The sequence below is a fragment of the Hypanus sabinus genome, unplaced genomic scaffold (assembly GCF_030144855.1).
Source record: "Hypanus sabinus isolate sHypSab1 unplaced genomic scaffold, sHypSab1.hap1 scaffold_100, whole genome shotgun sequence".
NCBI lineage: Eukaryota > Metazoa > Chordata > Chondrichthyes > Myliobatiformes > Dasyatidae > Hypanus > Hypanus sabinus.
In genome coordinates this window covers 886,186-958,274 of record NW_026779051.1, presented here as the reverse complement: position 1 = coordinate 958,274, position 72,089 = coordinate 886,186, and the positions used below count along the sequence as shown (strand labels likewise).

Here is a 72,089-nt window from a genome sequence, read left to right as displayed (position 1 = left end):
AAAGCCATAGACCAGTGGTCTCTCCCGTTTCCACAGACGTTGGCTGACCTGTACTCACATCTACATTAGCGTCCTTCGACAGCTGTGATGCAGAGGGCAGGCCAACATGCTGCATAACTGTGGCTAACAGGACAACGGGTAGTCAAAACTGTCCAAACGTATCACCGGCACCCCCATCCCACCTCTCATCAGGGACGTATATACAGAACGGCTCTGGAAAAGGGCCAGCAGCGTTAGGAAGGATCCCACCTATCCTGCCTATGGGCTGTTTGCCCCGCCCCATGAGGGAGGAAGCTACATAGCATCCACAGCAGGACCACCAGACTCAAAATCAGTTACTTTCCTCAAGCAGTAAGACAGATCAACACATCCACAACTAACAACCGCACCCCACCACCAGAACGATTGAAAAAAAAATACTGAGTTTTCCATTGCATACACTATCTGAGTTTGAGCTTCATCAGAGCCAGAATAACAATTATTTCCTTCTCCTTTACACTCGTGTATATTCAATCTTGGATCTGTTGAGCATTTACAACACAGACTCTTTAAGAGACCCGGTAATGCAGATCTGCCGTCTCGAACCATTTTCTGGACGAACCCAGTGAGCTGAGCATCATCTGTGATGATGGAAGTGGGGGGTGGGTGGATTGTCTGTGGTTTGTGTCAAAATGCTGACTGTCTTAATCTCCTGAACAAGACATTGACATTTTCTCCCCCAGCCACCCAGCCACAGAGCAGATGCTGATCAGCGAATATACTTCTTTGCATTTTGAATCAGTGATGTTGAGAGGGGAGGGGGGAGCTGTGATTCCCCGACCTGTTCCTTTGACAGAATGCCAACGTCCCTTTTCTCTATCTCCACACACACCTCTTCAACAATGGGGATTAAAAGTTTCTTCCACATGAACAGTGATATCTGTGGCTGTAGTGAGAGGGTGTCCAGTACGGGACAGTCGGGGGTCAGTAAACTACCAGGGAAATTCTCATCTTCACAGCACAGTTAATATGGAAATATGATGACCATGTGTTTATCCAGACCAGGCCTCTCTGTTCAGTCAGGGGACTGTTATGCAAATTTACTTTACTGTACGGACATTCATTGATTAATTCAACTAATGCAATAGCTTTGGGCTCACTCTTGTGTGCTTAAATAATGAGTTCTGAGTTGAGACATCTAACAGTTTGAACACTGTCTGTTCCCATTGAAGATGTTCAACAGAAACACATGGAGACTCTGCGGGCACAAACTGAAACACTGAGAGTGAACACGATCCTGGTGAGGGAGAAGGTGAAGGTTTTCCACCTGGTTGATCGATACGCTGAGCTCATCGTCATTTCTGCTGTTCGAGATCGGAGACTGGTTGAACATGAGCTGCTGGCAAGACGCAGAGACCACGAGCGTTGGAGAGAGAAACATCTCCACGGAGAGATGGAAAAAATCCAGACTGATCAGTTATTCCAGAGCAGCTTTTCCCGAAGTAAATCCGAATCTGGGAGATCAGCAGCAGTGGCCGGAGTCGCGGGGATTGGGAAAACAACAATGGTACAAAAGATTGTTTATGACTGGGCCATGGGGAAGATATTCCAACAATTCCAGTTTGTCTTTAGTTTCAAATTCCGGGAGTTAAACTCCATTAACTGCAGAACAAACCTGAGGGAACTGATTCTGGATCAGTATCCTTACTTTGGGAATTTCCTGAGAGATGTCTGGAAGAACCCACAGGGATTGTTGTTCATATTCGATGGTTTGGATGAATTCAAACACAGAATCTATTTTGCAGACAAATGGAGAGATACAGAACCTAAGCACCAGTGTCCAGATCCCGAGTGCTGGTGTGAAGTGTCTGACATTGTGTACAGTTTAATCCAGGGCAAGCTGCTCCCAGGGTGTTCGGTGCTGGTGACCACACGCCCCACTGCGTTACATTTATTGGAAAAGGCAGATATCAGGGTCTGGGCAGAAATCCTGGGATTTGCTGGTGAGCAATGGAAGGAATATTTCATGAAGCATTTTGATGATCAGACGGTGGCGGCAGCTGTTTTCAAACACGTGAAGGAGAACGAGATCCTGTATACCATGAGCTACAACCCCTCCTACTGCTGGATCCTCGCACTTGCACTCGGCCCTTTCTTCACACAAAGAGGCAGGGACCCACAGCAAATTCCCAAGACCATCACCCAACTGTATTCCTACTATATTTACAGCATCCTGAAAAACCACAGCCGTGAGATGGAGAAACCCCGTGATGTGTTACTCAGGGTTGGTCAGATGGCCTTCAGAGGAGTGTCCGATAAGAGAACTGTGTTTACAGATGGAGATTTGAACAACTACAATCTGCAGCCATTCCAGTTTCTGTCTGGGTTCCTGATGGAGCTTTTGGGGAGAGAGGATTCTGCCCAGTGTGTGGTGTACACATTCCCACACCTCACCATCCAAGAGTTTGCAGCTGCAGTCGCACAATTCCTGACTATACATCCCGAGGATATCCTGAAATTCCTCACTGAAGCCCACAATACGACAGATGGGCGATTTGAGGTATTTCTCCGTTTTGTTGCTGGTCTCTCCTCCCCAATGACAGCTCGAGGTCTGGAGGAGTTTCTGGGTCCATTTCCTCATGAAACAACCTGCCGGGTGATGGACTGGGTGAAGGAGGAGGTTAAACGCCAGAGTGAAAACACATCGAGTGAAGCTGGTAAAAGGAGGCTCCTGAACACATTTCACTACCTGTTTGAGTCTCAGAATCGTGAACTGACTCAGACCGCACTGGGATCTGTGGAAGAACTTTCATTCAGTGGAATGACACTGATCCCAGTTGACTGCGCGGTCCTGTCTCATGTTGTCAAACTCTGTGATACAATAAAACGTCTCGACCTGTCGTACTGCCACATTTTGTGTGAAGGAATCCAGCAGCTGGGACCCTGGCTGCACAAGTTCCAGGTATTGAGGTAACTTAATTTTTCTCTCACTCTGAACTGTGAAATTGTTCCTTTGTGTTGTTTCAATGTAAAGGGATTTGGGTAAAACTATAGTGAATATGATTGTGAAGAATTGTGACAAATGCGATCCCCCTTCCTCCTGTGAGATGTCTCTTCCCCAACTCCGTTCCTGCTGTGGAATCTCTCTTCTCCATCCCGCTTCGTCCTGTGGGATCTCTCTTTCACATCCCCCTTCCTCCTTCATGTCCCGTCTTTCCATCCTTTTCCTCAGATGGTGTCATTTCCCACCGACATTTCTCTATTCACAAATCTTCCTCACTTTGGGACTTTACCCCTTCAACCCTGTCCCTTCCGATCCACTCACAGGTCAGGAACACTTTCCTAACCATCGCGCAATGAGACAGAATATGAGGAGTTTACAAGGTCACACCGACAGACTAAATTACTGACATCAGTGAATCCCCTGTAACTGGTCAGTGAGGGACATTGACAGTGATGGGAACACTGATCAGTGATTTACTGAAGGGTTTAATGTTTCCTGAAATAACCGAGTGAGAGAAATTCCTTCTGACCCATTCATTAATTTGTCTGTTTCTGTTTAGTCTTGGACGGAATGACCTGGGAGATTCAGGAGTGAAACTGGTGTCTGCGGCTCTTGGGAACTCGGAGTGTAAAATACAGACACTGAAGTGAGTACCAGACTGTGGGAGATTGTGTTTACAGACACTGGGTGTCTGACACTGAACATTAATGTGATCAGTAATTGTGTTACTGATAAATTCTGGAAATTTGTACTGCCCCTGTCTCTCTGTGTCCTTCACCCTCAATCTATCTCTCATTTCCAGTCTGAACCATGTCGAACTTACAGATTCTGGTGCTGAGGATCTCGCCTCCGCTCTCAGTACAAACCGATCACTGATAGAGCTGGACCTGGGATGGAACCCGCTCACAGACCAGTCTGTCCCCGCTTTCCGCCGGCTCATACTGACCCACCCGAGTCTGGAGCAGATCATGTGAGTGTCTGTGTTAATGTTCAATGTGATAAAAATTTCATCAGATCCGCGGGTTTTCTGGTACCCCAGTACCCTGTTACTGACACGGTTATATAATCTGGTTTCTTTTTCATCTTTATTTTTCCATCCGTTTCAGGCTGGCGGTGAATAATTTCAGTGGGACTGGGGAGAATGAACTGGAGTCTCTACAGGAGTCTAGACCCGGACTGAGACTGTACCTGTAAACGTCTGAATGTGTGAATATACCCGTCCACAAGATGGAGACAATTTGGCCGATAACCCCCCACCCCCCTTTAACTCCCGCCCTTATCTTTCCGCACTCCAGAAGCAATTCGCAAGGGTTCAGAAATGTCCCTGGATCTGCGGTGATCTGGGACACGGCCCTGAAGTGTGATTTGATAATCATCAGTTCCGTGATGCAGAGTGACAGTGAGAAACGGGACTGATTATTCAAACTGCCCCTGGTTGTCGCCGGTCAGCTAATTGTGTGTGACTGTGAGTGAGTCGGGAGCAACTCATTTATTCCCGCACGTCAGCAGCTCACAAATCGTTTAATTTACATTTGTCGATGAAATCAATAAACCACTGTAACATCCTGTCTTCGTTTCGGACGAGTTTGATTTGAGGTTTCTGCTGTCCCCCTCACCCTGGGTGCCCAGGATCTCATCTCCACCCAGCCCCCTTGCTGGGAAACTCAACCCCTCCTTACACTCCACAAAGAAAGGGAGGGGGGACAGAGAGAGAGCTGGCCTTATTTGGCGGTCCTGCATTTCTTTCTACCATGACACTGCGAGGGGAATGCTAACTACACGGATACCTTAAGGACAAAGCAGGAGTTGAAAACGTCGGTATACGGAGCGGATTCTGTACATGGGAGAATATATTCTGTTAAATCATGCCAGTATTTCTCAGAGACAAACGTGTTGGTGGTTGCGCTCATAACTCACAGAACAGCGAGTGGCAGCCTTAACAGCCAATTGTATTCCTACAGCTAATTGAACTCCACAATATTTCAAAATCCAACTGTTCCTCAGGTGGATTCAACAGCGGCTTTGTCCGTCACTATGGTTTAAAAGTCCACAGCACGGGCAGGAAATTCGCGCGCACACACACACACACACACACACACACACACACACACACACACACACACACACACACACACACACACACACACAATGTGGGAAGATGGTTTAAGAGATGGAGGGAACCGTGCACAGCTCTGAGCTTCATGTTATTGGAAATAAACATTATACTGGGAATCTGATCAAAATGAGGTAAACACTGATGTGGTCCAGTGCTGATGAAGAACTACACAGCTTGTCGGTACAGCGAGTACATTTCATATCTGGTGGCACATAGTGGGACGTGTTGGGGTGGTTTTGGTGTCTGACCGACCAAAGTGGATCTGCTGAATATATATTAAAAAATCAATGACGTTAATTGAAAGTCTGCAGAAGGAAACTGGGAAGGTTCTCATGTGTCCCTAGATCACGTCCACACTGAGGGGAAACCGGTTCTACTTGCAGAGGAAACAGCAGGCGTGACTGTGAAAAGTGCCGAAAATGCTGGAAACATCGATTCCGGAATGCTTGTGGGAAGAGAGCCACAGTGAAAGTTTCAGGTTGGAAAATGGGAACAGTCGTGACCGCTGACAATACAGCTGTGGAAAAGTTGTAAACAGAGCCGCTGACTGCTCACTTATTGGTCTCGTTGCACATTTTGGTAAAATTACGCAGAAGGATCTAAGTGAGCTAATGCCAATAGTATTAAAGTGTTTGTGTTACATGCCGACAGCTTTTGGACCCGAGACACCGGTGATGTAATTTGTTGGTTCAATAGCAGAATCAAAGGTGGGACTCCGTTACTGCAGATTGATCCCCTGTATAAATCATAGCTTGTTGCTGTATTCAGCCCAGAGTGTCTTGCCGAGCTGTGGAATTCAGGACAATAGCGTTCACTGCGTCACTCAAGTGGGATATACAGTAATGTGGCGGATAGAAGACATTTACTACCCTGTTATTTCAGCCGTTGGAATTCCCGGTAAGTCGCTATCACATCTGCAAACGGCAGAAACTGAGAGTTAATTCTGATATTCGGAAGTGTTTCTCTAGCTACGTGCTTCCACAGTTACCTGCCGTGTCCCCGTATTTCTGCCGTGGGCGGAACGCGCTGACAATATTACTCCCATTGCTTTGGAAGCGGGTCTAATGGAGCCGAGATGCTGCCTTTGACTGAATTCCTCTCTCCTGATTGGATATCATGGAATAATTGTGAATCGAATTGTCTGCACAGTAGGACACGGGCTATACTACATCTGTGAGAACCAGCCGTCCTTCTGTTACGTCCGTATAAATCGTCTGTGAATTGCGCGGCTTGGTTATGGAACAGAGAGAATAGCTCATTGATTTCCGACATGTGAGTAGAGGGAACTGCAGGTGTGGATTTAATTTCATTCCTGTGCTGTTCAGAGCCAGTGATGCTGTATTGAATGTCCATCCTTTACTGCGCCCGAGGAAGAATTTAAGCAGCTCTCCTCTCGTCGGCTTACGAATTCATTTTGATTTAACACTATTACAAAATTCGCGCAAGTTCTCTTCCACGCCGATAATACATGGCTTCTTATGTACTGGGGATTCTACGCTGTGAGCCAGAAAAAAAACCCCACAAAATCTAATCTAATTCTATCACACGGCTGCTCCGTTACCCTGACTAGTCAGTAATTTCTCTGTTTCTTTTCTTCTATTTTGCAGTTAACCAGTTGGCGATTGCTATCTTCTCCCGAGGTAAGCGCGGTCTCTCCAAATGTCTCAGACGGAACCTGCTGGGAATGGCAGCGGCCGATCTCCTGGTCGTTATCTCTGACCCTCTGCTGAAGTGGAAGGTTATGAAATACTTCTGGTCTTCCTTCCTCCATTGAACTCCCGTTTACAAGTTCGTCCCTTGCTTCCTTTGAGCAAGCACCTGAATCTCTGTCTGGCTGACAGTCGACTTTACCAATGACAGTTTTGTGGTCATTTGTTGTGAAAAGTTGAAAAGAAAATATTGCATCGAATGAACGGTTGTTATAGTCATAGGCACGGTGAGTGTTCTGGGCTATTTAGAATGTATCCCTTTCTACTTTACATTAGATCCGTTGGTGCTAGTTAACGGAGTTTCCTATGGCTGTTTGACCAGAGCGAGATTCGTGGGTCGCCCTCGTGGGTCGCACTCAGATGATTCACCGTATTTTCATTCCTTGTCTCCCGTTTATTCTGATTTTATTGTTCAATGCTCTGACAGTTAGACGGATTTTTTCCGCCAATAAAGTCCGGATGGTGCTCCCCGGCAGCGACGGAAAGGATGACAGGACCCGGAAATGGAGAACCGAATGAAATCCGTCGTTTTACTATTCAGTATAACCGGTAGTTTTATATTTCTGTGGTTAACACTGGTGGTTTTTTGATATCTACGTACTGATTGCAAATATCCCTCGTTACAGGGACGCGGATCCGACTTATATCGCAGTATCCACGGCGACGATGCTGCAGATCCTCAGCTCCTGCACCAACACATGTATTTACTCAGAGCAATTTCAGAGAGGAGCTGCAGAACGCGGTGAAACACCCACTGAAACTGTTAACCAAATTCCTTAAATCGTAGATCGGCTTGCTGATTTCTGCAGGTGTTTTGTCAAACACCATGTTTCCTTCATAATTTATCCACTTGCCGATACGGTATGCAGAACCACGGGTAACAACTGAGCGCTCGGAAATACGCATGCATTTTGTGATGATATATTTCACTCGCTGCTTACCCAGTACAGGTGAAATGTGTCGTTCATCGAACGTGTAATATGTAATGGTCACCTCAGCAGTAATTCACCCCGATGAAGGGTCTATAGTCGGGTCACGCCCGTTTTATTGTAATAATGTCCATTACCTCTGACAGTGATTTAATCCGGGTTGGTCCAGTTAGGAAAAATCCTCTCCATTTCTACATTCTCTCCGTTGTTTCTGATTCATTCTTTTTAGTGATGCTCACGGTGTTTTACTCTCAATATCTTTCACGTTGTCCTCGTTTACTCCTTCCCCCACGTCCACTTCTCATCAAAATTTTATCTCATTGCAGACTAGTGAGTTTCATCGTGAGGGAAGATGAACGGGCTGAAACAGAGCGTGTATATTTTTCTTTTTTTTTACTCTATCTCCATCTCCGACCTGCTCCCTCGTTGTCCCTGCATATCTCCCACGCCTTTATCTCTGTTCATATCCCAAGGCCTCGTGACAATCTGTTTCTTTCCTTCGCCATCTATACTCTGTTTCACTCTTACCACACGTCCGGTTCCCTACAGAAAAAAATAAGTCTCATTCGGGAATATATATTTCTATTGATGATAAGTGCACGCTGAAATTTAATGAACTTCCAGAGCAACTGCAAAAAGTTATTTGTTTTGTTTCTCTCCCGAACGAACTGAGTTCTATCTGGAAGGTTTGCCGATGTTTGAAAAATAAAAGAATGATACTGGAAATCCGAATTAAAATTGTTTTTAATGATGTTGCACTACTTTCTTACGGAACATTACTCACTCTGTTGCATTTCCAGTTCCGTCTCACTGCTGTCTGTCCTGCAACCGATTAGCGGTACACAACACTGGTGATTCTCCTCGCCCGGGGCTGACAGAAGTAAGAGTTGACACGACCGATATCTTTTCGAACGCACAATAGATTTATGCACCTCGCGCCAGTTACTACTAACTCGACGCTTTGTTATAAATAATGTTTCTAGTGAAACTTAAGGATTATACTTAAGGTGCAATGTAAATACATCAGATGTTTGCATGTCAGGATAAGCTGTCGTTGGTTAACATCTTAGTCCAGGTGTATTTTCAATTCCGTGTATGGCAGCGCAGAGTTGCTCTGTAAGTCTATTCCATCATACGTCAGGGAAACGGGAAATAACGTCAGTTATGTTGTCTCCTGTTGTTTGACTGCACCTGGATCCCTCTACAAAATCAATATGCTGACAGACTAGCCCACGACGGCAGCCGAGCTTGTCCCTTTAACCACGTGCCCATGGTAGCGTTACATCCATTATTATCGTTTTCACCTCTATTCCTCTGCAAAATTGAACCGCGCTTTGTCCTGCAGGCGAAGTGGGTTCCACGGACGGCATTTCAGAACATCCGGACATTTCCAGTCAAGGGCTTACAAATTTCAAAAATTTGTCCAATAGCCCGAACTTCACACGGGGTCTATAGCCCAATTACCGTGGTGATGCCAATATATATATATATATATATATATATATATATATATTTGGATATGATGCAACAGAATCGACTTCTGAATTCGCTTCTCTTTATTTCTCCCCGTTTCCTGTTCGAATACGCAAATTAAAGTCATGTACTGTTTTGAGACCCCTCGATGTTTCGGAATCGACCCTAGAAATGGCCTCATTTTTCCTTCGATAGTTATTTGACTTGCCATTTGTCACCCTCCTGCCCCTCTGCTTCGTTTGCCTAAGCGTTATCAGGCGGGTTTGGGATGTTTGATTTTGTTGTATGGCTTCTGCTAACATTAAAACTTTGTCCAGACCTGATTCGGGCCTGAGCTCAGGCTCTCTAGGTGAGGATATAGACATTGAGACGCATCCCCTTTCTTTTGTTTGGACATCGTTTGGTCAGTCTGTCTATTTTTGTTGTTGTTGTTGTTCTGGAGGTTGATATCACTTATACCTCCAGAATTTATTGAACTCAAGTCAAGTTTACTCTCGTTTAACTACACACATGCTCACCGACAAACGAGACAACGATTCGTCGACCCAGAGTGTAGGGTACAGCAGCACACGCAACAGACAAACACTTATGAAAGCAAGAACATCCTCTGGTGAACTACGCACAAACAAACAAAGTGCATAAATCAAAACACATTACTGCATTATAAAATCATAATCCTACGTAGGATCTCCGTCTCCACTACCAGTTTCTTGTTTAAACTATTTGACTTTCTTTAACTAAAAAGACTCCAATAGGACCACCGTCCTTGTGTCCAACCACACAAACCACTAGAAAAAGGAATCACATATCTAGTGCAGCATATCCACCTTTCAACCAGACCCTATCAGGAGGGAGATTAGCGGCACCAATGGAACTTCCAGGGATTTTGTTACTCGTTCAACTTTCGGGTTCTTCTTTCTCGTTTTCTTCTTTACCTTCACAGCGAAGACTCTCCCCGCATTCCTGATCAACGTCACTGTTGCTACTTCCCATCCTTCTTCAATCTACTGACCTGGTCCTGCAAAGGAAAGACCGTCAGTCGCAAGCAGAAGCACGAACGAAATTTCGTTCTGTTCACTTCTTGCAGTCTGATTTCTATCTATTGGTTTTGTTTACCTACCGGATAACATCTTGGGTGCGACTAGGATCCTTATTTCACACAATACTTCACGCAATACTGCTGTCTCTCCTACTTGGTTCCGCCGATCCCATCCTTGCTGCCCGGTGATGGGCCAGGTTCTCTAGGCACAAAACGGAACACCCAACGGGTGGCGAACTCGAATGTGCCTCTGAGACATAGTTACTCCATCGTTTCAATCCCGTTTTGTCGGGATCCTGCTGGACTACAGCAATTTGGCAGAGATATCTCAAAGTGAAGTGCGGTACCAGACTTTAATTGGCGAATCTTTTATATCATGCAGTGTGGAACTCTGTACAAGTAAAAGGCTTGCCTGTAGATACATTAGCAGGGAAGCGTGCGAAACTGTAGAATAATAGAATTAGGTCATAATGTTGTTTTCTTGATTTGTGGGTCATTCGTTTATACCCATCTGACCTGTGCAGCCGGGTTATCGTTCCAAGGAGCATTGGTGAGAAGATGCTATTCTCAAGTGGAAAACGCAGAGGTCTGCAATTTCACAAAACTGAGGCAACATACAGCATTGGAAACGTTATATTCGGAAATGTCATCCACAAGGAGCGAGGTTGGAGATTAGAGAGAGACAGGGAGGTGGCGAAGATGGTTATGAGGGAGGGAGAACGCCGATGCGGTTTGGCAGGAGTCGGGTCAGGGGAAGGAGTCACCGAGGCATGTTGGATGATTCGGCAGCACTTTCCAATGGTGCCACTGCAGTCCCGGAATGCTGTGCGTGACGGAAAGCCCTCCAGACCCTCACGGTACATTTTTCACGGTTTTGGCTCTCTCTTCCCTACACATCCTCATCAAAGATTTACCACGTCCGCGCAGTCTTTCTGTCCCACGTCTCTCTGCCCAAGCCCGGTCTCTTTCCCTACCCCATCCGTCTCGGTCTCCCCCAGCTTCCGATCTTTTCAGTCATTCGAAATCTCTCTCAACAGCCTGCCTCTATCTCTATACTGTCCCTCTCCTGCCATTATTATCTACTGTCCCTCCAGTCAATCTCTCTCCACATTGCTCTCTTGTACCTCACTCCATGGTTCTTTCTATCTCCAATCTTTCTAACCCCAAATCTCCCTCTCCCCACACTCGCTTTCTACCGTTTCCTTCTCTCCGTCTCCCTCTTCCCCTCTATCACTCTCTCTACCTATCTCTATCTCTCCCCCTTTCATCTTTCACCCCAATCTCGCCTTCCCACACATACTTTCTTCTACCCCAGTCACGCTCAGGTTCTATATCTGTAATTAATTTAGATCACGTTTTAGAGATTTGTTGTCACTTTGACATTTTTCGGTTTATCATGTTAAGAATAAAATCCAAATTAAATCCACTGTGATACAAAGCTGCACAACAAAACGAAAACATTCAAGGAGGCGAATACTTTTCATGGGCACTGCATGGGTAATTGAAAGGAAGGTTTAATTCTTAAAATTGTTTATTCGTTGACACGGTGGCGGAAAAAAAGAGATGTGGATCTGGTTAGATAAGTATGCTGCTGCGAACCAGAAATGGATTAGTTCTGGATCGGAAAGCTCTGGAGCGAGCCTGGGCTCAGCTCTTTGGAGGATGAGCGGTGAGTTGATCGACTTATGCGCGATCGTAAAAGGCATAGACAGACTCAACCGCCTGTGTCTTTTTCCCAGTATGGAAAGAACAAAAAGGAGTGGGAAAATACGGCGGGAGGTTGGTTATAGGTTTTCTATACAAGGAAAAGGAGGTGCAAAGAAAGCGCTGCCAAACATCATGATAGAGGCTGATATATTGTGGCGATAAAACAGACATTGGCACATACAGGCTCTCAGTTTGATATATAATTTCCGTACTTCTGCTTTTCACAGTGAACGCGCCGACGATTGTCATACTATCACGGGGAAAGTGCGGACTCTCTAAAACAGTCATCCGCTATCTGCTGGCCATGTCAGCGGCTGACATAGCGGTCGTTTTCCTGGACGTTATATTGATGAAAATTCCGAAGGCTTTTCCGGCTTCCCCTTCCTGTTTTACGTCCGCGTGTGTAGAACCCACGTCTTCTTAATGCAGGCCGCCACAAATTGCTCTGTTTGGTTCACCGTCGCCTTCACCTTTGATCGATTTGAGGCCTTTTGCTTCCAGGATCTACTCCCTAAGTATTGTACCGGGAGAACGGCGGATGTGATTCTGACCTTTGCGCCTTCACTGAGTTGCTTAAAGTTCTTCATGGTCCAATATATATATGTATATCTTCCCTTTAACATGCCTTTGCATGCAGAGTTGAGAATTACTTCTGTCACTATTTTGGACATTAAAGTGTGTTCTTCGTTCTGTCTTTTCAACTGTGACCACATTACTTGTTGTTGTCCTGCTCAATGCTTTCACCATCACGAACCATTTAGTGGTCAGCAGAGCCCACAGCAGACTCCGGGCTCCAAGTAGTAGTCAAAATTACAGCGACCCCGAAAACCTCAGGAAATCCTTGGTTTTACTGCTGGGCGTCTCGGCAGATTTCATCCTGTATGGGAATGGTATGGGGTGATGGCTGTCTGGAACAGGATGGTTCCTGCAGTGGACGTCCCACGTTGTTTGCATATACCTTCATTTTTCAAGGAACTGTGCTGCATGCTGCAACATCTGAGCTCTTCACCTCGTCAGTCAGACAGAGCTCAGTGAACAGCTGAAGGAGATGCTACATTCTCTATACTTTGAAAAGGATTCTCCACTGATGGTCTATGAAACCAGCGTCCTTCACTTCTGTTTTCAGGAAGGCAGTCGAAATGTTGCCCATTGATCATCGGTGTTGCTCGAAGTTCGCCCTGGATGGACGGACACAACTGTAGTTACAACCCTTCATGTCCCTCACCCTTCCCTGAGGATCCTGACCAACCTCATCCATTGCCTCTCCAGCTTTGTTCAGTTCGTTAAGGAGGATTAAACACTCGGTAACCTCTCGGATACACCACATAGAGTAGACTACAACCACAAACATAATACCAAATGTTAGCCCCAGAAACGTACCAAACAACAAAGTATAGAAGACACTGAATAACAAACAATGCTGCTGTTCAAACACATTGAAAGTTTCAATGTTATAACGCACCACAACCTAATAAACATACTAATAACATGCAACCCGTCAATGGGATAGTCACAAATCGGAGCAATGAAACTGACAAATAAATTTGTAGACTAAAAAATCTTGAGTTTTTAACTCAACTTCATTATTGAAAGGCAGTGAGGCATCAATGGCTCAAAAACATGGAAATATCACATTTGACTCGCACTCACAACAGAAGTACTAAAAGCGACACAAACCAACTGCCAGAGGAACTCCACAGGTCGGGCGGCATCCATGGAAGTGAATAAACAGCCAAAGTGCCGGGCCGAGACCTTTCTCCAGGACCGGAAACGAAGTGGTGAGACGCCAGAATAAAAAGGTAACGGAGGAGGAGAAGGGAAGCTGGACGGTGATAGGTCAAGCCTGGTGGACGGGAAAACTAAAGGGATGTAGAGGAAGGAACCTGACTGGACTGGGGAATGGACCATAGGAGAAAGGGAAGCTGGAGAGAACCGATGCGGAAGAGATAGGCAGGTGAGAAGAGGTAAAAGGCCAGATTGAGGAATAGAATAAAAAGGGGAAGGGTGATCATTCTTTCCACGGGAAGGAGAATCGATATTCATGCCATCAGGATTGAGGCTACCCAGACAAAATAGACTGGAAGTCGTTGCTGCTCCATCCTGGGGATTGTCTCATCGTGGAAGAAGAGAAAGCTGCGGAACAGGAATAGGAATCGGAATCGGAGGTTTTGCCTGGGGGAAGATCTGTTTTTGGTCGCTGGAGCTGAGCTGCTCGACGAAAAGGTCCCCGATGAATGATGGGTCTCGCCAATGTAGAGAAGGCTGCCTCGGGAACACTGGACACACAGACTACCCCAGTGGATTCATAGGTAGATTGTTGTCTCACCTGGAAGGGCTGTTTGGAGACAAAGACTGGTGCTGAGGTAGGACGTGGATGGGCAGCTGTAGCGCTATGGCCTCTTGCTGGGATAAACACCGGGAGGGAGATGAATAGTGAGGTTCGGAATGAAAACGGAATAATGGAGGAAGTGATCCCTGTGGGAAGTGGAGAGCGGTTGTGTGGCGGTGATGGGGAGGTAAAGATAATTTTTTTTCTGCGATCTCTTTGGAAATGGCTGAATTTACAAATTATTATTTTTGGGTGCGGAACGTCATGGCGTGGTAGATAAGAGCAACTCCATCACTGTTAAGGTGGTGGAAGAACTGGTGAACGCCTACAGGCTGATCCCACTTTTAAAGCGATGCTACCAACAAAGATATCACTACCTCCCAACTCATTTCGCCGCTTCCCGCAGGGATCACTCCCTCCATAATCTCGTTTCTTTCAGCCCTCCACCCCTAACTCCCTCACGGCGCTTATCCCTGCAAGCCCCCCAAGTGCTACACCCACACATTCATCTCCTCTCCAACCATTAGTCCAGGCCCAAACGCGTTCCCTCCAGGTAAGCAACATTTCACCTGTGGATCTGCTGTGGTCATCTGTTGTGTCTGGTGCCCTTGGTGCGGCCTTCTCTACATTGGTGAGACCAGTGATAAACGGAACCTCATTTCCTCGAGCACCATCGCGGCAGCGTGAAAAGCGGTGCTTCCCAGCGTCCCAACATTTTAATTCTGAGTCCCATTTCCAATCCGACATTTTCAGTCCATTGCTTCCTCTTGTGCCGTGCTGAGGCTTGCCTCAAGACGGGGCAGCGACAACATATTTTCCGTCTAGGTAGTCTCCAACCTGATGTTATGAATGACGATCAAAAATATCCCTCCCTCTCCCATCTTCTTCTGTTCACCTCGCTGGGTTCATGCCTATTTTCACCTGCCTATCACTTCCTAACTGCTTCTGTTTTTCCTGTACTCCACTGTCCGCTCTGAACAGATTCCTTCCGCTCCAGCCCTTCACCTTTCACCTGGTTTCCTCTATTACCTTTCCACTCCTTACGCCATTTTTTTCTGGCGTCTCCCTCGTTAATCTCCAGACCTGAAAAAGGTCTCAACGGATACGTCAACCGTTTATCCATTTCCATAAATGCTGCCCGCCCTGCTGACTTCCTCCAGCGTGTTCTCTCTCTCTCTCTCTCTCCCCCTCTCTCTCCCCCTCCCTCTCCCTCACCCTCACTCATATTTGGTTTCCAGCATCTGCTGAATTAGTTGTTTCAAATATCTGTTTCAAAATTTGAAATGGATGGAGACGCACGAATAAATTAATCATTCAGAAATATTTCTCACCCTTCGTGTTTTCAGAGATTCCCTTGTCAGACAAAATGTGAAAGGAAGCAAATCAACTCTAATCAGAATTTCTAATTCACCCCAAAAATAAACACAAACAAGTTTCACGTCTGATTTTCTGCTCCTAATAGGGGTGGATTTTATACGAACGAGAAACACACTGTAATAACACATCACTTCACAACGGTGATGCACCTCAAAATAACGCAGAAGCTGTGACACTTTACCAATTCAGACCATTTCAGCTTCAGGAATGTTAATAAAATATCAGCAAATGTATAGAAAGTTATAATCACTGTCTCAAAGAGCAGGAGCAACAGCTCCGAATGCAAACAGATGGAGACAAGATCAAAGGCCTACAGCACCACAGGCTGATAAAATGTCTGCGATTATAAAATATTTTAGTCGGGCTTTGACCAGGACAGTAATAAAACCTCCCCGAACCAGTGTTATGTGTTTGTGTTGTTTGTGTTATGTTGAATTGCCAACACATTTGAATCTTTCTCATTCATTCCCGTGCTGAGAACTTGGATCAGATTCCCACATGATGGATGGTTCTCTTCCTGCCACTGTCGAGAGTAGCGCTGCACTCAATGTGGATAGCCCATTTAGAAAGCAAATCATTTCTGGAGTGATATCTGGAATACGAGGGAGAGTTTTCCACAATTAGAAATTGCAGCCAATTTTCCAGATGGAGTGTAGGGAAATATTTTGCAACAATAACAGTGAATGATGAGCAAATCAGCATGAGTTTCGCGTGTAGAGGTTATCATTCGAGGGAAAAATTAATACTATCTCTCTCCACTTCTGATCTCTCTGTGAGGATTGGCATGTGTTTCTTCGTCTTACCCTTCCTCAAGTTCACAATCAGCTCTTGCGTCTTACTGATGTTGAGTGCTAGGTTTTGACTGTGACACCACTCCACCAGTTGGCATATCTCACTCCTGTACGCCCTTGCATCACCACCTGAGATTCTACCAACAATGCTTGTATCGTCAGAAAATTTGTAGATGTTGTTTGAGCTGTGCCTAGCCACACAGTCATGTGCATACGGAGAATAGTGCAGTGGGCTAAATGCACACCCCTGAGGAGTGCCAGTGTTGATCGTCAGCGAGGAGATATTCTCACCAATCCACAGATTATGGTCTTCCAGTTAGGAAGAGGGCACAGCATCAGGATAGGGGGAAGTCCATTCAAAACAGTGATGCAGAGAAATTTCTTTAGCCAGAGGGTGGTAATTCGGTGGAATTTGTTGCCTCATGCAGCTGCAGAAGCCGCGTTATTGGTTATATTTAAGGCAGAGATTGTTAGATCCTTGACTTGACATGGCATCAATGATTACGGGGAGATGGCTGGGAACTGGGGTTGAGGAGAAGACAAAAAAAAGATCAGACATATTTGAATGGCCGAGCAGACTCGATCAGACAGAGGACCTAATTCTGCTGTTATTCTTTTTGGCCATTATGATATGAGATGTAATTATGATATGAAGTACAGAGCAGCAAAAATAAATGAGAGGGCATCTCAGAAAAATGAATTATCACTCTGGGGAAAAACGCTAACCAGTGTAATCAATATGTCCCTCCTGGAAGCCATCCCAGTGATCTGAGCAGACAAGGTGTTGACAAAGAAACATCGAGTGCCCGACTCAGAGTTAGGGACAACTACCCAGAATCAGAGGGAATTACAGGAAAAACTGGTTGACATTAAAAAAAAAATCAACAATACATAAAATACAACCAGGGTAGTAAGTGCAGAAAATGCCAAGAGAAACCAGACACAATCCAAGACATTCCAGGATCCTGCAGCAGTTTAACTCAATCTTAGCAAATAACATTCAACAAAATCTTGCTTTTAAAGAGTCTCCATCACTTTATAAAGACACCATACATTCAAGCCTGATCCAGTTAGAGTCAAAATTTTACAAATCATACGATAATGAAAACATTATTTCAGATAGGGCAATCCATAATAACCACCTGGATAAAATATTACAGGATAAACAAGCAGGAACAGCTCCTTCAGTCGATAAAACTATTCCCAACATACACGTTCCTGAACCAGTGGAGCACCTCACCACAGGTATTGCTTGTGTCATCAGTCAGACAAATAAAAGATTTTCTCTGTCAATTAGCTTCCAAATGTTTCCACTCTGTTGCAGCCACGTCCCACTGCTGATTCCCTTCTCCTCGTCATATGTTCTTACCCCGACCATTGTCCAGAGCCCAAAACTCTGCCCTGTGCAGACCTGCCTCTGGTTTCTAACTCTGCTACGTTGCACATCCAACTGATGGTTTCCCATTCTGCTTTCAGTCTTTAGAGGACACTGGTGTTTTCTAAGAACCTTTTAGGAGCAGGAAAATGACCCATAATGTGAAAATCAGCCATGAATAAGGAAATTAACTACCAATGCCATTCTCCATCAGCCCAGAGATTTGAAGGGTGAAGAAGATCTCAGACAGAACTGCAGTCAGCTCGACTTCTTCCGTCTGCAGGAAATTCAAGGGAAACGTCTTCACCTACAGAGAGGTGACTGTTTGGAACTCATCACCACAGAGAGATCGAGAGGGGAACAGGGGAAGATTCAAAAGGACCGTCATGGAACTGAATCATTGGCAGAATCAGCTGGCCTGAGTTAACTCTCTACTGTACACTAGGTGTGTTATAAATTCACTAAGTACTGATGACAAAGTTCAAAACAGAACTGGTTTATTTGTCTCAGATCCAGAATATTAAACTCCAGTCCCATTAAAGGTGAATGTGGAGCAGAAGAAACTCCTCCCATGCCCAGTGACCAGGGTGCAGTACTGGGTGTGGTGAGCAGCAGCCATAATTGCAGAGTTCAGCACTGACAGTCACTCTCAAAATTGCATTCAGCAATGGTGATGGACAAATATCCAGCATGCAGTTTATTGAAAGTTTCTCCCAGTGTGAAACCGGTAGTGTGTCACAAGGTTAGATAACTGAGTGAAACCCTTCCCACATTTACTACAGGTGAACGGCCTCTCGCCAGTGTGAACACTCTGGTGACTCTGTAGTGGGATGATTGAGTGAATCTCTTCCCACAGTCTGAGCAGGTGAATGGCTTCTCCCCGGTGTGAACTCGCTGGTGTCTCTGTAGGTGGCATGACTGAGTGAATGTCTTCCCACAGTCTGAGCAGGTGAACGGCGTCTCCCTAGTGTGAACTCGTTTGTGAATTTGTGGGTCGGATGACAAACTGAATGTCTTCCCACAGACTGAGCAGGTGAACGGCCTCTCCCCAGTGTGAACTGATTGGTGTCTCCGTAGGTCAGATAATAACGTGAAACCTTTCCCACAGACTGGGCAAGTGATCGGCTTCTCCCCAGTGTGAAATCGCTGGTGTCTATTAAGGTCAGGTGGTCCATGGAATCCCTTCCTACAGTCTGAGCAGGTGAACGGTCTCTCCCCCATATGAACTCGGTGATGTACCTGGAGATCAAATGACTGAGAAAATCTCTTCCAACAGTCTGAGCAGGTGAATGGTCTCTCCCCTCTGTGAACTCGCTGATGTATCTTCAGTTTAGATGAGAAAGTGAATCCCTTCCCACAGACTGAGCAGGTGAATGGGTTCTCTCCAGTGTGAACTCGCTGGTGTCTCTGTAGGTGGGATGACTGACTGAATGTCTTCTCACAGTCTGAGCAGGTGAACGGCCTCTCCCCAGTGTGAACTCGTTTGTGACTTTGTAGGTCGGATGACTGACTGAATGTCTTCCCACAGTCTGAGCAGGTGAAGGTCCTCTCCCCAGTGTGAACTGATTGGTGTCTCCGTAGGTCAGATAATAAAGTGAAACCTTTCCCACAGACTGGGCAAGTGATCGGCTTCTCCCCAGTGTGAAATCGCTGGTGTCTATTAAGGTCAGGTGGTCCATGGAATCCCTTCCTACAGTCTGAGCAGGTGAACGGTCTCTCCCCCGTATGAACACGGTGATGTACCTGGAGATCAAATGACCGAGTAAATTTCTTCCCACAGTCTGAGCAGGTGAACGGTCTCTCCCCTGTGTGAACTCGCAGGTGTACCAATAGTCCAGATGACTGAGTGAATCCCTTCCCACAGTCTGAGCAGGTGAATGGCCTCTCCACAGTGTGAACTCGCTGATGTATCTTCAGTTTAGATGAGAAAGTGAATACCTTCCCACAGTCTGAGCAAGTGAACGGCCGCTCCCCGGTGTGAATTTGCTGATGAGCCATTAGGTCAGATGATCGAGTGAATCCTTCCCCACAAATTCAGCAGATGACCAGCCTCTGCCCAGTGTGAAATGACTGTAAGTCCACAAGTGGGAAGATCGACAGAATCCCTTCTCACACACAGAACAGGTGAATGGCCTTGTCCCAGTGTGAACTTGCTGATGTACCTTCAATTGAGATGACCAACTGAATCCATTCCCACTGTCTGAGCAGGAGAACATCCTCTCCCCTTTTTTAAATTGGCATGCATGCCAGTCGGTCAGATGACCGAGTGAATCACTGCCCATAATCTGAGCAGCAAGGCTGGTTGAATGAATCCCTTGCTCCACTTCTTAAATATCTGGACAGAGACAGCAAAACTGGTGAGTTGTGTTTGAGATCCCCGTAGACAAATTCCTTCAAATTTCTAACCTGTAAAAAGATTTACAAAAACCATCAATGGATGAAAGACAACATTACATATGAGATCACTTCAGTAGCTCACATGCGACCTGTTACTGTGAGGTTCAACCCAAGTTGGAGAGAGAAATCACCTTTTGACTGGACACAGTGCTGGTATCTGGAATTACCATCAAATTCCCTGATGCTCTTCCTCTCTCTGAGAATGGGGCATTTCAGCCATCTCCAATCTGTGACCTGGCTCAGTTGACTCTCTCCACTGGTATTATTCCCTGTTCCCACTGAGCTGCATGGGTGCCTGGCCCCACAGTAACTGAAATACTCTCACACAAATAGCCTTTGTTGACGTACAGCTGGGATTTTCTTTTATGTACTGTTAATTTAAAGTGCCACAGTTTTAACACCATGTAAATATCTCCTACTCAGATGTATGGTTGGTCTGCACATCTGTTAAAAGGAATTTGAGTGAATGTTATTATTATCTAAGGTTCTTGTCATAGACATGGAAAAGTACAACACAGAAACAGGCCCTTTGGCCCATCTAGTTTGTGTTGAACTATTTAAACTGTCTATCCCCGTACACCTACCATCCAGGTACCTACACAAACCTCTTAGATATTGAAAATGAGCTCGCATGCAACTGTTGTGCTGTCTGTTCATTCCTCACCTGGATGACAGTCTGCATGAAGAAGTTTCCCCTCATGTCCCCATTAATGTTTCACCTTTCACCCTTAACCCATGGCCTCTGGCTTTAGTCCCACCCCATCTCAGTGGAAAAAACCAGCTTGAATTTACCCTGTATTTAACCCTCATAATTGTGGTATACCTCCATCAAATCTCCCCTTAATCTTCTACATTCCAAGGAATAAAGTACTGACCTGTTCAGTCTCTCCTTGTAACCCAAGTGCTCCAGACCTGCCAACATCCTTGTGAATTTTCTCTGAACTCTCGGAACCTCTTTTACATCTTTCATGTAGGCAGGTGACCAAAACCGCACACAATACTCCAAACTAGGCCTCACCAATATCTTGTACAAAGTCAACATAACGTCCATCTCCTGTACTCAGTACTTCGGTTTATGAAGGCCAATGTGACGAAATCTTTCAGTCCGTCCTTATCGAACTGTGACACCACTTTCAGTGAGATATAGACCTGTATTCCCAAATCCCTTTCTTCTACAACACTCCTCAGTGCCTGACCAGTTACTGTGTAAGACCCACCCTGGTAGGTCCTACCAAAGTGCAACAACTCACACTTGTTTGCATTAAATTCCATTTTCCATTTCTCAAACCATCTTTCCACCTGGTCCATTTGCACTGCCAGCCATGATAGTCTTCCTCGCAGTCCGCTGAATCCCCAGTCTTGGCTTCAACCACCAATTTGCTGATCCATTTAAACACACTATCATCCAGATTACTGATATAGATGACAAACAACAACAGATCCATAACTGATCCCTCTGGCACACCACTAGTCACAGCCTCCAGTCAGAGAGGCAACCATCAGCTACCACATTCTGGCTTCTCCCAAGGACAGGGTCTCATCCAATTTAATATCTCATCTTGAATGCTGCATGTCTGAAACTTCTTGACCAACCTCCAATGTGAGACTTTGTCAAGTGCCTTGCTAAAGTCCATGCAGACAACATCTAGCGCCTAGCCTTCATCCACTTTCCTGATAACTTCCTCAAGAAACTCTATTATTGGATAGGCATAACCTACCATGCACAAACACATGCTCTCTATCCTTCATAAGTCCACATCTATCCAAATACTTATATATCCGGTTCCTGCACATACGTTAGAATAACTTTCCCCTTACTGAGGTCAAGCTCACCAAGATACAATTTCCTAGTTTATTTTCAGAGCCTTTCTTGAACAGTGGTACAATATTGGCCGTCCTACAATTCTCCACTGCCTCACCGGATACTAAGGACGATTTAAATATCTGTGTTTGGGCCCCAACAATTTCTGCACTTATCTTCCGCAGATTCCTGGGGAACAACTTGTCAGGCCCTGGGGATTTGCCCATGGTAATTTGCCTTAAGACAGCAAACAACTCCACCTCTGTAATCTGTACAGGGTCCATGAAGTTGATGTTGATTTGCCTCACTTCTACAGACTCTGTGTCCATCCCCTGAGTAAATACAAATGCAGAAAAAATCTCCCCCATCTATTTTGTCTCCTCATATGGATTACCATTCTGATCCTGCAGAGGATTAATATTTTTTCCTTGCAATCTTTTTGCTCTTAACATACCTACAGAATCCCTGAGGATTCTCCTTCACCTTGTCTGATGGGGCAACCTCATGCCTTCTTTTATTTCTTTCACAAGTGTTCACTTGAATTTCCTGTACTTCATAAGTACCCCATTTGTTCCTATCCGCCTGTACCTGGTATGCACCTCCTTTTTATTGATCTGGGAGATGGAAGCCAAAGGGGTGATAGAGCTGCGTGGTGGGAGGTGGGGCATGGGGGGGGGGGGTAAACTAAAATTGCAGGGGGAATAACAGAACAGATAGTGGTGGGGTAGTGCAGACAGGTTTTGTTCAGACCTCAGACAAGGTCAGGAATGAAAAACGTTGAGCATGATGCAGTGAATATGCTCAGCCCTGTATATTTCAATACAAGGAACACCGTAGGAAAGGTGGATGTGTTCAGGGCATGGATCAACAGCTAGAATTATGAGACTAGGATCTGGCAACTGTGGACTGGGACAGGCTGCTTTATGGCAAAGGTGTGCTTGGTAATTGAGAGGCCTTCAAAGTGAAATTTTGAAAGTACAAAGCGAGTATGTGCTTCTTGGAATAAAAGGTACAGATAGAAACTGTAGGGAACCTTGGATTTCAAGAAATATTGAGACCCTGGTGAAGCACAAAATGGAGTTATATAACAGGGATAGGAAGGTAGGTTCTTATGGAGTATAACAATGCAAGAGAACAAATAAGATATAAATCAGGATGTCTAAAAGAAGGAATGAGTTTGCTGTTGCAAAAAAGATGAAGGATAATTCTCAGGGATTCCAGAGACAGATTAAGAGCAAAAGGATTGCAAGGCACAAAGTTGATCCTCTGGAAGACCGGAATGGCAATCCACGTGTGGAACCAAAGCAGATGGGGAGATGTTAAATATTTTTTCATCCCTATTTACACATGGACACAGGGTCTATGGGAGTGTGGAAAAGGACATGACGTGGTGCTCCCTTGGACCCTACAGGAGGCAAGTGCAGAAGTTGTCGGGCCCCTAGCAGAGATAACCAAATCATCCTTAGTGAACGGGGGGGGGGGTTATCAGAGGATTGTAGGATAGCCAAAGTTATTTCACTGTTCAACATAAAACATTGAAATCCCCTGCATTTTCCAGGCCATTCAGCCCACAATGTTGTGCCAACCATGCAACTTACTCTAGAAACTGCCGAGAGTTTCCCTAGCACATAGTCCTCTATTATCTAAGCCCCATGTACCTGTCTAAGAGGCTGATAAAAGACCCTATTGTGTCTGCCTCAACCACCGTTGCTGGCAGTGCATTCCACCCACCCACCACTCTCTATGCAAAAACTTACCCCTGACTTTCCCTCTGTATCTATTTCCAAGCACCTTAAAATTATGCCTCCTCCTGTTAGCCATTTCAGCCCTGGGAAAAGCCTCTGACTATCCACACAAATAATGTCCCTCATCATCTTATGTACCTAAACAAGGCACTAAGCATAAACAAGGAAACTATACACTGTTTTCAGGATTTGTTGGAAGTATGCAAAATTATGAGGGTACAGATAGGGTCACTGCAAGGAGGTTTTTTCCACTGATGTTGGGTGGGATGACAACCAGAGGTCAAGTGGGTGTTACTAAGTACTGACCATGCAGGCTGCCCAAACATTTGCTTCTGGCCCTTTTCCTTTTTTGATAGTTTGAAATTGTAAAAGATGGAAATTAAGAAAAAACATCCTTGCTTAAACCATTAAAGAAATTTCTCATCTTTAACTTTATGCCTTTTGGAATTCAGGTCATCTTTTACTCGTTTAGCCATTCACAGTAAAAGAAATTTTGACCAGGGGTGCTCAAACTTCTGCATGCCAGTGTGTATATCCTGTTTCTTCCAAATTACTTCCGGAAATTCCAGCCATTGCTGCTCTGTTTTCATCCTTGCCTGTGTTCTTCTCAAATCAATTTTGACCATATATTCTCTCAAGTCTCTCTATCTCTCTTTATTCCACATCTACTCCTCTGATGTCAGGCTGAATTTGATCACATTAAGATCACTTGCCCCTTAGTGTTATTTGAACGTAAGTGACGTAATAATTTCTGGATCATGACAACACCCAATCCAGAATAACTGATCCCCAAATGGGCTCAACCACGAGCTGTTCTAAAAAAGCATCCTATAGGCATTCTGAGAGTTCCTCCTCTTGAGACCAACACCAAACTAATTTTCCTTATCACTTGCATGACAGCCCCTGTTGTAACATTGCCCTTTTGGCACACATTTTCTATCTCCCATTGTAACTTGTGGACCACATACTTACTACTGTTTGGAGGTCTCTATACATTTCCCATCAGGGATCTTTTTTTTACGTTTCCAGTTCCTTTATTCTACCCACAGATTCTACACCTTCCAACCCTATGCCAATATTAAATTTTACCAACACAGCCACACAACCCCACTACCAGCTTGTTCTTTCAAGAAACATAATTATCTGTGAAACAAGACGACCTGCAGATGCTAGAAATCTAGAGAACTACACACAAAGTGTTGGAGGAACTCAGCATGTCAGGCAACGTCTATGGATGGGAATCAACATTTTGGGCCAAGACAGTTTATCGAGACTCTTGATACCCACGAATCTGGAATATCAACAAGCAAGTAGTGCAAAATAGAGAAAGCCTTTGACAGAATTTAGTTCAAGACTTAAAAATCTTGGCAAACAGAGCTCAATAGTTGACAAATACAACAAAGGTAATAAACACTTTCATCAATACCCACACTGACATTTGTTAATAAAAACATCTTGGCCCATTTTCAATCAGTAGAGTTTACAAAGATAAATAAGAACTTTAGAAAAGTCTATTCACACTCAGACACCAGTGAATCTGCAGATGCTGGAAATAAATAAAAGCCCAAATGCTGGCAGAACTCAGCAGGCCAGACAGCATCTATGGGAGGAGGTAGTGACAATGATTCGGGCTGAACCCCTTCATCAGGAGTGACACATTTAGGTTAACACCACCTTGGACAGAAGGAGGAAGAAGAAAAACACACATGAAAAAAATCAGACGACAGTCAGATAAAACTTGTAAGTATATACTTTCATCAAAAATGAACAGGATTTAGCACTCCATGTGTGTATATGCAATCATGATAAGAAATACAGACCAGAAAACTTCAATGAGAGGCCAAATCAGAAAAATAAATCATCACTCTGGAAGAAAACATTAAACAGTGGAATGAGTATGACCCTCCATGGGAGAGATCTCAACGATCTGAGCAGATGAGATGGTGACAAGGAAGCACCATGCACCTGACTGAGAGTTGGAGACCTCTTCACAGAAACCCAAGGGTTTCCTGCAGAAATACAGGGCAAGGTGGTTAACAAAAGGAAAAAAAAAAACAAAAATACATGACATACAAACAAACAAGGCAGTAAGTGCAGAAAATGCCAAGAGAAACCAGACACAATCCAACACATTCCAGGATCCCGCAGCAGTTTAATTCAATCTGATTACCTACAAAGGTACAATCAAGTGGCAAATATCATTCATCAAAATCTTGCTTTAAAATACAAACTCATCAATGCCCACCATAACTTAATAAAGGCACCATGAATTCAAGCCTGACCCAGTTTTAGAGTCAAGATCTTACAAACGTTTGTACAAATTATATGATAATCAATACATTATTTCAGAGAGGATAATCCAAGAGAACCATCTGGATATAATATTACTGGATAAACAAGCAGGAACAAGTCCCTCAATGGATAAAACCATTCCCAACACACATGTACCTCAACCAGTGGAGAACCTTACCACAGGCATTGTTTGTGTCATCAGTCAATCGACTGATTGTCTCTGTCAATCATCTTCCAAATGTTGCTACTCTGACATTTGTTGCCACACCCCGCTGCTGATTCCCTTCTCCTCATCATAAGTTCTTAACCCGACCATCGTCCAGAGCCCCAAATTCTGCCCTGTGCAGACCCACCTCTGGTATCTGACCCTGCTCAGTTAAACACCCAACTGATGGTTTCCCATTCTGTTTTCGGCCTTTAGAGGACAGTGATGTTCTCTAAAAACCCTTTAGCAGCAGGGAAAATGACCCATAATGTGGAAATTAGTCGTGATTATGGAGATTAACAACCAATATCATTCTTCCTCAGCCCAGAGATTTGAGGGGTGAAGAACATCTCAGACAGAACTGTAATCAGCTCGACTTCTTCAGTCTGCAGAAAATTCAAGGGAAACGTTTTCACCCACAGATGATGACTGTTTGGAACCCATCACCAGAGGGAGAGTGAGAGATGAGCAACAGGGGGGGCCGGATTTAAATAGACTGTCATGGAAATGAATAACTGGCAGGGTCCAGCTGGCCTGAGTTGATTCTCTACTGTACACTAGGCGTGTTATAAATGCACTAAGTACCAGAGACAGAGTTTAAAATAGAATCGATTTATTTGTCTCAGATCCAGTTCCATTAAAGGTGAATGTGCAGCAGAAGAAACTCCTCCCATGCCCAGTGACCAGGGTGCAGAACTGTGTGTGGTGTATAGCAGCAATGATTGCAGAGTTCAGCACCGACAGTCACTCTCGAAATTGCATTCTGCAACAGTGATGGACAAATATCCAGCATGCAGCTTATTGAAACTTTCTCCCCAGTGTGAACCCAGTACTGTGTCACAAGGTTAGATTACTGAGTGAATCCCTTCTCACATTCACAGCAGGTAAACTGCCTCTCCCCAGTGTGAACCCAATGATGCACATTTGATGGAGATGGCTGAGAAAACACTTCCCAATGTCTCAGCAGGTGATCGGCCTTTACCCGAAGTGAACTTGCTGGTGTCTCTGTAGATTGGATGACTGAGTGAATCCCTTCCCACGTTCTGAGCAGGGGAACGGTCTCTACCCACTGTGAACTCGCTGATGTGCTAGTAGTGAGGATGACCGAGTGAATCCCTTCCCACATTCACAGCAGATGAACGGCTTCACCCCAGTGTGAACTCGCTGGTGTCTATGAAGGTTGGATGATTGATGGAACCCCTTCCCACAGACTGAGCAGGTGAATGGTCTCTCCCCAGTGTGAACTCGCTGGTGTATCTGTAGATCAGATAACCGAGCGAATCCCTTCCCACATTCACAGCAGGTGAACGGCTTCACCCCAGTGTGAACTGACTGGTGTCTCTGTAGGTTGGATGACTGAGTGAATCCCTTCCCACATTCTGAGCAGGTGAACGGCCACACCCCACTGTGAACTGACTGATGTACCAGTAGTTCAGATGACTGAGTGAATCCTTTCCCACATTCTGCGCAGGTGAATGGCCACTCCCCAGTGTGAACTGACTGGTGTGCCAATAGTGAGGATGACCGACTGAATCCCTTCCCACAGTCTGAGCAGGTGAACTGCTTCACCCCAGTGTGAAATTGCTGGTGTCTATGAAAGTTGGATGATTTATGGAATCCCTTCCCACAGACTGAGCAGGTAAACGGCCTCTCGCCAGTGTGAACTCGCTGGTGTATCTGTAGATCAGATGACCGAGCGAATCCCTTCCCACATTCACAGCAGGTGAATGGCCTCTCCCCGGTGTGAACTCGCCCGTGTGTCAGCAGATCAGATGACCGAGTGAATCCCTTCCCACAGCCTGAGCAGGTGAATGGCCACTCCCCAGTGTGAACTGACTGGTGTGCCAGTAGTTTGGATAACTGTGTGAATCCCTTCCCACATTCTGAGCAGGTGAACCGCCACTCCCCAGAGTGAACTGACTGGTGTCTCTGTAGGGTGGATGACTGTGTGAATCTCTTCCCACAGTCTGAGCAGGTGAAAGGCTTCTCCCTGGTGTGAACTGACTGGTGTCTCTGTAGGGTGGAAGAGTGAGTGAATCTCTTCCCACAATCTGAGCAGGTGAAATCCCTCTCTGCAGTGTGAACTAACCGATGTAGCAGTAGGTGAGATGACCGAGTGAATCCCTTTCCGCAGTCTGAGCAGGTGAATGGCCTCTCCCCTGTATGAACTCGTTGATGTACCTTCAACTTAGATGATTCAGTGAATCTCTTCCCGTAGTCCATGCAGGTGAATGGCCGCTCCCCGGTGTGAACTCGCTGATGAGCCATTAGGTCAGATGACTGAGAGAATCCTTCCCCACAAATTCAGCAGATGACCAGCCTCTGCCCAGTGTGAACTGACTGGTGTGTCCACAGGTGGGATGACCGACTGAATCCCTTCTCACCCACAGAACAGGTGAATGGCCTTGTCCCAGTGTGAATTTGCTGATGTACCTTCAGTTGTGATGACCAACTGAATCCATTCCCACTGTCTGAGCAGGTGAATGGCCACTCCCCCGTGTAAAATAACAGGCGTGCCAGTCGGTTAGATGACTGAGTGAATTCCTCCCCACAGTCTGAGCAGGAAGGATTGTTGATTGAATCCCTTGTTGCACTTCTTAAATATCTAGACAGAGACAGCAAAACTGGTGTGTTGTGTTTGAATTTCCATTAACAAATTCCTTGTCATTTTTAACCTGTAAAAAAGATTTACAAAATCCATCAATGGGTGAAGAACATTTCAAATGAGGTCACTTGCGTTGCCAAGGTGTGATCTGATAATCACACTGTTACAGTGAGGCGCAACCCAAGCTGGAGAGAGAAATCATCTTCTAACTGGGCACAGAGCTGGTATCTGGAATGACCATCAAACTCTCTGATGCCCTTCCTGTCTCTATGAGAATGGGGCATTTCTGTCATCTCCAATCTGTGACCTGGCTCAGTTCGACTTTCTCCGTTGGTATTATTCCCTGTTCCCACTGAGCTGCATGGGGGCCTGGCCCCACAGTAAATGAAACACTCACATAAATACCGTTGTTAACGTGCAGCTGGGATTTTCTTTTATGTACTGTTAATCTAAAGTGCCACAGTTTTAATGCCATGTAAATATCTCCTACACAGATGCATAGTTGTTCTGCACAGCTGTTAAAATACTAATATTTGCTCTGATTCCTTATTTCAGGTTCTTGTCACAGTCATAGAAATGTACAACACAGAAACAGACTTCTTGGCCCATCCAGTTTGTGTAGAACTATTTAAACTGTCGACTCCCATACACCTGCCATCCAGGTACCTATACAAATCTCTTAAATGTTTAAATCGAGCTTGCATGTACCAGTTGGGTTGTTGGCTCGTTCCACACCCAGATGACCAACTGTGTGAAGGAGTTTCTCATCGTGTTCTCCTTAACGTTTCACCTTTCACCCTTAACCTATGGCCTCTAGTTGAAGTCCCACCCCATCTCAGTGGTAAAAGCCAGCTTGTATTTACCCTATCTATACCCCTCATAATTTTGGTATACTTTTATCAAATCTCCCCTCAATCTTCTCCGTTTCAAGGAATAAAGCACAGACCTGTTTAATCGCTCCTTATAACCCAAGTCCTCCAGACATGGCAACATCCTTCTGAATTTTCTCTCGACTCTTTCAACCTCTTTTACACCTTCCTGTAGATTGGTGACCAAAACTGCACACAACACTCTAAATTTGGCCTCACCAATGACAATTGGTTTATGAAGGCCAATGTGGCAAAATCTTTCTTTCTATTCCCATTGATCTGTGACACCATTTTCAGTGAGTTATGGGCCTGTATTCCCAAATCACTTTTGTCTCGAGCACTCCTCAGAGCCCGACCAGTCACTGTGTCAGACATAGGTCCTACCAAATACAACACTTCCCTCTTGTCTCCATTAAATTCCATTTTCCGTTTCTCAACCCAGTTTTCCAGCTAGTCCAGATCACACGGCAAGCCATGACAGTCTTCCTCGCTGTCCACTACACCTCCAGACTTGGTGTCATCCACAAATTTGCTGATTCAGTTAACCATGTTATCATCCAGATTACTGATATAGATGACAAACAACAACAGATCCAGCACTGATCCCTGTGGCAATCACTAGTCACAGGCCTCTGGTCAGACACGCAACCATCTGCAACCACACCCTGGCTTCTCCCAAAGACAGTGTCTCATCCAGTTTACTATCTCATCTTGAATACTGAGTGACTGAACCTTCTTGATCCACCTCCCATATGAGACTTCGTCAAGTGCCTTGCTAAAGTTCATGTAGACCACATACAGTGCCTTGTTTTCATCCAATTTCCTGATAACTTCCTCGAGAGACTCTATAAGATTGGTTAGACATGACCTCCGATGCACAACCCCATGCTGCCTATCCTTAATCAGTCCACATCTATCCAAATACTTATATATCTGGTTCCTGCGCATACGTTCCAATAACTTTCCTATTACTGATGTCAAGCTCACCAAAGTACAATTTCCTTGTTTATTTTTAGAGCCTTTCTTGAACAGCGGAACAACATTGGCTGTCCTGCAATCCTCCAGTACCTCATCTGTCACTGATGATGATTTAAATATCTGTGCTTGGGGCCCGACAATTTCTGCACGTCCTCCACGGAGTCCCAGGGAACAACTTGTCAGACCCTGGGGATTTAGCCATGCTAATTTGTCTTCGGACAACAAACATCTCCACCTCTGTAATCTGTACAGGGTCCATGAAGTTGATGCTGCTTTGCCTCACTTCTATAGACTCTGTGACCACCTCCTGAGTAAATACGGATGCAAAAAAAAAATTAAATCTCCCCCATATATTTTGTCTCCTCATATGGATTACCATTCTGATCTTCTATAGGATTAAATTTTTTCTCTTGCAATCTTTTTGGTCTTATCTGCATATCTGCAGAATCCCTGAGGATTTCCCTTCAGCTTCTCTGAAGGGTCAACCTCATGCCTTATTTTATTTCTTTCATAAGTGTTCAGTTGAATTTCCTGTATTTCATAAGTAGCCCATTTGTTCCTATCTGCCTGTACCTGGTATGCACCTCCTTTTTATTGATCTGGGAGAAGAAAGCCAAAGGGGTGACAGAGCTGCATGGTGGGAGATGGGGGTAAGGGGAGTGTTTAAACTAAAGTTGCAGGGGGAATGGGAGCCTGAATAACAGAACAGATACTGGAGGTGTTCTGGATACAGATGTTGTTCAGACCTCAGACAAAGTCAGGAATGAAAAAAGTTGAACATGGTGTAGTAAATATGCTGAACACTGTATATTTCAATACAAGGTGCATCGTAGGAAAGGCTGATGTGTTCAGGGACGGATCAACAACTGGAATTCTGACACCAGTATCTGGCACCTGTGGACCGGGACAGGCTGCTTTATGACAAAGGTGTGCTTGGTAAGTGGGGGGCCTTCGGAGTGAAATTTTGAAAGTACAAAGCGGGTATGTGCTTCTTAGAATAAAAGGTACAGATAGAAACTGCAGGGAACCTTGGATTTCAAGAAATATTGAGACCCTGGTGAAGCACAAAACGGAGTTATATAACAGGGATAGGCAGGTAGGTTCTTATGGAGTATAAGCAATGCAAGAGAACAAATAAGAAATAAATCAGGATGGCTAAAAGGAGGCATAAGGTTGCCATTGCAGAAAAGATGAAGGATAATCCTCAGGTATTCCTGAGATAGACTAAGAGCAAAAGTATTTCAAGGCACAAAGTTGGTCCTCTGGAAGACCGGAATGGCAATCGCCGTGTGGAGCCAAAGCAGATGGGGAGATGTTGAATATTTTTTCATCTCTATTTACTCAGGAGATGGACACAGGGTCTATGGGTGTGTGGAAAAGGACATGACATGGTGCTCCCTCGGACCCTACAGGAGGCAAGTGCAGAAGTTGTCGGGCCCCTAGCAGAGATAACCAAATCATCCTTGGTGAACGGGGGATGGTTATCAGAGGATTGTAGGATAGCCAAAGTTATTTCACTGTTCAACATAAAACATTGAAATCCACAGCATATTCCAAGCCATTCAGCCCACAATGTTGTGCCAATGACGTAATTTACTCTAGAAACTGCCGAGAGTTTGCCTAGCGCATTGCCCTCTATTTTTCTATGCTCCATGTACCTGTCTAAGAGGATGTTAAAAGACGCTACTGCATCTGCCTCGACCACTGCTACTGGCAGTGCATTCCACACACCCACCACTCTCTGTATAAAGACTTACCCCTGACTTTCCCTCGGTATCTATTTCCAAGCTCCTTAAAACTATGCCCCCTCCTGTTAGCCATTTCAGCCCTGGGAAAAGCCTCCGTCTATCCACACAATCAATGCCCCTCATCATCTTATGCACCTAAACAAGGCTCTAAACATAAACAAACAAACTATACATTGTTTTGAGGGTTTGTTGGAAGTATGCAAAATAATGAGGGTACAGATAGGGTAAATGCAAGGAGGTTTTTTCCACTGAGGTTGGGTGTGACGACAACCAGAGGTGATGGGTGAGTGGGGAAGGTGAAAATTTAACGGGAACAGGTGGAAAACCTCTTCACTGAATCGATTGTGAGAGTGTGGAATGAGATGAAAGCACACTGGTGCATGTGAGCTCGATTTCACCATTTAAGAGAAGTTTGGATAGGAACCTGGATGGTAGGGGTGTGGGGGGCTATCATCCCAGTGCAGGTCATTACATCGGACAGCTTAAATGTTTTCAGCATTGTCTAGATGGGACACATGGTCTGTTTCTGCACTGAACTTCTCCAGGTTTCTATGACAGAGAAGCTGGACAAAATTAATTGGAAGGAGAATCTGGTAGGAATGTCGATGGAGCAGCAATGGCTGGAGTTTCCGGGAACAATTCGGGAGGTGCATGGTAGATGCATCCCAATGAAGCATTAGAATGGCAGGAGGACAGAACAATGGCTGAAATGAGAAGCCAAAGCCAACATGAAAGCCAAAGAGAGGGCCAAATAGAGCGAAAAATATTGGGAAGCTTTTACAAACTAACAGGTCTGAACAACATCTGTCTGGTGTCAAGAAAACAACCTCTTCCTCAATGTTGCAAAAATAAAAGAGCTGGTTGTGGTTTACAGAAGGAATGGAGACAGGGTAATCCCCTTTGCTGTTGAGAGGGTGAACAGCTGTACCGTGGAAGAAGGGCCCAAAGGATATTGAGGACCCAATTCACCACAACCACAAACTGTTCCTGCTGCTACCATCCAGGAAACAGGACCACAGCAAAATGAGCACAGGCTCCAGGACATCATCTTCCACCAGGCCATCAGACTGATTAATTGATTTCTATGTTATATAGACTGTCCTAAGTGCAAACTATTTATATGAATTACAGATTGCACATTTAGATGGAGACGTAACCAAAAGATTTCTACTCCTCATGTATATGAAGGATGTATGTAATAAAATCAATTCAATTTACCCTTTCCACTATCTGCTCTCTCATTCTGTCTCCCATTCCCCCTACAACTTATTTTAAACACATCATCCCCACCCCACGACACTAGCTGTAGTAAGCCTTACCACAAGGATATTAGACCCCTTCTTGTTCTGTTCCCCTAACTAACGAATCCTCTATCAACCCTTTGAATTACCTCTGCCAGGTAATCCACCCCCCCCCCCCAAAAACAGTTTCTAAAGTGGTCTACCTGTTGTTGTGGGGTTGACCACAAGCGTACTCTGTGAGGGCTGTTTAACCTCATTTCCCTTCCTGACTCTCACCCAGTTTCCTGTGTCCTGCACCTTGGATGTATCACCTCTCTTCATGTCATATTTATCACCTCCTCCAATTCCTGGATGATCCGGAATTCATCTATTTCCGGCTCCAACTCCTTAAGTGCAGGGCTACAAGCTGCAGCAGGATGCACATCTTGTAGGTGAGGGTGTCAGGGACACTGGAGGTCTCCCCACCTTCCCACCAATGTCCCCTCTAACTTGTAATGACCAGTGTGCACATGAAGCCTGTATTGTGCATTTCTGTTAATCCAATGTCAACATGTGCACAGTGAATTTCATATAGAGAGGTATTCATTTTAACAGCTAGCAAATCACTGTCGGTAATAAGTTTGATCTCCTCTGGGTCTAATCAAGTTCAGCTGCACTGTCACACAACCTATGTAACAGGCCTGTAACAGGTAATGAAGGATTTTCTCACCAGAGCTTTTGCACTTTGTCCATATGTGGATTGCTTGCTAAATTACACTTCAAAACGTAACATTTCCAAGTATCACTCCACTTTTTCCCACTTGTAAATTCTCCAGCAACTTTTGCATCTCCACAATAGACACAGATAATACCAGTTTATGTATTGTACATAAATATTTCCCGGAACCCTCCCCTAGGTGAACTCATTGATGGCAATGCCTATGAATCTGAAGGGAAGGGGAGTAGACTGTCTCATTGGAGACATCTGGCACATTTGTGATGAAGGGCAAAAAGCTGTTTGATATAATTACCTTCCCAGAGAGAATGAGTCAAAACATGCTCTCACGGGTAGAAAAGTTCAGAGCAGGAGGAGGTAGAACAAAGCCACACACCCAAAATGCTGGAGGAACTCAGCAGGCCTGGCATCATCTATGGAAAAGAGTACTAATGCTGAGTTCCTCCGGCATTTTGTGCGTGTTGCTTGGATTTCCAGCATCTGCAGATTTTCTCCTCTTTGGGATTGGAGGTAAAACAAATGTGATTTTCTCAACAGCTGATGTAAAAGATTGTTGTGCCCTATCTCCGAGTTCCCAATCCTCACATTCAGATAGCTGGAGCTCAGCTCTGTCTGAGAGATCCATCGGTTCCCATTTCCTCATCAGCTGTAAGCTCCCCGGGGCCCGAGTACGGATCGTGGGGCTGAGAAAGAGGGACGAGAGCAAGACTGTGCCGGGATTGAGGGTCAGAGTGACTGGACTCACTGCAATTGTCCCTCAGTTGGTTTTATAAAGGCTGAACCGGAGAATCGTTCTTAACTACGCCGAGTTCCCGAGGCCTTTTGTAAACTGCGCATGCCCAACATTCGGGAACATTCGCATCTTTGACGCCTGCGCATTCAATCGGGGCTTCAGTGCCGGCGAATTTATTAACGCAGCGCTTTCTGGGTAATCACGGTGCCATTAAAAGTTTCTGCAGACACCAGTTACATGTCCATATCAATTTTTTTTTGGTGTAGAAAACTCAGCAGCTCTTTTAACACAGAAAACAGCTCCCATAAAGAATACAATTAATATCAGCATACTTTCCGTGTATTTAATGCCAAAGTAGAACCTTCTTAAAAATGCAGATATGAAACACAAGACATTCTGCTGTTGCTGGAAATGTAGACACATACACATAAAATGCAGGAGGAAATCTGCAATTCGTGCAGCAGCTAAGCACAGTCCAGGCATGCTGAAGGGACTAGGCCTAAATGTTGTCCTCTCCACATTTGCTTCCTTTTTTTTTTAAATAATTTTTTATTGCATTTTTAAATGATTACAAAGTATGAAAAAAACAATGTATATAACCCATACCCCCTCCCCTTAACCCCTCCCCCCTAACTGCCCCTTAGAAAAAAAAGAAAGAAAGAAAGAAAGAAAGAAAGAAAGAAAGAATGCCTGGTGGTTGGAAGATCTCCACATGCTCCATGGAGTTCGTAATAATTTTAATATGTATATTTATTTCTTTCCCCTAATAACCAATTGTTTCATCTTAAAAGCATCTATATATTTAATCCTATCTTTTGTAAATAAGGGCTCCAAATTTTCAAAAATGTTTCATATTTATCTCTTAAATTATAAGTAATTTTTTCTAATGGAATACAACCATAGATTTCTTTCTTCCAAGAATCTATACTTAAATGTGAATCCGATTTCCAAGTAACTGCAATAGCTTTTTTGGCTACTGCCAGTGCAATTTTTATAAATTCTTCCTGATCTGTTGCTTCCTGATCTGTTGATTTCCACCTGTATTTTGCAGAAATAAACCACCTTTTTTTTTGATCAACCAGTTTCTAAATGTTTCTGATCTTTCATTTGTAGCCACATCCTGTTGGTCTGATTCCTCGTCTTCCTCCTCTTTGTAAACTCCAGGACCCATCTCTTTCTTAAGCCAGAGAACCCTGACTCAGGCTGGCAACTCTTTGGTTTCTGACTCTGCTCCATCGAAGATTCACTCCTTACTCTGCTGTCAGTCTTTAGAGGTGAATTGCAACAACCCAGCTGTCTGAGGCACAGTCTTTTGAAGTTAGTGAAAATCACCCAAAACATTGAAAAGAGCAAGGCTGACAAGTGAAGTCAGAGCCAAAGTAAAAACAAAAGATGGTGTACAAGGAAGCCAGAGCTAGTGGGAAGATAGAGGATTGGAGGCTTTTAAAAACATGCAGAAGAAATCCAGGAAGGTCATTCAGAAGGAACTGATGAATGATGCGAAGAAGCATGGGACTAATATCAAAGAGGATACTAAAAGCTTTTTTAAGTATATAAAAGGTAAAAGAGAGTCAAGGGTAGATATAGGACCAATACAGAATGATGCTGGAGATATTTTAATGAGAAATGCAGAGACGGCAGTGGAACTGAATGAGTAGTTTGCATCAGTCTTCGCAATGGAAGATGTCTACAGTATATCAGACATTCAAGAGTATTAGGGAAGTGAAGTCTGTGCAGTGACAATTACGACTGAGAAGGTGCTGAGGAAGATAATGGTCTGAGTGTAGATAAATCTCCTGGACCTGATGGAATGCTCCCTCAGGTTCTGAAGGATGTAACTGGAGAGACTGCAGAGGCCTTAACGATGATCTTTCAAGAAACAACAGATTCTGGCATTGTACTGGATGACTGGTAAATTGCAAATGTTATCTGCAATTTAAGAAGAGAGTGAGGCAGAAGAAATGACGCCATAGTCCTGTTAGCCTGGTATCAGTGGTTGGGAAGTTGTTGGAAGCGATTTTTAGGGATGAGATTATGGAGTATCTGAGACACATGACAAGAGATGCCAAAGCCAGCATGGATTCCTGAAAGGAAAACCCTGCCTGAGAAAACTACTGCAATTTTTCAAGAAAATTACAAGCCAGGTAGACAAAGGACATGAAATAGATATAGTGTACTTGGATTTTCAGAAATCCTTTGACAAGGTGCTGCACCTGAGGCCGCTTAGCAATAAGAGGTCATGGAATTACAGGGAAGTTACTGGCGTGGTTGAACATTGGTAGGTCAGCAGAAGATTGGGAATAAATATATCGTATTCTGGCTGGCTGCCAGTTACCAGTGGAGTTCCACAGGGGTCAATTTTGGGATCGCTGCTTTTTACGATGTATGTCTATGACTTGGACTACAGTATTCATGGATTTGTGCATAAAATTGCCGATGATACAAAGATAGGTGGAGGAGCGGGTAGTGTTGAGGAAACAGAAAGATTGCAGAGAGACTCAGCTAGTTTAGGGGAACGAGCAAAGAAATGGCAAATGAAATATAAAGTTGGAAAGTGGATGGTCATGCACTCTGGTGGAAGAAATAAACGGGCAGAGTATTATTTAGATGGGGAGATACTTCAAAATACAGAGAGGCAAATGGTCGGGAGTCCTTGTGCAGGATACCCTTAAAGTTAATTTCCAGTTTGAGTCGGTGGTGAAGGCAGCAAATGCAATGTTGGCATTCATTACCCGACGTACAGGCTATAAGAGCAGGAATGTGATGTTGAGGCTCTACAAGACACTCGGGAGACCACACTTGAAGAATTGTGTGCAGTTTTGGTATCCTTATTTTACAAAGGATATACAGATATTGGAGAGGGTTCAGAGAAGATTCATGAGAATGATTCCAGGACTGAAAGGTTTACCGTATGAGGAACGTCTGACAGCTCTTGGACTGTATTCTCTAGAGTTCAAGAGAATGAGGGGGAGTCTCATAGAGGCATTCAGAATGTTGAAAGTCCTGAACAGATTAGATATGGTAAAGTTAATAACCATAACCATATAACAATTACGGCAAGAAAGCAGGCCATCTCCGTCCTTCTAGTCCGTTCCGAACGCTTACTCTCACCTAGTCCCACCGACCCGCACTCAGCCCATAACCCTCCATTCCTTTCCTGTCCATATACCTATCCAATTTAACTTTAAATGTCAATATCGAACCTGCCTCTACCACTTCTACTGGAAGCATGTTCCGCACAGCTACCACTTTCTGAGTAAAGAAATTCCCCTACTGTTACCCTTAAACTTTTCAAATCATGTCCTCTTATTTGAATCTCCCCTACTCTCAATGGAAAACGCCTATCCATGTCAAGTCGATTTATTCCCTTCATAATTTTAAATAACTCTATCAAGTCCCCCTCAACCTTCTACGCTCCAAAGAAAAAAGAACTAACTTGTTCAACCTTTCTCTGTATCTTAGGTGCTGAAACCCAGGGAACATTCTAGTAAAACTTCTCAGTACTCTGTCTATTTTGTTTACATCTTTCCTATAATTCGTTGACCAGAACGGTACACAATACTCCGAATTCGGCCTTACCAATGCCTTGCACAATTACATTACATTACATCACAACTCCTATACTCAATGCTCTGATTTATAAAGGCTAGCATACCAAAAGCTTTCTTCACCACCCTATCCACATGAGATACCACCGTCAGGGAACTATGCACCATTATTCCTAGATCACTCTGTTCTACTGCATTCTTCAAAGCTCTAGCATTTACCATGTATGTCCTATTTGGATTATTCCTACCAAAATATAGCACTTCACAATTATCAGCATTAAACTCCATCTGTCATCGTTTAGCCCACTCTTATAACTGGCCTAAATCTCTCTGCAAGCTTTGAAAACCTACTTCATTATCCACAACGCCACCTACCTTAGTATCATCTGCATGGTAGGGGATTAATTAATTTCCCATGGTAAGGGATTCTTTGACAAGAGGGCACGACTTCAGAGTTTGAGGACGTCCATTTGGAACTGAGATGCGGACAAATCACTCTCGTCAGAGGATAGTAAATCTGTGGAATTTGTTGCTACGCAGCCATGGAGGCCAAGTCAGTGCTTGTATTTAAGGAAGAGATAGAAAGGTTCTTGATTTGTCAGGGCATCAAAGGGTATGGGGTGATTCAGGGGAGTGGAGATGACTAGAAGAATTTGATCAGCCCACTGTTGAATGGTGGAGAAGACTGGATGGCTCAAATGGCCTACTTCTGCTCCTATATCTGATGGTCTTATGGATTCACTCATCCATGTGTCTCCATCTTTTTCCGATTTTCAAAATGTATGTGCATTTCAATATCTTAAACACACGGATTTAAATGCTGGATGAACTCAGGTCGAGCAGCATTTATGAAATTAATCAACAGTCGATATATCCGGCCGAGACCTTTCTTCAGTTCTGGAAAGTTACGGGGAAGACACCAGAATAAAATGTCATGGGGAGGGGAAAAGTGACAGATGAAGCCCGGTGAGTATGAAAGGTAACGGGCTGGAGAGGAAGCAATCTGGTAAGAAGAGGCAGTGGAGCAATAGCGATAGAGTTCCTCTTGTCCTGCCCTACCAGACAATGACACTCTGCAATCAACATATTCTGCTGATATAATTGGGCAGTTCGCTCCACCTTGTCCATGGAGTTTCACAGCATCGATGTGTGTAGTGAGGTCCACGATGTCCGATGCCGCCGTTTCTGTCCACGCCAATCTCTTTAATTCTCTCATGTTACAGCAATGAATTTTCCTGTGATGGGGAAATATCTCTGTCTATCTGTGCTTCTGTCCATCTATCTATTTTTCTATCTTCCGTCTAAGTTTATGTCAATTTCTCCATTGACAGCTCCATTCTCCTTTGACATCTGTCAATGTCAACACACACACACACACACACACACACACACACACACACACAACACGGAATTTCAATTTCTTTGTCCCAATGGAACTTCATTTTTTCGGTCTTTTTGATATATTCTGTGCTTATCTTTTCACTGCTCACCGCATTTCAGGTACTCAGGGGTATTTATTGAAATTCATGCTGAAGCACCAAATGGATTTTAGTGAGAATTTTGAAAATTTTCCCCAGATTAGGCCGGGTCAGGATGGCAGGAAGCAGAGATCCAGGGGAACTTGGCTTTGTGGATACTGAGATGACCTGACCACAGAGGCAGAGGGTGCTGGTAGAGTGAGAAGCGGATTCTCTCTGGAAGCCGGTACCCAGGACTGTTCTGAACAGATCTGTTCCGACAACCCTGTTCATTGTGATTTTTAATTCACTCGGAAAGTGATGCATATGTGGATGCGGGTTCATTTGCAGCATTGAAGTGAACTTTGTGTGGGTACATGGATGAGGGAAGTATTGACATCTAGAGTCTGTGTGCATGTGGATGGGTCCAGGCAGAAAATGGCACAGACTAGATGGGCCGAAAGCCCTGATTCTGTGCTGTAAGTGAATTATTTACATTGCGCGTCCTACACAAGGGTATTTCGCAGATTTAAATTATTCCAATGAAATGTTCTAAAAAAAACCCTGCAAATACAAGAAACACTCAATGGATGAAGAACATCGGTGGAGATAAACGAAGTTAGTGCTTCAGCTTCAACACCTTGTGTCGGAATGGCTTCAAACAATTTCTGATGTGATTTCAGGTCTCCAGCATCCTGAGTGTTTACTTAATTTCCAGCTGCTCACAGACAGACGACAGTGAGTGGGAATTCCCAAACACGGTGAGGACACAGAAACCGAGGTAGATATCCAACGATGCAAACACTGAACAGCTCATTCCAGGGACTCACTGCCTCTGTGTATTGAGATTACCTCGCAGGTCTGTTCCATCTGTCTGCTCTTTTCTATCTGTGGCCATTCAGCCCCTCTAACCATCAACAAGATGGCGGCTTTCATTTCATTGCACTCTCTATAACAGATACTCTCCAACCGTTTTGTTCATCCTCTATGGAATTAGCTTCCATCTTCTGAAGCCCCGTGTTGCCCCAACCCCTCACCTCCCACCCCTGTAGGCATCTCCACCTTCTCACCTCCCCCCTCACCTGGATTCACCTCTCACTCCCCAGCTCTTGCCCCATCCCCACCCCTCACCTCTTTATTCTGACTATTTCCCTTCCACTCTCAGTCCAGAGGGAGGGTCTCGGCCCGAAATGTTGACGGTCCATTTCCCTCCACCGATGCTGCCCGACCCACTGAGTTCCTCCGGCAGTTTGTTCTTTGGTCTGTATAACCCGTGTTAGTCTGGGGAGCGTGATTTTACACCATATTCCAGGTACAGTCTCAACAAAACACAAATAATTGTCACTTTGCCCGGACCATTGGCCCCGCTTGCAGGGCAACAGTCTGCCGGTGTTTGCCTCCCAATGTGGTGAATTCCTCTGCTCGCCACCACGGTGGGCTCAGACATTTCCACAGATGAGCCCCTCCTGTCCCCACCGGGACAAACATCCTGTCCGCCCCCTCTCACACCATCTTCATCCTTTCAGTAAAATCCTCTCCCTCCCTCCCCCCGGAAGCGGCATCAAACCGACGGGCCGAGCGGTCTCCTCCTACCTCTCAGTGATACATCAGACACCGGCCGCAGGAGACGCTTCACAAACGCCCCGACTTCCCTCGGAGGGAAATGGAAATAAATCAGAAAGCGGACATTTACTTTGAGATTGTTCCGCCCTGACGAAAGACCGACTCTTGAGCGGGAAACTTCCACTCCGCTGGTCCGCTTCTACTACTGGCTGTAACCAGTGATTGACATTTCTGTGCACCAATGGGAATAGCGCAGCTCTTGAAGCTTTGTATTTCAGCTGTGGTGGAGGGGGTGGTCACGTGATTGGTAGCTCAGCGGTTAAACCGACAAAGCTCGAGCTCTCCAACGCGTGGGTGACGTAGACACCGCGCACGCGAGGGCAAGTCCCGGTGTGGGGAGCCCATGTGTGACGTCAGTCGTGTGGGGGGAGGCGGAGCGGTGTGACGTCACCCATGGCGGAGCGCTGGCATTTAAAAACACCTGAATGGTCGTTTCTGATGATTCCAGTGGGACAACAACATTTATCACGGGTTTCATCACTGAATCCAGTGTTGTGACATGTAAAGTCCCCTGTTATGTGACCGGCTGTGCCGTGTTGTTGGTGGAGTGGGCAGCGTGGTGTTTGTCTCGATTCGGGTCACAACACCAGAATTGCCAGCGGGGTCCACACATACTGTATTAGTCAACAGAAAACCTCTCGTCCCTGCAGTCTTTGTCCCCTGGTAAACTCAACACCCTGACAATGTGGACCATATACACCCCTTCCTCTTTAAAGTCAGTTATTCATTCAGACAGCTGATCGCTGAGAGGAATTATATTTATTGGTCATTAAAGTTCCCCAGTCTAGTTTGGACGGATACGAAGTGGAGTTTGGGGTGTCACAGTGAAAGGGCCGGACGGCCGAACTCACTCCGTTATCCAAACATCCTTCCAGGTGAGGCGACAGTTTTCCTGTGCATCTTCCGGGGTCGCCTATTGCGTCCGCTGCTCCCGATGTGGCCGCCTCTACATTGGTGACACCAGCTCCTCCGCAGATGTGCGGGGCAGGGTTGTTTTTTGGGGGGCGGTTCGATGTTATTGTTCCGTTTTGTGCAGTGGGCTTTGGGGGTTCATGATCGGGATGCCATTCTTTTTGATGCGGGGGGGGTAGGGTGGGAGTTATATTTTTCTCTCTGAACGACTTTCATGCTCTTTCTTTGGTTTGTGGTTCTCTGAAAAAAAAACGTAAGAGTAGTTTATGGATACCTGCTTTGTTAATAAACTGACCTTTGAACTATCCGCTCCCAGCAGGACCTCCCGGTGTCCAAACGTTTTCATTCCGATTCCTATTCCTATTCCCGTTCCGACGAGTCAACCCATCGCCTCCTCTTCTGCCGAGTTAAGTTCTGCTTCAGTGTCCAGGATCTACACCTTATATTCCTTCTGGGTTGCTCCTCCCCCCAACCTGATGGCATGAGTATCGATTTCTCCTTCCGGTGAACAGATCGCCCTCCCTCCCACTCCCTCACTTTCACGTCCTCTCACGTGCTTATCACATCTCTCTGGGTCCACTGCTCCGATTCTCCACTACTCCTATTAGATTCTATTTTCTTTTGACTTTGAGCTTTCCACCTACCTGGCTTCAACCTGTCACCTTCTAGCCAACCATTTTCTCGCCCGCCCCGATTTTATTTAGCTATTTCCCCCATTCCATCTCAATCTTGAAGGAAGGTTCAGCTGGAAACGTCGACTGTCGACTCTTTTCGATAGATGCTGCCGGGCCTGCTGAGCTCCGCCAGCATTTTGTTTGCGTTGAGCTGGATTTCCTGCATCTGCAGACTTTGTGATTTACCTCTCTGTTGTTCCTCCCGCCTCCGGGCACTGGGGGCGCTGTATGAACCTCAGGCCACTGGTGGCCATGTGTACCTCCGACCACTGGTGGTGCTGTGGAGAACATCCTGATAAACGCATGCGGACTACCGAAAGCAGCGGTCGTTGGCGGTCCACCGACTCGAGCGGGGGTGAGTGGGTTTAGATCCCGGCGGGTTTGTGTAAGTCTGAGCCGGTTGGATTGGGAAAGGGCCGGGCCCGAGCTCTATCGGACGGCTGGAGCAGGGGTGCAGTGCCAATCTTTTAGCTGCTGGAGCTGTACGAGGGGTGATTGATAAGTTCGTGGCCTAATGTTATACAGCTCTCGGTACCTGAACTCTTTGAGTGATTATACAGAAAGTTTGAAGTTAATCAGTTTTGTGCTGTTTCTGTTACAGATAATTGAAAATTGCTAGGTTTTGTAAAATTAACTCCTTTCACCTTAGGCCGCGAACGTATCAGTCACCCCAGTCTGTCACACTCAATTTGTGTATTTGTGTACCTGCTCCTTTCATGTACCGGGCAACTTCCTTGTCCCGTTGATGTCGTGAGCAGGTACACAAATTGGGGGGGGGGGGTGGTTGTGTTTGTGTGTATATTGAGTTTTTTATAATGTCAAGCACTAAACCAAGATGAAAGAAATATATATGATTTCCAGAGCTCCACAGAAATCCAGTGATGAATAAGGCATTAACAAGATTACAGGCCATCACTGCATTTCGGTATATAATTGGTACAATAAAACAAATAATACTTAATTTAATAACTAGACAAAGTTTTGCATGGTTGCATTCACTAATTATCATAAAATATAATGATCAACCAAGTGAAATAAGGTTGTTTGCTTAGAAGCCATAAGGTTGTTAGTGAGAAAAATTTACTTTTGTATTAGCGAGTAATCCACGGACCACCACAGTCACAGCTCCAGGATTTCACCAAAAACTATCGAATATCCTATTCTAATATTATTGGTAGTATTTTCCTCACCAGCCACCAACCCCTCTCCCTAACCCCAGTTTCCTTAAAATTCCCTCTATTTAATATGCGGCTGCTGTTAAAATCCCCGCTTGTTTAATTTGACTTTTTTTTTACAGAGGTGCTGGAGTGGTGCTCCGGTGAGGTCCGGAGGTGCTCTGCACCCCTGTTTAGATCCAAGTAAAATGGACCCGGGATCAAGCTGCCCCGGTTTATGAGGTGTGGAGCTAGTATTTCTGGTCTGGGATCAAGTGTTTTTTACAGAGGTGCTGGAGTGGTGCTCCGGTGAGCTCCAGCAGCACTGCATCCCTATTTAGTTCCAAGTAAAATGGACCCGGGATCAAGCTGCCCCGGTTTATGAGCTGTTGAGTGAGTATTTCTGGTCTGGGATCTAGTGTTTTTTTTTCTGGAGTTCCTTTGGAAGTGTTGCTGCTAATCTGAGGAGAATGAGTTTGAATTTCATCCTGTTCTGTGTTTGAACCAGTAGAAATAGACATGGGGGTTCAGTGTTCGAACTGTGTTTGGAAATTCCTCCTCACTGTCTCCTGTCTGTTAGACAGTAGAAATCAAACAGAAACTCAAGTTGCTGGAAATCTGCACTAAAAATGAAAAGTTCTGAATCCATTCTGACAAAAGATTGTGAACCTGAATAGTTAAATTTGTTGCTCTCCCCACAGCAGTTCCTTAACTTTTGAGCGATTCTGGTGAATCCAGTTTCTTTTTATTCCATTTACTCTGGAATGGTTTAAATTTCGTGATTGTCTGTTATGCAGTTGTTACTAACAAGTTTCACCTGCATAATCTCAGGGATGATGGGCTTTATGTTTGAGGAGCATTTGATGGTTGTGGACCTGTGCTCAATGGAGTTCAGAGGGACAGTGGGGGTGGTGGAGGGATGTATGGTTAAGTAAACCTACCGAATGCTGGAAAGCCTGGATACAGTGGACATGGAGAGGATGTTTCCATTAGACAGAGAATCTGTGACCTGACAGCACAGGCTCAGAATAAAGATGCTTACCTTTAAAATTGAGTTGAGAAAAATTTCTTCATCCAAAAGATGAGTGAACTGTGGAATTTGTTGCTGCAGAGGTTGGTTGAGGCTGCCATTTGGGTATATTTATGGCAGAGATTAATATACTCATGATTGCTAAGTAGCTTCAGGGTTACAGCAGGAAGTCAGGGATATGGTGCTGGAATAAATCTCAGCCATGGTTGAGTGGTGGAGCAGATTTGATGGATGGAATCACCTAATTCTGTTCCTGCATCTTACATCTTACCATGACAGAACGATGACTCCTTCCTATCCCACATCAGGTTTTGTGACGTGTCAGGGACAATTAGAGATTTGTTCACTGAGATCATTATATTTGTCTTCAATATTTAGATTTCAGTGAGCAGAAATATTTTGTTGTCCTTTGTATTGTTAACGTGCTTCATTATCTTTCATGTTAATGTTAGACCTGCGGTGAGAGATTTATTTGAAGAAAAGCCCTCAGCTGGAAGCAAACCACGACTGAAGATGAGGGAACAGCAGCAAGTGAACCAGCCCGAGGACTGAGAGCACCGACTGGAGAGAAACCCATCTGACTCGGAGATTCCAGTGATTCAGTCAGGAGCAAGTCTGGTGAGTCTCATTTACTCAAACACTGGTCCTTTAGACATTACATACCTGTAAAAGGAAGGTAGGGAATAGTTGGAGTGAGCTGAATGTGACCAGAAATACCAGTTATGCCTCTATCAGACCAGTTGCAATCATTCCAGTTCTGGTAATGTGCTGTCAGTATCCCAGCTCTTTAAAGTCTCTCACATTCCCTCAGTGTTTGCTCATTTGAAGAACTTGTATCTTCTGAAGTAGCTTTTGGTCGGTTCTGAGTGTGGGGAGGGAAAGAGGGGTGTTTATATTTACTATCCTGCAAAAAGAAGTAATTGTTTACAATTACCTGCTGCAGACTCACTACCCATACCCTGTACATTCTCAACCAGATTATTGACATAGATGACAAGTAGCAATGGGTGTCACCCTGGGGAGCTCCAGGAGGCACGGGCCTTGACTCCAATAAACAGCCTCCCATCATCATCATCTGCTTCCTACCATCGAGCTGTTCCCAGACTCTGGGCTCTGTGACAAACACAATGTTAGTAGAAAGATTAGACAGTGAGTAATATAAAGAGATATTTGTTGCTTCCTGAAAGCTGTCTGATGCAATGGACCTGATCCTCCTTTGCTCACAACATGATCTGCCCTAGGACGCTTCCTCCCGGGTCACACTGTGTCCGATAACCCACATCCACAACCTCCCTCCACCCCGCCAGTAACCCCACAACTTTCCCACCATTTACCCCACACCCATACACGTAAACAGATCCTCGTTACCGACATCCACTCTCATTGCTTGGGGAACCAGAACTAACTGATCCTCCATTCCCGGAACAGACTGTGCAGCCGTCTGGCTCGGTCCTGACTCTTTCCCACTGCAACCGCCCTTCGATTTACACAAGCTCGAGACCAGCTCCTTCCTCATCGCCGCCCAACCAGGCTCAAAGCTCGATACGGAGCCTCATGTGTGGCACCTTATCAAAGATCTGAAAATCCAAGTACACAATATCAACCAATTCTCCTTTGTCTACCCTGCTTATTATTTCTCAAAGCATTCCAACAAATTTATCAGGCAAGATTTTCCCTTGCAGAAACAATGCTGACTCCGTCCTATTTTATCTTGTGCCCAAACTCACATCCTTAACAATCGACTCCAACATCTTTCAAACCACTGTCAGACTAAGTGACCTATAGTTTCCTTTCTTCTGCCTCTCTCCCTTCTTGAAGAGTGGAGTGACATTTCTGAAATCTTTATGGGTTGAGCTCAGAAATCGCAGGGGTAAAAGGACCCTGATGGCAGTTATCTACAGGCCTCTAAACAGCTGCAGTGATGTGGACTACAAATTACAGCAGGAAATAGAAAAGGCTTGCCAGAAGGGCAGTGTTTTGATCATTGTAGGGGATTTTAACATACGAGTGGATTGGGAAAATCAGCTCGGCACTGGATCTCAAGAGAGAGTATTTGCAGAATGTCTACGAGATGGCTTTTTAAAACACCAGAACTGAATTGACTGCGCTAGTATTCAGGGGCACCACTGACATAGTCTTACCCTGTTGGAGAATTCGGGCACATTCCCAATGTGCTCCCCGCTCATCTTGCTTAGCATAGGTGTGGCAGAGGGACAGGAAAGTGTTAAACTGGGGGCCTCCCGAGACAGGGGCAGGTTCCCTTAGGGTCAATAAAATTAGCATTAACCAGTACATTTTCCAGTCCTTATGAGTTCCGCCAGTAACGTGTTTACAGTCCGTTTGATGTATCCGCCAGAGCTGCCCTTCCACCATCACTGCAGGAGGTGTTGTCAGTAGCACTTGGTACAGTCCTCTCCACCTCGGTCCCAACTTCTTATCATCCCAGTTCTTGAGCAGGACAATTCTCTAGGCTGGATGGTGGAGTAGTCACCTGCAGTTTAGGGTTCATCCTCTCGATAGGCTTGTCGTACCTGTGAATGCAAGCTTTGGAGAGTGTTAGTTAATTTCCATAAGTATTTTCCCATCTCCTCCCCCAAGGTATGCATATCCAATGTTGCGGGTAAGCCCTCAGGGAGGAGTGGCAGACAAGGTCGGGGTCCCCATGGGGTTCTCTTGGGCTTCCTGTAGATAATTTCCGCAGGTGATAGCCCCGTCTTACTTGATAGCGTGATTCCCATATGGGATAGGACTAAGGGTAAAACCTTCAATCAGGTCAATCCAGTTTCTTGTGTAAGTTTTGCCAACTTATCTTTCAAAGTACAAAGTTCCACTGTGTCGCTACGTTCAAATGATGGGTGCAGTGGAACTGCTGTTTTATAGCAAGTTCTTTACAGATTTCCTCATTTATTTTGGCCCATTGTCCGAGCTTATCACTTCTGGAAGTCCACAGTGAGGAGTTATTTCTTTTAGCAATATGTTCACAACAGTCATTGTGGTATCATTAGTTGTAGGAACAGCTTCAATCCAACTGCTAAATACATCTACTATCACTGAGCAACACCTATAACAATGTACTCACGTGATTCTATAAACTAAAGTTACAAACAAGAAAAAGGTCCACCAGGCAAGGGGGTAGTTCCCGAACCACAAGGCATCCCCTTCCCAGCATGTTTTTTTTTACAATTTAAGCATGCTTTGGCTGGTTTTTCAGCTGCTTTCTGGAAGTCAAGATTGTAATAATGTATTAACCATTCCCTCCTTGCGCAAGCGTGTACAATTATGTACATGATCTATAAAAATAGGTACGAACACAGAGGGAACACAGAGCTGTCCCGCAGGGGTCACCCATAAATTGGTCTGAGGTTCCAGGTGGCAACCCATTTGGGACCATAGTTTGTGCTCTCCTTCAGGGGGGTCCCCCTGTTAGTTACGTATTTCCCCCATGTCTGGCATACCCGTGCTTAGATTTTGACTAATAGGAGCTTGCTGGGTTCCCCAGGGGACTAAAAGTGTGGGATTCAAGGCTGTCTGTTTGGCCGCTGCATCAGCCCTAACGTTACCCTGGAACATCTCATCACACTCCCCAGTTTGGGCTGCACATTTAATAATAGTGAAAACTCGAGGTAGCTGTAGTTGTTTACAAAGGTAGCATTACTAATGGGGTGGCCAGAGGAAGTCAGGAATCCCTAAAGCCCCGTAGTCAGTTCCTAACGGGAGTCCATGTAAAAGTCCACACTTTAGTCTGTTGCTAGGACACAGGCACGAGGGAATGCAAACAGCTCAGCCTTCTGGGCAGAGACAGCCACTTCAAAAGAGGCCTGCTCAATTACAATGGCATGCAAAAGCTTGGGTACCCCGGTCAAAATTTCTGTTACTGTTAAACAAGTAAAAGTTGAACTGATTTCCAAAAGACAGAAGTTAAGGATCACACATTTCTGTAATATTTTAAGCAAGGAAACTTTTTTTTTTAATTTCCATCTTTTACAGTTCCAAAATAACAAAAAAGGCAAAGGGCCTGAAGCAAAAGTTTGGGCACCCTTCATTGTCAACACCAAGTAACACCCCCTTTGGCAAGTATCACAGCTTGTAAATGCTTTTTGTAGCCAGCTAAGGGTCTTTCAATTCTTGTTTGGGGGAGTTTTGCCCATTCTTCCTTGCAAAAGGCTTCTAGTTCTGTGAGACTCTTGAGCCATCTTGCATGCACTGCTCTTTTGAGGTCTATCCACCGATTCTCAATGATGCTTAGGCCGGGGAACTCTGAGGGCCTTGGCAAAACCTTCAGCTTGCACCTCTTGAGGTCGTCCATTGTGGATTTTGAGGTGTTTTTAGGATCATTATCCTGTTGTAGAAGCCATCCTCTTTTCATTTTTGGCTTTTTTACAGACAGTGTGATGTTTGCTTCCAGAATTTGCTGGTATTTAATTGAATTCATTATTCCCTCTACCAGTAAAAGTCCCTGTGCCACTGGCTGCAACACAAGCCAAAAGCATGATCGATCCACTCCCCGTGCTTAACAGTTGGAGAGGTGTTCTTCTCATGAAATTCTACACCCTTTTTTCTCCAAAGATATCTTTGCTCATTGCAGTCAAAAAGTTCTATTGTAACTTCATCAGTCCACAGGACTTGTTTCCAAAATGCATCAGGCTTGTTTCGATGTTCCTTTGACCTTCTGAATTGAACTCTGGGCTCTTTGGCTTTAACCCAGGGCAAACCCAGACAGTGATATGGGGAAGCACCAGTTCTGTCTGTCGCCAAAGGAAATCCGGAACTTCAGGCTGTAATGCGCTGACCTCTTTTCCTTTAACCTCTCCAATCACCGTGAATGGGAAATTCTGTCCCTCGAGGGGTGCATAATATTGGCTTTCCTCAGTTCAGCACCTCAGAGGGTCATAGCACAGAGTCACATGAGGGTCGGCCGCTGGCAGAAGGGGTTCAAACGCAGTGTCCAGATAAAGTGCCCAGCACTGGGGGGGGGGGGGGGGGGGGTGTCAGTAACTGGGGAAGATGTCCTTGTTCACTAGTCCCAGGGTGATATCCTCGTCCATGCAGAGAATCTCGATTTCCAACGGACAGAACAAGTCTCTCTCTGCTAGATTAATCCCCGACTGGTGGTGACTGTAAATGAAACCTCACACTGGGTTCCCTGGAATTCCACCTGCAGAGGCTGGGTTATTGAATACATACGTGCCCTGCCTTTGAACCCAGACAGTCCATTTTTCTGATAGCTGTTTTCCATTTTCTGAAACCATTTCCTGATCGAGAGTTGATGTGGTTGCCCCCATATCGATAATAAATGGAATTCCAGCCATTTGCAATATTACATTGGGCTCTTCCTGAGGGGTGATACTCATGGTTGGAAGCATCCTTGTTTGTCAATTTCTAAACGGGCTGTTGCCCCCACCGGTTCCTTGGTATGTTTTTGTTCCCATTTCTGATCCCCAGATATAGCCCGCTCATGTCCTTCGTCCCGCTGAGCCTATTTACCTGTTATATTAGTTCCCTTCGGGGTCGATCGGGATTCGAAAGTCGGGTCAAAGCTTGTCACGTTCCATTTCAGTCTTTGTCAGGCCAATCCATATCGTTTGTTTTAATCATGTTGGCTAACTTAGTTGGTAAGCATTGGAGCAGTTAGGCATTAAACGGGAGGGACGGATTCCCATCTTTAAAGACTCGGTCTCCTGTGAAAGTGCTCAGCAGGCCATAAATCGCTCCCAATAGACTGGTCCCGATTCTCCAGGCTTAGGTTTGCTTTGACGTACTTTAGTGATGTTTGCAGGTTGCTGGAGAGCCCTTTCCAAGGCTTGAATGATCCGGTCTGTCTGTTCATTCTCATCATGGATTCCTGCCTGTAACTCCGGATAGGTTTGGTATCTCAGTTCTGCCTTCCGTTTCCACCCCTCATCAGCTGAGAGAATCATGCAGCAGAGCGAATAAATCTTGCGGAGTCGCATTATGCACTCAGCATCACAGTCACTGTCCTCAAACAGGGTCGGTATGCCAGACATGGGTTCGGGATCCCTTGTTTCACTTATCACTTAGAACTTCAAACTGATGTTCTTGCCCTGCTCTCCTATCCAGGCCGGCCTTGATTTGCTTACGTTGTTTTCCATACTCTCGTTTTCGGCGCCCATCCACCCATTCATGCTCCGCTTTCAGCCTCTCCCAACCATTGGCGTTCCTTCGGCAGTGCATACCTCTAATGCTTTGTCACATGCATTATTCCACCAACTTGCTAATACTATACTGTTCCACTTTGCATCGGCCTTATCCTACCATTCCTTTTTCAGTAATTTCCACTTCTTTCCACTGTTCTTTTTCCATATCAAATTTACTGCTTGTTCTCACGAGGTAATATCCCAGGCTCCCCCCCAGTGGCCAGATTTTGTTTCCCAATTTCTTACTCAGCGCTGCACTCAACATTCACAAATCTTTTCCCTTGTCTGGAAAACTCTCACACATATTGTGTTTGGCTGCTCTTGTCCCACTCATATCACTCAACTGCAATTGACCTCTGTTCTTTACCCGGCTCAAAGCCTTCTGCTCAATTAACAATCAGATAAATTTACACGGCTGGCAACTCCTGTGAAATTGATAAATTTACCTGGGACCACCTCCTGCCCACTTACTAAAATTTACCCGGCCCATCTGCCTCCTCAGTAAAATTTTGCCCACCTTATATGAGTCTCCCAACAGATTCTTTCCCAGTCCCGTCAAGGTATGTGATCAGCTTGGGAGAGGGACCGTACCTCGAAAGGAACTTAACGGAGAATGACAAAGTACCTATTGGGCGCCTGGTCGGTCTCCGCAGTCCCCAGAGTGGTCCAGCCACTTACTCAGCCCGTCTGCTTGGCACTCCCTATATTGGGATTCTGTTCGTGACACCAAATGTTAAAGTTGAATCTGAATAAAACACGAGAGACCAGCTATCGTCACCACAGTTTATTGCGCATTCTCCTGTAGGAGTTTGAGACCCAGTTGTCAAAGGGAAGGCACGTAAGCAGTCAGGTTACAGTCGTGTATTTATACATACTAAGCCCCATACATTACTATTTGCAAGATGTTATTTGAACTGGTATGCTCACCAAGTCTGTTGGTGCAAAACTTAATTACTTAGATAAGAGAGTTCATAAAATGAAGGTTTTAATTGCAGATGCACGTGCTGTTCTGTCCTTATCAGTTATTCCCTTTGCAAGGCCCTGACTTAGTTACAGACAGATGTTCATTCCTGTCCTTTTCAGTGAGTCCTCCTCCCTTTACTCAAATATGGGTACAATGTATAATGTTATCAACTAACGAGGATGTAATGTATAATGTTATCAACTAATAAGGGTACAATGTATAATGTTATCAGTTCTCAGTGTGTCTCTCTGCAAGCCAGAGAGAACTGGGAATGTGCCTGTCTTAGTTAACCGCTGAAAACAGAGTTTACTTAAGTTCCAAAATTCCTATTCAGTCCCAATTATTCTTTTAGCCAGAGGTTACAAAGGTTCAAAATGATTTTGTTATATATCCTCAATTCCTCAGGAGTGCTCAGGGGAAATACTCATGTTACCTGTGGTTATTGTGGCGATGCAGAAGTTGCTGGAGAATTTACAAGTGCGAAGTGATATTTGGAAATCTGACATTTTAAAGTGTAATTTAGCAAGCAAATCGCATATGGACAAAGTGCAAAAGCTCTGGTGAGAAAAGTTTTCATTACCCGTTACAAGCCTGCTACATAGGTTGTGTGAGAGTGCAGATGAACTTGATCTAACTCAGAGATCAAAGTTCTTATGGACAATGCTTTGCTAGCTGTTAAAATAAATACCTCTCTATATAAAATACACTGTGCACATGTTATCACTGGGTAAAGAAATGCACATTATGAGATTTATGTGCCCACTGGTCATTGCAAGTTAGAGGGGACATTGGTGGGAAGGTGGGGAGTCCTCCAGTGTCCTTGATGCCCTCACCTACAAGATGTGCATCCAGCTGCAGCCTGTAATCCTGCACTTTAAGGAGTTGGAACTTGAAACGGATGAATTCTGGATCATCCAGGAGTTGGAGGGGGAGATAGATATGACGTGAAGTGAGATGAGTTACACTCAAGGTACAAGACACAGGAAACTGGGTGAAAGTGAGGAAAGGGATGAGGTTAAACATTCCTCACAAAATACTCTTGTGACCATCCCACACAACAACAGGTGGACCACTTCAGAAACTGTTGGGGATTATTAGCAGAGGAAAGTCAAATGGGTGATAGGGGATTCGTTAGTTAGGGGAACAGAACAAGAAGGAATGAATATCCTCGTGGTAAGGCTTTCTAATGCTAGTGTGGGGGGAGGGGTGATGTGATTAAAGTAAGTTGTAGTGGGAACGGTAACCAGAATGACAAAACAGATAGTGGAGAGGGTTAATTGAATTGAATTTATTGCATACATTCTGCATCTACATGAGTAGTAGAAATCTTCACATTATGTCTCTGTTGAAAATGTGTCATTTATAGTAATTTATAAAAAATAGTATGTAGATAGGGCAGTCAATATGACATAGAAATCAATTAATCAGTCTGATGGCCTGGTGGAAGATGTTCTCCCAGAGCCCGTTGGTCCTTTTGCTGTGGTACCGTTTCCTGGATGGTAGCAACAGGATCAGTTTGTGGTTGTGGTGAATTGAGTCCTCAATATCCTTTTATCACACCTGCCTCTGCAAATGTCCTGAATAGTGGGAAGTTCACATCTAGAGATGTGCTGGGCTGTGCGTACCCCTCTCTGTAGGTTCTTGCAATTAAGGAAAGTGCAGTTTACCAGGCAGTCATTCAGCCAGTCAGGATGCTCTCATTTGTGTTCCTGTAGAAACTCCTTAGGATTTGGGTCCCCATCCCAAACTTCAACCGTCTGAGGTGAAAGAGGTGCTGTTGTGTTTTTATCACAACACAGCTAGTATGTAGAGACCATGTCAGATCCTTGGTGACCCTCTCAACCCCAGATCCATTGATGCCAATAGGGGTTAGCCTGTCCCCATTCCTTTTGTCATCCACAATTAGCTCCTTTGGGTTTGTGACAATGATTGAGAGGCTGTTTTCTTGACACCAGTCAGATGTTGTTCAGACCTCAGACAGAGTCAACAATCAAATGGTTGAGCATGGTGCGATGAATGTGCTGAGCTGTGTATATCACAATGCAAGAAGCATCGTAGGAAAGCCAGATGAGCTCAGGACAGGGAATTACGATATTGTAGCCATTACTGGGACTTGGTTACACCCAACAGTCTGAGATATTTAGAGCAACAAATTTGTAGAGAGATCGCAGACCATGCCAAGAAACAAAGGTTGATTCAGTTGGTGATTTTAACTTCCCAGATATTGACTGGGATTCCCATACTGTGAAAGGACTAGATGAGGCAGAGTTTGTCAAATGTGCCCTTAATCAGGACGTAGAATTCCCGACGTAAATTGTGCAATAAGCTGTTAGGAAATAACCCAGGGCTGTTGACAGAAACTAGTGATCATAATGCCATGAATTTGAAAGTAAATATGCAAAAAGTGGTTGAGATTCTAAACTGGGGAAAGGTCAATTTTGATGGTATCAGAAAGGATCTGACAAGTGTGGTTTGGGACAGGCTGTTTTCTGGCAAAGGAGTACTTGTAAGTGGGAGGCCTTCAGAAGTGAAATTTTGAGGGTGTGGAGTTTGTATGTGCCTGTCAAAATAGAAGTTGAAAGGTAAATGGTGCAGAGAACCTTGGTTCTCAAGAGATATTGAGGCCCCAGATATTTTGTTCCTCTAAATGCCTCAGACTGTTGGGTGCTGCCAAGACTCCTTAACGACTGACTCATTAATCATCATTCCAATTCCTGAGCTCATCTGACTTTTTTTTTGTCGTCTTCTGTTGGTTCCTAAAAGATTCCCAATAGTTTTTGCTCTTTTGTTTGCCCTCTGTTTGGCTTCTCATTTCAGCCATGGTTGTGTCCTCCTGCCTTTCCAATGCTTCCACTTCTTTCGTAAGTATCGATCACTCAACTCCCGAGTTTCTGCCAGAAACTCCAGCCATTGCTGTTCCATTGTCACTCCTACTTGTTTTCCCTTTGAAGCAAGTTAGACATCATGGAAACATGGAGAAGTTCAGCACAAAAACAGGCTATTTGGCCCATATAGTCAATGCCAAAAAAACATTTAAGCTGTCGAATGCATCTACCTGCACCGGGACCATCACCCTCCATACCCCTACCATCCAGGCTCCCATCCAAACTTCTTTTAAATGGTGAAACCGAGCTCACATTCATCACTTGTGCTGGCATCGCATTCCACACTCTCGCGACCATTTCAGTGAAGGGCTTTTCCACATGTTCCTGTTAAATTTTCACCTTCCCCACTGACCCACTACCTCTGGTTGTCATCCCACCTAACCTCAGTGGAAAGAGCTGCTGGCATTTAACCTATCGTTTTCCTCATAGTTTTGTAGACTTCTAATAAATCCTCAAAGCAATGTATAATTTCCTTGTTTATGTTTAGAGCATTTTTTTAGGTGGATAAGATGATGAGGGGCATTGATCGTGTGGGTAGTCAGAGGTTTCTTTCCCAGGGCTGAAATGGCTAACACAAGGGGGCATAGTTTTAAGGTGCTTTGAAATAGATACCGAGGGGATGTCGGGGGTAAGTTTTTTTTACAGAGTGTTTCAGTTCCTGTGGGACCAGGCAATGAGCACCGATGCGGCTCATTGGGAACAGGGAATAAAACCAATGGAGAGAGACAACTGAGCCAGATCACAGGTTGGAAATGGCAGAACTGCCCCTATGTTATAGATTCTGGAAGAGCATCAGAGAGTTTGATGGTCATTCCAGATACCAGCTCTGTGCCCAGTTAGAAGATGATTTCTCTCTCCAACTTGGATTGAACTTTACTGTAACAGTGTGATGTCAGCTCACACCTTGCCAACTCAAGTGATCTCATCTGAAATGTTGTCCCACACCCATTGATCGATTTTGTATATGTTTTTACAGGTTAAATATGACAAGGAATTTGTCTATGGGAATCTCGAACACAACACGCCAGTTTTGCTGTCTCTGTCCAGATATTTAAGAAGAGGAGCAAGGGATTCACTCAGTCATTTCAACTGAAGGTACATCAGCAAGTTCACACTGGACAAGGCCATTCACCTGTTGTAAGTGTGAGAAGGGATCCAGTCAGTTATCCCACTTGTGGACACACCAGTCAGGTCACACTGGGCAGAGGCTGGTCATTTGCTGAATTTGTGGGGAATGGTTCACTCGATCATCTAACCGAATGGCACACCAGCATGTTCACACTGGAGAAATGCCGTTCACCTGCTCAGACTGTGGGAAGGGATTCACAAAATCATCTCAACTACTGAGACACCAGTCAGTTCACACTGGGCTGAGGCTGGTCATTTGCTGAATTTGTGGGGAATGATTCACTCGATCATCTAACCAAATGGCACACCAGCAAGTTCACACTGGCGAGCGGCCGTTCACCTGCTCTGACTGTGGGAAGGCATTCACTATATCATCTCACCTACTGAGACACCAGTCAGTTCACACTGGCGAGCGGCCGTTCACCTGCTCAGACTGTGGGAAGGCATTCACTATATCATCTCACCTACTGAGACACCAGTCAGTTCACACTGGCGAATGGCCGTTCACCTGCTCAGACTGTGGGAAGGGATTCACTTGCTCATCTAACCTGAAGGAACATCAGAGAGTTCACACTGGAGAGAGGCCATTCACCTCCTCAGACTGTGGGAAAGGATTCACTTCTTTGTCCCAACTGAAGGTACATCAGCGAGTTCACAGTGGAGAGAGGCCGTTCACCTGCTCAGACTGTGGGAAGGGATTCACTTCTTCGTCCCATCTGAAGGTACATCAGCGAGTTCACACTGGAGAGAGGCCGTTCACCTGCTCAGACTGTGGGAAGGGATTCACTTGCTCATCTAACCTGAAGGAACATCAGCGAGTTCACACTGGAGAGAGGCTGTTCACTTGCTCAGACTGTGGGAAGGGATTCACTTCTTCGTCCCAACTGAAGGTACACCAGCGAGTTCACACTGGGGAGAGGCCGTTCACCTGCTCAGAATGTGGGAAGGGATTCACTTGCTCATCTAAACTGAAGGTACATCAGAGAGTTCACACCGGGGACTGGCCGTTCACCTGCTCAGACTGTGGGAGGGGATTCACTTCTTCATCCCAACTGAAGGTACATCAGCGAGTTCACACTGGGGAGAGGCCGTTCACCTGCTCGGACTGTGGGAAGGGATTCACTTACTCGTCCCAACTGAAGGTACATCAGCGAGTTCACACTGGAGACAGGCCATTCACCTGCTCAGTCTGTGGGAAGGGATTCACTCGGTCATCCACCCTAATGGCACACCAGCGGGTTCACACAGGGGAGCAGCCGTTCACCTGCTCAGAATGTGGGAAGGGATTCACTTGCTCATCTAAACTGAATGAACATCAGCGAGTTCACACTGGAGAGAGGCCATTCACCTGCTCAGACTGTGGGAAGGGATTCAGTAAATCATCTGACCTACTGAGCCACCAGTCAGTTCACACTGGCGAGCGGCCGTTCACCTGCTCAGACTGTGGGAAGGGATTCACTTGCTCATCTGAACTGAAGGTTCATCACCGAGCTCACACTGGGGAGAGGCCGTTCACCTGCTCAGACTGTGGGAAGGGATTCACTCGACCATCCCACCTACAGTTGCACAGGTCTGTTCACACTGGGGAGTGGCCGTTTACCTGCTCAGTCTGTGGGAAGGGATTCACTTGCTCATCTAAACTGAAGGAACACCAGAGAGTTCACACTGGAGAGAGGCCATTCACCTGCTCAGACTGTGGGAAGGGATTCACTTCTTTGCCCCAACTGAAGATACATCAGCGAGTTCACACTGGAGAGAGGCCATTCACCTGCTCAGAGTGTGGGAAGGGATTCACTAAATCATCCTACCTACTGATCCACCAGTCAGTTCACAATGGCGAGTGGCCGTTCACCTGCTCAGACTGTGGGAAGGGATTCACTCAGTCATCTAAACTGAAGTTACATCAGCGAGTTCACACTGGGGAGTGGCCATTCACCTGCTCTGAATGTGGGAAGGGATTCATTAAATCATCCCACCTACAGTTGCACAGGTCTGTTCACACCGGGGAGAGGCCGTTCACCTGCTCAGACTGTGGGAAGGGATTCACTTGCTCATCTAAACTGAAGATACATCAGCGTGTTCACACCGGGGAGAGGCCATTCACCTGCTCAGTGTGTGGGAAGGGATTCACTCGGTCATCTGAACTGAAGGTACATCGGCGAGTTCACACTGGGGAGAGGCCGTTCACCTGCTCAGACTGTGGGAAGGGATTCACTAAATCATCTCACGTACTGAGACACCAGTCACTTCACAGTGGCGAGCGGCCGTTCACCTGCTCAGACTGTGGGAAGGGATTCACTTGCTCATCTCAAATGAAGGTACATCAGCGAGTTCACACTGGAGAGAGGCCATTCACCTGCTCAGACTGTGGGAAGGGATTCACTTGCTCATCTAAACTGAAGGAACATCAGAGAGTTCACACCGGGGTCTGGCCGTTCACCTGCTCAGACTGTGGGAAGGGATTCACTTGCTCATCTAAACTGAAGGTACATCAGAGAGTTCACACCGGGGTCTGGCCGTTCACCTGCTCAGACTGTGGGAAAGGATTCACTTCTTCGTCCCAACTGAAGGTACATCAGCGAGTTCACACTGGAGAGAGGCCATTCACCTGCTCAGACTTAGGGAAGGGATTCACTTGCTCATCTGAACTGAAGGTACATCAGCGAGTTCACACTGGGGAGAGGCCGTTCACGTGCTCAGAGTGTGGGAAGGGATTCACTAAATCATCTAACCTCCTGAGCCACCAGTCAGTTCACACTGGCGAGCGGCCTGCTCAGACTGTGGGAAGGGATTCAGTTGCTCATCCCAACTGAAGGTACATCAGCGAGTTCACACTGGGAGAGGCCGTTCACCTGCTCAGTGTGTGGGAAGGTATTGACTCAGTCATCTCATCTACAGACACACAGGCGAGTTCACACAGGAGAGAGGCCGATCAGCTGCTGAGACTTTGGGAAGTAATTCTATCAGCAAAATCAACCAAATGTGCATCATTGAGTTCACAGTGGGGAGAGGCCGTTCACCTGCTGTGAATGTGGGGAGCGATTCACTCAGGTCATTTAACCTTATGTAACTCTTGCTTCAGCTAACAACTTAATATAGGGGGTGATAGCCCCTGAGCTTGGCCAAACCTAAGAAATCTCGTTTGTGTGAATGCTGCATGATGTGTCCCCTGTTACAAATCAGTACCCCAAAAATAACAAATGGTACACAATATGCGATTAAACAATTGAGCTATTTAATTCTTACTTTGACTATGGGATTAGTAAAGGAAACAAATAAAGGTAAAAGGGCCCTTTCTCTCCATTTGTGTCTTCTCATCTCTCCCTGGCAAAAGACCGTGAAAATCTACCTTCCAGACTCACAGGAAAGGACAATATCTTTATCATTGGATAGCTAGGCACTCCAAAACCCTGTTATTTCTAGTCATAAGCTAAACATTGCTGCTGCAGAGAAATCATTAGCTCAGCAGTGAAATATAACACAGACACCATTACATTAGCAGTGAAATCTCACAGCCTGTTACATTTGTGACACACTACCAGCTTCACACAGCGGAAAAAGCTTCAATAAGTTGCATGCTGGATATTTGTCCATCACTGTTGCTAAAGCTATTTTGAGAGTGACTATCAGTGCTGAACTCTGCAATTATTGCTGCTGCTCACCGCATTCAGTTCTGGGCACAGGAGGAGTTTCTTCTACTGCATATTCACCTTTAATGGGACTGGAGTTTAATATTGACGGGGGTGGCGTGTGGCCAGTAAAGAAGTGGAGCTTTGAGGCTTTGGCTCAAGTAGTTTTGGCAGATGGATTGTGCAATCAAGTCAATCAAGATGTGAATAGCTCCTGGAGGCTACGCCTGTCTGTGAATGGAGTAACATCAGTTTCTGAGCTGCTAGTTTTGTCCCTTTCCCCCTAGTTTAAACCAAATTTAATATCTTGAGTTGCTGATTTTTGAAGGGGAACAATATGTCTTTGAGGAGTGGGAAATACTTGTCTGAACCTAGTGATAAAGGCAACGGGAAAGGAAAGATGCAAAAGGAAGGATCTGATGAAATGCCATTGTGGGCTGAAGATATGGCTTTGAAACAGTTCATTTAAAGACTAACTTAAAAAGAATAGTAATGAAATGATGTCATTTCTGGGAAAACTTAAGGATCTGGAAGCTCAAGTCACTACACAGAAAGAGGAATTGAAGATAATTAAGCAAAAATTGCTTGAAAGTAAAATGAAGTAAAACTCGTTTGGAAAGATATCTAAATAATATTATAGACCTCGAAACTAGGTCTTGCCGAAGGAATATACAAATTGTTGGTCTGCAGGAAGGAGTTGAAAATGGAGATTTAACTGCTTACATTGGTAAGCTTTCTCATACCCTTATTTCCTTCTATATTATCACAGCCGCCTACTATAGAAAGAGCAGACAGAACTTTTACTTTGAGATCTCAAGATCCAGATAAAGCAAGGGCTTTTCTGGTTTGTTTTCATTATTTTAAGATTAAAGGTCAAATAATGTGACAGGCAAGAAAACAAGAGTTTTTAGATTTGAGACATCTGAGCTTGGTTTTTATGAAGATTATTCAAAGGAGGTAATGGAACAAAGATCAAAATTTGCTTTGGTAATGAAACAGGCATATGATAAGAAATTGTTTCCTTCCTTGCGTCACCCAACAAGAATTAAAGTTTTTCCTCCTGATTCTCCTCCTCGTATATTTTGTGATCAGAAAGTTGCACTGGCGTTTGTTTAAACTATATCTGCTGCGACTGCCGATTGAACTGTCTGGCATATTATCTGCATAATAGCATTTTGGAAAGAAGATTTATGAAGACTACTTGGACATTTCATTGAGAGACTATTAAAAGAAGATTAGGGGACATTTATTATTGCATATCATTTTTTTTTTGGTAAGAGGATTGATGGTTCAAGTATGACTGTTTAAATGGTTATTTGGACATTCGACGGAGGAAAAGAACATAAAAGGACTTGTTCCTTTAACCTAATATCTGGTTTGATTTTTTTTTGTGTTTTTTTCTTAATTAAATAACTGGCAGTTTTTCCTTCTAATGGGGCAATTTCCTTCTCTTATATATACTTAGCGGAGGTTTCAATTACTTGCATAATATTATTAGTTTTCAAGATTGTGTTGATCTGTTATTAAACACTATGCTTGGTTTCTCTAGGTAATATGTTTTAGATTTTAATAACTGCTTATTTTTTAAATTCTTTTCAACATATTAATATGTTTTTTATATAATGAATATTATTGCATCTTATAACTGAATTTAAAGCCTTTTTAGGGGATTTAATGTTAAGTTTAAGAAGGAGCTGTTTTTTTCTTTTTAAGAGATAACAATTTTTTGGTTTCCTCTTTGTTTTAAAAAAAGACTAAATATAAACATGGGATAGTTTGTAGATGCTGGAATGTAAACATTTTCCTTTGTTGAGACTGTCATTCAAAGGGATAGAGAACCTTTTTTAATCTTTTTTTTCAGACAGACAGAGCAGTCTTGGTTGCGTTTTCTATCATAGGGTGCCTCATTTTTCTGGGCTGTGGGGGGAGTGGGATGGGGTTAGAATTAGGGTTTTTGTCCCATTGGGTGGTTCCGGAGCATGTGTGTTTTCTGTGTGGTTGTACTGTCCATCGCCACCATTTTTGATCATCCCTTATTGGTATGTGCTCGGCACATGTGTAAAGTAGAATAAAATTATAGTTTGGAATCTAAACTCATTAATGTAATACGTTGGAATGTATGTGGTTGGAATCATCCTATCAAATGAAAAAAGACTTTTAAAATCATCAATCGATTTCAACCTGGTACAATTTTTTGCCTAGGAGACGCATATAAAGGCGGGAGATCAAAATAGGTTTTTTGGATCGTGGAAGAGTTTGCAATTTCACTCCACTTCTCAAAGTAAAACTAAGGGAGTGTCTATTTTTATTAAATCCAATATTTTGTTCATTCAAGAGGACATTAAGTCAGATTTTTTTGTCGATTTTTAATTGTTAAAGGAATAATTTGTAACAGAAAAGCTGTTTTGGCCAATTTGTATGGTCCTAACTTAGATGATATTTTTTTAAAAAATGTATTTGCTTTACTGCCTCATTTAAATGAATATATGTTAATAATGGGCGGGGATTTTAACTGTTGTTTAAATCCTTTGACAAGAGCTGAACCAACCAGCAACTTCCAAATCACTCCGCATTACTTATTAATTCCTTTTTGACCGATTTTTGGATTGATTGAATTATGCAGATATTTACAGCCTGATGACAGAGAATATTCTTTTTTGTCACATGTTTATAGAAAATATTCAAGGATCGATTATATTACAGTTGACCCTTACTTCTTGCCTACTGTTAAGAATTGTGAATATGACACTCTCGCTGTTTCTGCTCATGCAGCTTTCAGTTTGTCTTTCGAATTCGATGATGCCATCCTAGCCCACCCACCTTGGCACCTGTCTCAGACATCATTGCAGAATTCAGACTTTGTTAGTTTCATTGAGAAACAGGTAAAATATTTTTTTTTCTTTTTGATGTTTTAGGGGGTACATCTAAATTAATCATATGGGATACATTTAGAGCATTTTAAGGTGGTCAGATCATTTCTTATTCTAACCTGAAAAAAACAGACTAAATTAGAATTAGATATGATTACAAAACAAGTTAAAGTCCGATAATACTTATGCAATTTCCCGTAATATTGACTTATTTAAACAAAGGATGGAACTTAAATCACAATATAATTTATTATTAACTCATCCTATTGAAGGCTATTTGCTTAAGCTAAAAAGTCAATATTATATGTTTGAGATAAAAATAATAAACTGCGTGTCAATTAAAAACGGCCAGAGCCAAAAGGCAAATTTTGAAAATCTGTAAGGAAGTTTGTACCCTTGCTTGGGAATATGAAGACATTAATAAGATTTTTATACTGAACTTTATAAATCTAAATTTCCTGTCGATTCTTCTAAAATGATTTTTTTTTTACGAAAGATTGTTTTTCCTCGAATTTCTGTTAAGAATCAAAAACCTCTTGATGCCCAAATTACCAAAGCCAAAATTCATAAAGCTATTTTTTCAATGCCATCTGGTAAGGCCCCTGGACTTGATTCGTATCCTGTAGAACTTTATTAAAAAATTGGAAAATTGCTCTCTCCGTATATGTAGGAAATGTTTAAGGACTCTTTTGTGAAAGGCGATTTACACTTTGTTTTTTATGACACTTCTATTGCTTTAATTCTTAGAAAGGATAAAGGTCCTTCTGATTGTGCCTCATATAGACCTATTTCATTATTGAATGTTGACGCTCAGATCCTGTCAAAGATAATGGCCAATTGGTTGGAAACTTTTAGGGTAAAGTTATTTTTAAAGATCAAACAGGCTTTATAAACGGCCGTTATATCTTTTCAATGTTTGGAGATTATTTAACATTAGATACCCATCTTCTGTTAAAACTCAGTAATGTGTCATCTCTTTCGATGCTGAAAAAGCATTCAATCGAGTTGCATGGAAATATTTATTTAATGTTTTCGAGAAATTTGGTTTTGGTGTTAATTTAAATAATTGGATTAGAATGATATATAAAACTCCTATTGCCTCTGTTATTACTAATAATTGTAGATCTCTTTTTTCAACTTTCACGGAGGACAAGACAAGGTTGTCTATTAAGTCCTTTGTTATTTAATTTAAAATTAGAATCCCTTGGTATCACTCTTCGTGAAGCTAAAGATATTCATGGGATTCTTGTGAAGGAGATTTCTGTTTACGCTGATGATTTTCTGGTTTATGTATCTAATCCAGAGGAATCTCCCTGCCTTGCTAAATTTATTTCATGAATTTGGAGATTTTTCAGGATATAAAATAAATTTTAATAAAAATGAACTATTTCCTTAATGAATCTGTTTCTGAATATGATAATACTCCTTTCAACATTATGGATTTTTTTTAGATATTTATGTGTTATAATCTCTAAAAAAAAATAAGGATCTTTACAAAGCTAATTTTGTTCCCTGAGTAGATTCTATGAAGTATTTATTTAGTGGATGGAACCCACTTACATTTCCACTTGTTGGTCACATCCTTATAGTCAAAATGCTGATTTTACCAAAATTTTTATATTTTCTGAATATCCCTGTTTTTTTGATGATGTGTTTTTGATCGGATTGATTCTATTATCTCATCTTTTATATGAAATGATAACAGAACAAGAATTAGTAAATGTTACTTACAAAAATTGAAAAAGGATGGAGGTCTTACTTGGCCTTATTTAAGAATGTATTACTGGGCTGTTAATGTGCATTGTATGTCCTTTTGGTTACACTGGGTTGATAAGAATGAACGGCCAATTTGGGTTGATCTGGAATTGAAAGCTGTGAAACTGTTTTATTTAACCTCGGTATTGGGAGCTGCTTTACAATTGGCTAAAGTTGCTAATTTAAATTTAGACCCTCTGATTAAGTATTCTTTACAAATTTGTCTCCAGTTCTGTAATTTTTTAATCTAAAAAAAAATATACTTTATAGTTTAATTTATTATAATTTTTTAAAGCATTCTTTGAGTGATCCAATTTTTTTACTTTGGAAAATAAAGGTATTAATTCTTTTTTGGATCTATTTAAAGAAGATAGACTGATGCCTTTTGAACAATTAGTTGATAACTGTTCTCTTTCGTACTCACACTTTTTACAATAACTTCAAGTTAGACATTTCTTACAAAAACATTTAACTAATTTTCCTTACATATTGAATGCCGGCTTGTTAGGTACTATTACGAGTATGAAGCCTTTGATGAAGGTTTCCATTGGAAGAATTTATAAATTACTATCACAATGGGATAAGTGTCCTTTATTTAAGATTAAACAAAACTGGAACTTAATTTGACTTTTATGACGGAGGACTGGACACGGATTCTGAAGTTGGTTAACTCTTTTTCGATTTGTGCTAGTAATGCACTGATTCAATTTAAAGTTGTACATCATTACTATTTGACGAAGGAGAGATTGTCTGAAATGTTTCCTGATGTTGATAGTTATTGTGATAGATGTAAAACTGAGACAGCTACACTGACACACATGTTTTGGTCTTGTTCTACACTGGAACAGTTCTGGAAGTCAGTTTTTTTCTACAATTTCTAAAGCACTTGAAATTAGTTTACAACCTAACAAATTAATTGTACTTTTTGGAATAATTCCTCAAAATCTCCAAGCTATTTTTTTTGTCTGACCAACATGTTATTGTGCTTGTTACACTGATAGCTAGGAGGGCCATTCTGTTGAAGAGGAAAGATATGTCGGCTCCCACTCTGTTACAATGGTTCTTCCAAGTGATGCTATATCTTAGTTTGGAGAAAATTAGAAGTTGAACCTTTGAACCTGTGTTTGAATTTGAGAAAAGGAGGTGTTCATTTTCTCGTTATTACCATTTGAGTTAATTGATAATTTTCTCCATGATCTAATTGTATTTTTTTTTCTTGCTGGCGGTTTGCTGGTTATCTTTAGAAGCATTTTTTTATAACGCATGGCTCCGGGGTTGAGTTCTTAGTATTTTTTTCCTCACTTTTCTTTGCTTTAGTGTTTTTTTTTTCTTTCCTTTTTTTGTGTCACCATATTTTTCAATCTTTAAAACAATGTTTTTTTTTTCCTTGACGCATTGTAAGTGTTATTTACTTTGAAGTACGCTTGTTATTTTGGACAATAATAATGAAAAGATTTGAGTAGTTCAGACTCAGCAGAAAGCAGCTGATTGGGCAATCGAGGTCATGTGACCAAGCAGTCTGATTGGGTAATCGTAAATTGAATAGCTCAACAAACAAATAAAAAGCGGGGTAGATCAACTGGAGCGGCCAGTGAATGAGTGGGGCCTGAGCAGCAGTGGAGCTTTGAGGCTTTGACTCGAGAGGTTTTGGCGAGCAGAGGCGGAGGACGAACTTGCTCCCAGTGGGTTTATTAATTTAATTTAATTAAGTTAATTTAATTAACTTAGGAGTTGGTGATGGAGGCAGAAGATAGGGTAGTCCAGTGCTCCGATTGTAGAATGCAGGAGTCAGGGACAGCACAATTGTCTCTGATGACTACACCAGCAACAGAAGCATCCAGCTTCAGCTCTTGTCAAACTGAGTTAGGGAACTGGAGCTGGATGAACTTCGGATCATTCGGGAGGCAGAGGCAGTAATAGATCGAAGTTTCGGGGAGACAGTCTCCCCTAAAAGTCAGGAGACAGGTAACTAACTGGGTGACTATCCGGAGAGGGAGGGGGAATAGACAGAGAGAGCAGAGCACCCCTGTGGCCGTTCCCATCAACATTAAGTTTTATGTTTTGGAGATTGTTGGTGGGGATGACCTACCAGGGACAAGTTGTAGTGGTCGTGTCTCTGGCACAGTGACTGGCCCCTTTGCTGAGAAAGGAAGGAGGGAAAAGAGGAGAGCAGTAGTGATTGGGGATTCGATAGTTAGGGGGACTGATAGAAGGTTCTGTGGGAAAGATCGAGAATCCTGGATGGTGTGTTGCCTCCCTGGTGCCAGGGTCGTGATATCTTGGATCGAGTTCTCGGTATTCTCAGGAAAGAGGGTGAGCAGTCAGCTGTGGGCCGAGTGGGGACCAATGACATAGATAGGAGTAAGGATGAGGTCCTGAAGAAGAAATATAGAGAGTTAGTATAAAAGGTAAAAAGCAAGGGGGGTAATCTCAGGCAGAGAGAGTAGGAACTGGAAGTCATGGCAGTTGAATGGGTGGCTGAAGAGTTGGTACAGGGGACAGGGGTTCAGACTTCTGGAACATTGGGATCTCTTCTGGGAAAGGTCTGACCTGTACAAAGTGGACCGGCTGCACATGAAAAGGAAAGGGACCAATATCCTGGCGGCCAGGTTTGTTAGAGCTGTTGGAGAGGGTTTAACCTAGTTTGGCAGGGGGTGGGAATCAGAATGTGAGTGCAGAGATTAGGGTACAAGGACAAGGGCATGAAACTATGTGTTCTGATTTGGTGAGGAAGGACAGGCAGGCGATAAAACATAAATGTAGCCACAGAGGGGTTGAAATGTGTCTATTTCAATGCTTAGAGTGTTAGGAATAAAGTGGATGAATTTAGAGCATGGATCAGTATGTGGAGTTATGACACTGGCCGTTACTGAAACCTGGATGAAGGAAGGACAGCATTGGCTGATGGAGGTACCGAGGTTGAGGTGTTTTAAAAGGAATAAGGTGGGAGGTAGAAAGGGCGGGGGGGGGAGTAGCAGTACTGGTCAGGGATAGTTGCACATCTATAGAAAAGGGAGGACGCTGCAGAGGGAGTGTCCACTGAGTCGGTGTGGGTGGCAGTCAGAAATAGGAAGGGAACAATCACGTGTGCTGGGAGTAGTCTATCTGCTCCCAACTAGCCCTTCGGACACCGAGGAGCAGATAAGCAGGCAGATTTTAGAATGGTGCAGGAAATACAGGGTTGTACTTATGGGTGATTTCAACTTCCCTCATATTGACTGACACCACCTGACTGCACGGGGGATAGATGGGGCTGAATTTGTCAGGTGTGTTCAAGAAGGATTCCTGATACAGTATGTGGACCGGCTGATGAGAGGAGAAACCATACTGGATCTAGTTACAGGTAATGAACCTGATCAGGTGGCAGAGCATTTTGGTGAGAGTGACCTCAACTCCCTTAGCTTCAGAATTGCTATGGAAAAGGATAAACAGCCAATGGGAAAGTGCTTAACTGTGGAATGGCTAACTGAAGGGATGAGGCAGGAACTAGTGGGAGTAAATTGGAAACAGATGTTCAAAGGTGAAAGCACAGAAGTAATGTGAAGGAAGTTTAGGGAACACTTGGGCTGGGTTCAGGATAGGTTTGTCCCACTGAGGCAAGGAAAAAGTGGTAGAAAAAGGGAACCATGTCTGACAAAACGAGGCAACTCGTCAAGAGAAAGAAGAAAGCATATGTTCGATATAAGAAGCAGGAAGCAGGAGAGGCTCATGAGAAATATTGGGTAGCCAGGAAGGAGCTTAAGAAAGGATTTAGGAGAGCTTGAAGGGGGCATACGAAGGCCTTGGCGTCTAGGATTAAGGTAAACCCCAAGGTGTTCTATGCGTATGTGAAGAGCAACGATGACAAGAATGAAGATGGGCCCGCAATAGGATAAAGAGGTCAACATGTGCCTGGAGGCGCAGGAGGTTGGACAGTTACTAAATGGATACTTTGCTTCAGTATTCATAAGTGAAAAGGATCTTGATCAGGGTGAGGTCGAAATAGAACAGGCCTATATGCTGGAGAATGTGGAGATTAAGGAAGAAGAAGTGTTGGATCTTTTTAAAAACCACAAATCCCCAGGTCCGGACGAGATATACCCCAGGTTGCTGTGGCATTGAGAGAAGAGATCGCTGGAGCAGTAGGATCTTTGAATCCTCTTTGGCTGCAGGGGAGGTGTCGGAGGATTGGAAAACGGCTAATGTAGTTTCCTTGTTAAAAAAGGTAACAGAGAAACCTAGTGAGACCTGGTATAGACAAGTGAGTCTTACGTCGGTGGTCTGCAAACCATTGGTAAGGATTCTTAAGGATAGGATCTACGAGCATTTGGAGAAGTACAGACTCCTCAAGTATAGTCGACCTGGCTTTATGAAGGGAAGATCGTGCCTCACGGGCCCAATTGAGTTTTTTGAAGAGGTAACAAAATAAATTGATGAGGGTAGGGCGGTAGATGTCGTCGACATCGATTTTAACAAGGCATTTGACAAGGTACTCCGCGAGAGACTCATCCAGAAATTCATGAGGCATGGGATCAGTGGATCCTTGCTGTTTGGATTAAAAAATGGTTACTGGAGTTGTGGAAGGAAAGTATTCCGCCTGGAGGTCGGTGACTAGTGGAGTGCTGCAAGGATCAGTCCTGGGACCCCTGCTCTTTGTGATGTTTATAAATGACCTGGATGAAGACGCAGGAGGATGGGTGTGTAAGTTTGCGGATGACACGAAGTTTGGAGGAGTTGTGGATGGAGATGTAGATTGTCGAAGGTTACAAGAGGGTATGTACAGGAAGCAGAGTTGGGCAGAATAGTGGCAGATGGAGTTCAATCCGATTAAGTGTGCGATGATGCATTTTAGAAGGACAAACCAGAAGGCTGAGCACAGGGTTAATGGTCGGTTACTTTAGAGTGTGTATGAACAGAGGATCATTGGGGTTCAAATCTATTCATCCCTCACGGTCGCTGCACAGATTAATAGAATAGTTAAGAAGGCCTGTGGGATGCTAGGCTTCTTTAATAGGGGGATTAAGTTCAAGAGTAGAGAGGTCATGTTGCAACTCTACTAAACTTTGGTGAGACTACACTTAGGGTATTGTATTCCATTCTGGTCACCTCATTATAGGAAGGATGTGGAAGCTATGGAGAGGGTGCAGAGGAGATTTACAGAGAAATTGGCTGGATTGGAAAACAAGTGTTATGAGGCATGATTAGCAGAGCTGGGACTTTTTTCTTTGGAGCATAGTAGGATGAGAGGGGTCTTTATAGAGGTCTACATGATTATGAGAGGCATAGATAAGGTGCTAGCCAGCACCTGTTTCCCAGGGCACGAATAGCAAACACCAGAGGGCATGCATACACAGTTAATTTAAGGGCTAGAAGTTTATGGAGACATTTTTTTACACAGACGGTTGTGAGTGCCTGGAATGACTTGCCAGGGATTGTGGTGGAGTCTAAAACATTAGGGGTATTTAAGAGCCTCTTGCACAGGCAAATGGATGAAATACATTTATGGGTTGGCTCAAAATCGAGCGCCGAAGGGTCTGTATTGTGCTGTCATATCCTGTTGTCTAGTGTCTTCTAGTGTCATTTTCAAACCGTGTCCACTGGTGCCTGTTAGTGCCCGTGGAATTCTGGGGCTTAGTACTAATAAATACCCATACAATGGCTACTTTTCGTTGAAGCTGGCATTTATGGAAGCAGATGAGACTATGGTAATAGTAACTGAGACTATGGAAACGGATGGAACTTTTTTATTCTTGTGAGAAGGTTCCAAGGAGCAAGCAAAGAGAGAAGTAGAGAGAACTTTTTGAGCACTTTGTCCATTCACCATGTGTTCAGAGCTGCTTTTAAGGAGGTTCAAGTTCCTGCTAAGTAGGATTATGAGCGGAAAGGAGAAACTGTGAGGTGCATCCCGTCGAAACCTGTCATGTTACATTCTGGGAGCAGCTAGAGCGACCGGAAAACCTAAATTTGCTGAAATGTTCGAGGAAGGGAAATGGAGATTAACTGATAACGTGTTGGAACGTGAAGACGCCTTTTCCACTTGCAGTTCTGAGTTTGATTTCTCCAAGAGTACTTGCCACAGTATTAGAGGAACCGAGGGCATCTATTTCCGAGAGAGGTCTCGCTGATTGGTTCCAGCGGGGGTTCCTGACATTCATCCGCAGCTGATGAAACAGAGGGAAGCTAAGTTTAGTCATGGAGCAGGAGCGCCTAAGCCGCCGGGAGACACAAGTGACAGACACCGGGAGAGACGGTCCAGTAGTCAGCTGGGTGACACGAGTAATAGAGGCTCTCCAAGGGGTGATTTGATGCGCGAAACACTCACTCTCCTGAATTCCCCTGAGTAGAGACCCAGAACCAGCACATGCATGACAAAGCTTTCAACCCTGGAATAATTTTCTAAACCACCTCTGAACCGTCTCCAGTGACAGCACAACCTCTCTCAGACAAGGGGCTCCAGACTGCTCACAATACTCGAGGTAAGGCCTCAACAGTGCATTTTAAAACCTGAAAATTCCATCGCTGCATCCATACCCCATTCCTCTGGAAATGATCGCGAACATCGCATTGGCCTTCCTCACCACTTTCGCAACCTGCATGTTCACCTTCAGGAAATGCTGGACGAACAACGTTGAGTCCTTTTGCACCTCAGATTTTCCAATTTTCTCTGCGATGAGAAAATAGCCTTCCATTTTATTTCTTCTGCTCAAGTGCAGCACCATACATTTTGTGGCAGTGTTTTATGTCTGCCACTTCATTGCCCATTCTCCTCATCTTCCTCTGTCCTTTTGTAGACTTTCTACTTCCTCCAGATTTCCTACACCTCCACCTATCTTCATCTAGACCACAAACCTATCCGTATGATCATCAATTCCAGCACCCAAGTCATTAACACATAAAATAAGAGTATTCATCCATCGGTTGTACTGTATCCTGCAGTTCCGTTATATATTATGCAACCTCAAATGCAACTCTCTTTATGTTTAATCTAATACGCTTATTTTGTCCAGAATTTGTTTTTATAGCTTTTGAAATCATATTTACTATATGTATTGTGTTTCAGCTTTACGTGAATAATTTCAAATCGTGCATATTCGATCCTCTGTCAATGTGTAATTCATCTGGTTGTCTCTGAGAGAGGTTAAATCTAAACAAACTCCAGTGAGCTTCAT

The 72,089-nt window shown here is 44.1% G+C and overlaps 2 protein-coding genes across 4 annotated transcripts; one reads left to right on the top strand and one right to left on the bottom strand.

Moving 5' to 3' along the window:
- Window positions 1-2,252: 2,252 nt before the first annotated feature.
- LOC132386099 (NLR family CARD domain-containing protein 3-like) lies at window positions 2,253-4,232 on the top strand. Its single transcript, XM_059958398.1, has 4 exons — window positions 2,253-2,949; window positions 3,543-3,629; window positions 3,786-3,953; window positions 4,090-4,232. Exons 1-4 carry the CDS (start codon window positions 2,273-2,275, stop codon window positions 4,175-4,177), a joined length of 1,020 nt encoding a protein of 339 aa, XP_059814381.1. The 5' UTR covers window positions 2,253-2,272; the 3' UTR covers window positions 4,178-4,232.
- Window positions 4,233-25,909: 21,677 nt separating this feature from the next.
- Window positions 25,910-35,239, bottom strand: LOC132386102 (zinc finger protein 229-like). Of its 3 annotated transcripts, none has more exons than XM_059958404.1 (2): window positions 35,170-35,239; window positions 25,910-28,943 (listed from the first exon to the last, which is right to left on the bottom strand). In XM_059958404.1, the coding sequence occupies exon 2, from the start codon at window positions 28,534-28,536 to the stop codon at window positions 27,331-27,333; it is 1,206 nt and encodes a 401-aa protein (XP_059814387.1). In that variant the 5' UTR covers window positions 28,537-28,943; window positions 35,170-35,239; the 3' UTR covers window positions 25,910-27,330. The 3 variants fall into 3 exon arrangements, with proteins under 3 accessions (XP_059814387.1, XP_059814389.1, XP_059814388.1); XM_059958406.1 differs by having other exon boundaries at window positions 25,910-28,873; window positions 35,170-35,220; XM_059958405.1 differs by lacking the exon at window positions 35,170-35,239 and adding an exon at window positions 34,720-34,739.
- Between the last annotated feature and the right edge of the window lie 36,850 nt (window positions 35,240-72,089).

Excerpts from the sequence above, each read along its gene's own strand:
- LOC132386099 (XM_059958398.1), top strand. The coding sequence starts at position 2,273 with ATGGCCTTCAGAGGAGTGTCCGATAAGAGAACTGTGTTTACAGATGGA. Across the intron at positions 2,950-3,542 it reads CACAAGTTCCAGGTATTGAG|TCTTGGACGGAATGACCTGG; the intron begins GTAACTTAATTT and ends GTTTCTGTTTAG. Across the intron at positions 3,954-4,089 it reads CCGAGTCTGGAGCAGATCAT|GCTGGCGGTGAATAATTTCA; the intron begins GTGAGTGTCTGT and ends CATCCGTTTCAG.
- LOC132386102 (XM_059958404.1), bottom strand. The coding sequence starts at position 28,536 with ATGGCTCATCAGCGAGTTCACACCGGGGAGCGGCCATTCACCTGCATG.